Consider the following 64,429-nt stretch of genomic DNA (forward strand, 5'->3'; position numbering starts at 1 on the left):
TTTTGCGCATGTGGCTGTGTGGTCCAAATCAAGTTTAAGACACAACTCCGCAGAGCAGAGCAACATAACCTTCCACATAGTGTGCATGAGACGCACCATCTGTTGCAGTGAGAGGTAACGGAGTCACCGTCTGTGCAAATGCCTGCCATGCAGTCTGGCACCAATTGAGCATTGCTCTATTTGGCATGGCACTTGCTATGAAACACCCTTCTCAGATCGCACCGTAATGTCTCAGCGCGTATGACAAACGGCGGTGTCCGTCTTTGTCAAACACCAGAGAGGACGAGATGATGAAGGCTAAGACTCGGATTGCTCACGCTGGCAGGCCGGCAGGAGTTAAAGCCTTATTAAATCACATTAAGCCTCTGTGAATATTCAAGAAGGAGACTCTTTTAAAAGAACTTCTTGTAAGATGTTTCCTGCCTGTCCCATATTCATCCACTGAAACTGTTTGACAGCGGAAGAAAGAGAAAGAGGAAGTGTCCCAGAGGTTCGCTCAGAACAAGCACTACTCTGTTTGCAATCAAGTACAGACATGACGTCACTATACTGGGAGCCGTTCATGCGTGCAAGGGCTGCTTCTTAGTCAACTCTAAATGTTCGGAGGTGTAGAACGAAGTCCTTAAACACATGTCACCAGGCTCAGTATTACTCACTGCAACATGAACTCTTGCCTCCACCACCTTACAGGAGAGCTGTGTACTCGCTCCCTTGTCCGTCCGACATAAACGCCTCCAGCAGATAAAATCATAAAACTTGCGGTTTGCTTTTCACGGCTTATTTTTTTCCCCCTAGACTTCCATTTCCTCCTGCAAATGTCAGATGATTGGCAGTAAGCAGAATATCACATAATGCGCACCCTCATTCAATACTTCTCAACCTGGGCACCAAAGAAGCAACTTAAATTGAAGGCTGCTTACCGTGATGGATTATGCAGCCGAATGTTCAAGCGTGTGCGTCTTGTTTACCACGGTGCAAAGGATAAATGGCTGCTAACAGCTTCTTTTGACTGACAGCATGGTCCGATATCTGAAATTATGGCAACAAATATAGACGAGAAGCAATTAAGACAACTACCACGTAATTAAAAACAAGCTGGGAGATCTAAATAACAATTAGAAGCTAGGTCCTTATGTAAAGACATGCCCACACCACTTATTTCATGCTGCTTAGACCCTCCTCTCAGGTTTGTGAAGGTGCATATAGGCTTCTTGACTGACATCTCCCTAATGTTCTGCACGAATGTTAACACAAGACAACTCAAGGCTTTACCTCCGCTGAGTCCCGACCACAGCAGAAGGTGGTACAGTACAACAGAGTTTATGTCAACAAAGTTGAAGTGCTGCAAACTCTTACGTGGACTGCTCCAGATGGAGAGGTAATCGCAACAATGTGGTCAGCAGGGAGCGTGGAAGCATGACAGCAGGAAAAGCATATTTGGCTGCTTCAGTTTCAGGGTTGTTGTTTTGCGCATGCAGATTCACTGTGACACCGTCGTGGCTTCAGATGACAAAGTGTTGTGGCTAAATTAGTGACACCTGTGAGCTGCTTCATAATGACACCGACTTTATTCAGTTTTCTCAACAGGCGTAAAGAACATAAAGCATGTGTACAAAAAAAAAAAACAGTTCACATCTGTCTGACTCATCAACGGGGTTTTAACAAGCCTCCATTTGGCTGTGTGAGTTCTGACATTGAGAAGTTTCGTATGATAAAAAGACAGCATGTCTTTTAGAAAAGGTAAAAAAATGTTTTTAAAAAAAGTCTGTCATTGTGCCCAGATACAGCTGATGGATTTCAACCAAAAAAGCTGTTCAAATCCACCCAAAATATTTATATATCTATAATACTTTAACTCCTCCCTTTGTTTAAACTGGTGTAGCCTGGCAGAAATAGCAAAGCAATTGAAGCACAGGAATCATAGGCAGCGAGCCACAGCAATCAACCACTGCAGCTACTCATATCTGCTACTGCAAAGTCTTTTGATGCCGTCGTGTAGTCCACCAATCGGCCTATAGAGCGTTCCTGTGCTAGAAAGTAGCAAGAGAACTTTAGCAAACACTAATGACAATAAGCAACTCCCCTTGTACAAGCAGCCTTGGGATAAATGCACTTTGTTTTTCTATCAAATTAACATTAAATCTCAAATTTAGTTTGTCCATCCAACTCTTTTTTTATTTTTACTCTCAAAATAAAATTGTAAAGCGGCCACCGTCCCTCCGGGTATTTCTGAGACACCACACTGACAACAATAGGATGCATAGTGTGCATGCAGTACGGATGGACAAACTGTGGCATAATGAGCACATCTCTGATACTGCGTCATAAATCATTCTAGTTTTAAAACCGTCCAAAAAAACAGGTACGTGTCAAACTGGGTACTCTACTTTAAAGTGACAGGGGAGCAAGCAATGCTTCTGTTGGTTTTTCAGAAGTTACAAGTCTGCGTTTAGCACTAAACATTCAGCAATTGTGTCTTAGTTCTAAGGAATATTTATAAAGCCCATTTATTCTCCATATCATTAGCATAATAGCATAAAAGCCTAAGTCATACTCGAATGTTTTCAGAAAACAAGAAAAAGCACAGTTTTGTGCGAGCACATTGGTATTTAATTGATAATTGTAACAGTAACTCAGAAAATTACTTAGGCAATTTATGCTATGAGGCTAATGATATTTAGGGACTAGACAAGTGAGAGACCCTGAACCTACTGAGAGTAATTTCGAGAAAAAACAATAACACTCGCCACGAGGGGTTTTGGACTAAAAGACCAACATGCAGGAAAACTGACGGCTGAGGAGATTCAGATCACGTTAGGTCTGTGTAAAATGAGGACGAAAAAGACAAGCCCCTCTGCACCCTCAGTCCACTGGGAAGGAGCCAAACACTTGAATGTTTTACCCGAAAACATTTTCTCTCTAATTCTCTGTAAACCATCAATGGGGCCCTTTTCATTCATGCAAAATTAAATGTTGATTTGAATAACAAATTAATGCAGATGCACATTGCAAATATGTACTTTACGGAAAGATCCCCATGGCACTGAGTCGCTCCTTAAAGATTCATAAAGCAGTTTCAGAGCCCATCTCCCCATGTTTAAGCACTCAAAGTCCCAATAGAGATGTTAATGCAGTGTTCCAAATATTCTCACTGCAAGCTTGTTAGAGACTTGAAATTACAATCGTTGAGGCGTGAAGGCATTTTACAGATACTTTCCAACTTGTGGCCTCAGCAAAAAATATAAAACAAAAACTTGAAACAACAAAGTCTCTCAGCTGCCAGCCCATGTAAGTCCAGTGAAGCACTAATGCAGAAAAGACATGGATGGCAGTAAAGATAATGCTAACAGGCTGAAATGGCTCTTCCAAGGTCTTCATTCTGTCTTTGGTGCACAGCTGGATCATCCTTTTGGAGCCCTGGGTTGCTTTGCGCTCACACAGACTCGTGCGTGCACACACAGAGAATCGCGCACACACTGAGTCTGGCTCCTCCAACATGGTGACCCTTTGTTATCTGCTCTTCACCAGCTTTGTTTGCATGGATCATCTGGAAACTCCATTTGTTGTTGCCGTTTTGGAGATGCACTAAAAGGTGAGTCAACAAACTCTAAATGCACATCCTGGCCTACTGATGTTCTTTGAACAACAAGGGCTTCTGAACCATAAAATGAACAGATGGTGCGAAAGTTGAATTCTTAACACTGGAAGATCAATAACTGTCTGTTTCAAAACAGTGAACAGGGCTGAGAATTGAGCACTGCTGCTCTGGTCGTCGGACCAGGAACTGAATCCTCCTCTCAGAAGGGGCTAAATATTTTTCCTTTTATGAAACTAAAGGAGGTCATTTTTCAGTTTCTGATAAATACAACAATGTATTTTTGGAGAATGTATTTTGAAACCTTTACGGGGTGCTGTCCAGGTGATTTTCTGGGCTTGTAAACAGTCTTTTCCTCCTGTAAAACTCAGGAATGCTGTCATCCTGATCATTAAACAGCTGCTGAGAGTAAATATAGCCAATTTATGTCACTCACCTCCTAAACCGTCTCCAACCCAGGAAGAACATGCCTATTTGTCTGTGTTTTTACTGTATCTCCAATTAGAGGTCCCATGTAGACATAAATATAGGCTATAAGCGCTCAAACTTGGTAGAGCTTAAAAGACTATCCTCAAATTGGAGGCTCACTTCGCTTTTAATGCTCCTTTTTATTGATTATCTCTGTTCCAAATCTCAGACTCCCTGTTATATAAGCACAGTGAATGACAAGTGTTGGACCTTGAGTTGATGACAGAGGGCAAGAGAATGAATAGCAGGAATTATGAAAAGGCAGTTCTTTAGCTCACACATCACCATGATGTTCAAGTAAAGCTGAATGGCTGGAGCTGAATAGATGATCCTTAAAATTATATTAGGTAAAGTATAATCAACATCACATTATAAATAAACACTAAGATGAATTTAAATACTATATAAAAAAAAGATACCAGAAAGTGTATTAAAAATCAACAGAGGAGGTTGAGATTATTATTATATTATTACTACTATACGCACGCTGCGGATATAACCATAACATTGTGATGTTTCTGTTGCTGGATTAACATGATCCCACTCTTTATTACCCTGCCCTGACCACGCAGCCAGGCTCTTTAATGTCCGTTCCCGCAGAAACAGTTCTCCCTCCTCTCCTCCCTCTTGCAGTGGCTCTTCCCAGCACTCAGCATCTCTCCAACGGAGGACTCAAGGACTCGTGCGACCACCTCGACGCGCAACAGAAGGCTGTCTCTCCCTCTCTGCCACACCGGACCATACAGCGCACAGGACAACTTTCCCTCGCAGTTGTCACGTATGGCTCTGCCTTTGCGCAAAAGCGCGACTCTAACAGCGTCTTGGAGGAGAATGATGGGATTCTGAGATATAGCAGACAGCAACAAAATAGCTAAAACACGCTTCAAGGATTTTTGAAGAGAGTGTTCACTTCGCGCAAATAATGATCTCCAAGTGCACAACAGGATATCTTATTGTTAACGCGTAATTATCCCGCTGTAGGTGTACCTCCGACGCAAAACCGTGTATCCTCATTTTACATTGTCATGGATCTGTGGGGAGTTTATCTCTTTCACCTCATAACTTTGGGTAAGTGGCGACCAGTCTTTTTTTATTATTATTTATTTAGTTTCCTCAGTGTTATCAGTCTCAGCGGGAAAGGAATGTAGTCGAACCTGCTCCATTATGCGCTTCATTGAAAATAATCAGTGGATAAATGACTCAGAAGGAGTTTGCCGCTCGCTCTGTCTTTGAGCCCTTTGTTGTATCTCCGATTTGACTGTAAGTATGGAAAGTAGTATTGTTTTTTGTTTATGAGCAAAAACTCAGGAACATAAATCACGGGTCACAAATAAAAAAAATAAAAATAAAAATAAAATAATAATAACATATCTCTTGCATAAGTGTGTGCGCCTGGGGTGTATGTGTGCGTGTTTTTTTTTGAGTGTATGCAGACGTGTGCTTGCGTGGGTTACATGTTTTGGACTATTAGTTGCCTTTTGACCAGCCGCAACGCATTACCGCTACACATCGAAATATCATGAATGGATACGCCTTACAATAATATTGAAAGGTTTTTCACTCCCACGCTGAAAAATATCATATTTTATTTTTCAGAAGTATTACTTTGCCATCTTTACCATCCGCAGCCACATATCTGTCATTTCACCAAGTGTCACTGAGATACCTTTTCTCCATGTAATTGAATGAAACTAGAATATAGATTTTTTGTTGTTGTTGTTGTTGTTGTTGTTTGTTTGTTTTTTGGCAATAATCCGCTGTCTCTGAGAGGAGAGCAGCACATTATTTGACTCTCAGTGTCTTTTTGTCACCAGACACAAACGTGTCAATCTCAGTGCGGCCCCAATGCTAACTAATACGATTATATCCACTGATGAGCATGACACCAAAGAGGATCATTCTCAGTTTGAACCAGCTTTCCTGCTTAACAAACACAGGAATATGCATTATGTCTTACCCTCTGTATTCATTATTAATACCCTCTTAGGAGGTCTTCATCAGAAAGATGAATGGAGACGTCAGTAAGAAAAGCTGAATGGAAAACGTTTGCTTTCTGAATCAGCTTCTGTCTCTGTACAGACCTTCGATGAAAGCACTTTTTTGGCATGATTTGATGGCCAGTGGATGATTACAAATAGACAGCGGACCTGAAATAGACCTGAAAACCACCCTCTCACCAATATGTGGAATAAAAGCGTGTGTGTTCAGGAGACATTATTCATATATTGTGATTAGTTTAAGTTTCTAAATGGAGCCTTTTTAGCCATCTGCTCAAATCAATTAGCCAAGATCAAACTGCAAAAGGTCAGAAACTTCAGCCTGCTTGGATGACTCAACACATTAACGCAGGGCAGCTTCTGTGATATCCAAAGCCTTTATAAGGAGAAAAATAAAAAAATCACACATTACCCAGCTCTTATAACTTAGTTAGTCCAGGTACGAGCGAACACAGAGGGATCTCAGAATGACCACACTTTTCCAGAAAGAGCTCTTAAAGCAAACATCAGGAGCAGTAAGTCTCAGCTGGGAATAGAGCCATTAGAGGGGAGCATTGTTGGACTATTTCTCGTCTTCGTTTTCTTTTGCCTCTCTTTGTTGAGCTGAACTCGGGTTACAGCAGTGTGTGCTTATTTGTGCTCACAAAGAACTACTCAGAAATACGGAGTCAGCCATGTTCAAAAGAAAATTCAATAAACCATGAGTTTCATTATTGCGAGCTTCAGAGACAGCAAGACAAGAGGCCTTGCAATCAATGTCAACAACAACGTACAGAATTTTTAACGTTTTTCAATTTAGCACATCAAGTTGCATTATAAAAATCCATGTTATAAGTCCATGCAGCTTAAATGATTACGCAATTAATTAATTAGTTGACTGACAGGCCAATCAATTTAAGATTTTTTTTTTTTTTTACAAGGAAAAATAAAAACATTCACTAATTCTAGTTAAGTTGACCCTTGGAAATCTTAATCTGGTCCTCTGACGAAACTGTACTCAATAATTACGATAATAATTTATAATTATAAATCATAATGGTTTAAAGCTGTAGAAATAGACTGAAATGATTTCCCAGGAATGCCATTAAATCAATATGTTTACACAGGATTTGGTTTGTTAAAGCTTGTTAATTAATTGGCTGCATCCACGCCATGATTAGATTGGTCGGTCTGAGCCGAGACGTGAACCTTTAGCGGAGATGACGCTCAGTTGACGCCCGAAGGTCCTGAGGAAGACGTTAATCTATAGCAGAGGGTCAGTTTATGCATTCAGAGGAGGGGTGGAGTTCAAATCGAATCACTGTTGCCTCCACTGTTGTGGAAAATGAAAATGAATCCGAGGCTAGTAGTTGACTGTCCGAGCTTTTATCTTATCTGCATGACAAATGTGCACCGGGGCTCCCTCTGACAGCTCCACAGTGAAGTTTAAAATTACACAGAATTAAGCCCAATTGTGCAGTGTCTTCTTTTTCGGTTAGGTAATAATTTCTCTGCAGTATTATTTTGGGATGGCAAAAGATGCAGACACGTCACAAGCATTTCACATCAAGTATCAGTTGTAAGCCAAGGTGATTGCATTTGAAATTAATAGGTCATGTTGAAGGCGTAAGGAGTGATCCCTGGTGGTTACAGTGAAATACCACTGGCAGGTGACAGGGATATGCAAATTTATTGCTCCTCATATAATTTAAATATTTTGATAAAGATCTGTCACACCTTCTTAGATTGTCCTCAAATTTCCATGGTATAAAAGACTGTTAACTCATTCAGGACTGCTTGCTTACTGCAACAGCACCCCGATTCAGCCCAGCTTCATGCTGTATGCTTTGATTTAATGGTTTTGACATTGCAGGATATGACCTGTGTGTTTAATGGAGACCGATAAGTACTGCCAAGCATGCTATTATCTAGCATATTGGCTGGCCTCTTGTAGGAGCATTTGTCATGAATCTCATTTGAAGCTGGTAGCACCCATGGTGAAGAGACAAGCCATTAAATACTCATGCTTTCTTCCCGCGGGATAGGTAGGTCAGTTTTTTAATCCCAGTAAAATGGCGAGAGGAGATGGTGCTGTTTGGAGTTTGGAGTTGCGTTGATATCCATTTAACACAGAAACCACACAAATGATACAAAATGAATTTTCACAGTCATTGCTGGTCAAGGTTAAATAGCTCCACTCTCATCACTGCTAAATCACAAAATGTGTGCACCTTATCTAGCTGTGTTTGCGTTATGGGGAATTTGTTTCACCGCAGCGTTTGCAGTAGATATTTCTAGTAGACAATGTCCACAAAACTATAACATTTTTCTTGGCAAATGAATGTGTCACCTTAAGAAAAATAAATGCAACAACTCAGTCTTTATAGCTGTGGGAGCCATAGTACAGTATGTATTTGAATGCATGCTGTGCCATGTCTAAAGAATGCAGAACGTAATGTATAGATAGGAACCAATCTTTGCTGCATCAGGTGTTCCACTCTGGAGGTAAACTATTATGTGGAATTATGTTCAACTTTGACACAGACTGATGAATAATAAATGGACTGAGACCATGGTGTTTGTGAGTTTGTTTTCCATGGTACTCAAATTTCCAGCAGATAGTCCTTTCCATTTTGTACTGATTGTAGGAAAATAAAAGTCTGGTTCGAGGCCTCATCACCACCCACGTGTCTGATTTGTTCAACAAACAAAACGCAAGACCGGGGAAATTCAAGCATTCAGTTGCATGATGTTTTTCACAACTAAGTCTCTTTTACTTAGTAGTTAGAGCAGCTAACAAAAAACTTTTAATACGAGGCCAGAGAAGTCCAGACAGCTCTCTCACCGGCTACTTCCACCAGCTCCTCTGGAGGAATCCCCAGGCGCTCCCAGGCCAGACGGGGATATATAATCCCTCCATCCAGTCCTGGGCCAAAATATAGAAGCTAAACTTGCAATTTTGTTTCCATTTGCATGTCAGAGAATATAGACATTAGATAGGTGAGATTAGGTTGAACGACTTCTGATTTCGTTATACAATCATACATCATACATAAAATGCAACAATGAAATCTATATTCTTGACCTGAACACACATTGTAGAGTCTCACATAAAGGAGGCTTTTCTGCAAGTTAACTGAAGCTTGACCGAGCTTCTACATGTATAGCAGCTAAAGGTTTAATAACTTTAGACAATGAAATCCATCAGCAAATTGTTGATATGCAGCCTTCCCTCTGTTACAGGAGCTGAAGTCGTTAATTGACTACTATTGAAAGGATTTGGACCGTTCCTCTACCAGCTTTAGCTGATGCCTTTTCAGATGAGTGTGCATTGCAGTAGTGCTTCTGTTGTATTTCAGTATTACATATTCTACATGTTGCGGAAAAATGGGCTTCATCTTTCCACACGCTTGGTAAACCACTAGTTTGCTGCAATGACCCACTGGGCTCGTCACCTGTCTCGAGACGTCAGTGTCATTATTGTCAAGTGGTCTGCAACTATCGGCTTCCTGCTTAAAGCATCATGGCACAGCAGTAAAGTCGACTTGTCGGTACAACCCCTGTGCCTATGCTCCCAAACAGTAATATAGAAACTCACAGCTGATTATTAGGCTGCCCAACCATAGACACTGTATAAAAGATGCACATAGCCATAATTAATATTAATTGGATACTGCAATTCAGAACTTGACTCGACTCCCAAATTTGTTTTGTATTGGCAGACGTCATATGTGTATTTTAGGGCATTGTGCTTCAGTCAATTCCATGAATAGTACTAAACCATCAAATTAAACATTTTAATTAAATAAGTGTATGACATAAACATGTGTGATATGGATCCTGGTTATTAAGACGTCAATTAAATATGAAGCACAGGTTGGTGTATAAGGTACCTCTTAGAATAAGAAAAACATAACAAATACAAATAACACAGATTAAGTACAGCACACAACAAAGATTTAAATAAAAGCACTGATCATACACTGCACAATTACTGGGTTCCTTGTGCACTGATGTTCGTTCATCACTCTACGCCCTAAGCCATAACCACACTGAAAGTCAGCCTATGAGGAGTGACACAGCTTCATCACACACTGTAAACTTGAAAACGTGTTCTCTGTAGGCGTATTTTTTAACCTGCTTGCACGTACACTACCCGTCAAAAGTGTGGACACACCTTCTCATTCAGTTCAGTGGGAAAGTGTGTCCACACTTTTGGCCGGTAGTGTATATTGCAGGTTTAAATGGAAATCTTGTAAATGCGGCTTTGTCTTTTATCTTACCAACATATAAAACACTCCAGGGGCTCAGGTTCTGACTGGATAACCAAATTAATCTGTCTCAGAGGCACCTTTGCTGAACTTATTATTAGCCGCCAAGCGTAAGTGTTGTAGCACATGAACGTCATGGTCTACAGAATATAACTCTAGTAACATGCTGGCAGAGATGGGGGTTAGAAGTGTCAGAGGCAGAATGGCTATTACACGTTTCCTGTAGACTGCCTTTGTTCCCCAGCAACTCTAGAGCCCATAAAATGCCTTTGTATTCAGTTATTGGGGTTTTTGAATAAGCGGTTGAGCTACGATATTGCCATTCATCCGACGTCACACAGTCTGATGGCTCTTAATTTTAATGGTAATATTATTCAGTTTCTCACATAATCATGTACCCATAATGTTAACGTGTGATAACTTTAAACGGTGTATAAAGTTTGAGAGTAAAAGAGCTGCTCACAGTGGAACTGTCTGAAGTCAGAGACAAGCAGTGACACAGTCAGAGCGTGCTGGGGGAGGGTTTAAGCCTAAGACATACCATTGATTAGCAGTGATGTATGTGGGTGAAAAATAAATGAGTCTGAGTTTAAAGCCCTAATCCATTATTGTAGCGGATTGCCTGCAGTTATATCCTTGTTAGCCAATTACCCAATGTGTTTACATTTGGAGATTTATGTGATTGAACACGTTCTCTTATTAGGAGAAAAGAAGCAGGTAATTTGCAGAAACAAATGACTGCTGTTCAAGTTAACCCATTTTATTCTCATATTTCCCCTGCAATAATATTTTTACATTAACAATAGGTCAAAAAATAATCAGTTCGTATGTGAAATGCAGAGGTAGCTTTCACCCAGTTCTGCAGTTTCCCGCAGCTCTACAAATCGCTAAGCTCACTTTTTTTGGTGTCCCAACCTGCACCAATGACAGAAAAAGATAAAAACTTGCTGGTGAACATGGCGGAGTACAGCTAAAGTGCCAGATATTTCCCTAGGGAGATAGCGGAGAACAAAACGGAGCAGAAAGGAGACAGGAAGTCCAAATGAAACGTAATGTTGTGGCTTATCTGACAAATGTGTACAAGTTGTGCCAATCAAGTTTTCACCTGCTAATATGTCTGTGTTTAATGTCTGCCTGTCTGTAGTTACAGGGCTTAACACTAGCAATATCACACAAAGAAAGCACAAAAAACATACTGCTTAACCCTCAGGCATCACTGTAAGCCTCTCTCTACAAAGTTTGAAATTCAAAAATAATAATAATAATAGGTCAGCAGACCACTGTGGAAAAAAATGACTACTCTCCTCAGTGATTAAGGACTGCTATAAAAACTTTACTGGTTTATATTTTTTCTGTTTTATTTTCTGTATAAATCTCTTGAAGCACTTTACAAAACTACCACAAAATTCCATATTTTTGAGGATTTTAACCCTTTAAATGCCTGTTTGATTACTTAAAATCACTCTTGTTTTTCTACAGAAAAAAATCGTAAAATTAATGTTGGGAGGCTGGGGCATTATTTTCAAATCAGTCTTGGGTATGACCAAGATAATCTAAAATACTGACTATTTTACCTTTAACTGTAGTGAATAACACAATATTTGTACCAAATCAAATTTGTACTTGTATACAGTTGGTGGACCTGTGGTGGACAGATAGGAAAGAAATACACACAAATTGTGTCTTCAAATCCTGACACAAATGTTATCCACAATGCAAAAGGACCACCACCAACATATTTCTGACATGATTTAAGTAATACTTGTAAGACACTAAACAGACCTTGGTGTATAAAATCATTAATAACAATTACCAGTTGCAGTTACTACTAGTGTGGCCATGTTAACAATCTGCGTAATGATAGTGTAAATCACAGGGGATCAATTCAATGCATTGTCAAGGTTTACAGAATTCAGCTTGAAAAAAATATGTATGTGGTTCAATAATGTACTACTAATTACTCACAGGCAACAGTCTACAGTGGCCCATAATGCCAGAATAACCTTTTCCTCACAATTGGATCTTCCATTGCACATAATTAAAAACTGAAAGGCAGTGACCTGTTTAAAACAAAGGATTTACTTTGTTGCATCAGGCCAGAGTCATGCGACATCAACCACACAAAGTTTTTTGGCAAGAAAACTTAGTGCGGTTAACGCTGGAAGAACAGTCTCCCTCGTGGTCGAGTGTTTTGTTAGTGGAAGGAAATCTTGGTTGTTGTAAATCAGTCTTCTTTTGTATTTATGTATATATAATGTTTGTCTGCAAGATGTATTACTGGATGAAATGTGGTGGTGAAATAAAGCACATTGCTATATCACACATATGACAGAAAGTTGATGTTGTTTCCAGGAAAATTAACCTAAGAAACATTGGCAATGAGCGCACTGTACTATATTACATAATCTAAATAACAGCAAGAACCTTTCCTTTCTTCGTTTTGGTTGTTCTGGTCGACCTCAGTTGTTGTCTTTTGGATCAGTGACTGAGCCCACAGGCTGATTCTCTAAATGTAAAAAGATGCCTTCAACAGACAGGGGAGCACTAAAAGCAGACTGTATAGCTGTCACTCAGGGGAATGAGAAAAGCATCAATGTTCCGTCATTTTTCAAACTCTAGTGACACTGATATATTCACAAAATGGCTTTCCTTCAAACAGCCTGATACATTCATTGAAAACTGCTGATGATTACAAAGTTTAGAGGAAGAAGGTGAAAACGATACAGTCCTTGCAGAACTGATCAGACAAAAAGCTGAGTCTCCATCTCCAATGGACCTGTTAGGAAATTCAGAAAATGGCTCTGAGGTTACAGTCATACAGTGGCCTCTCTTAGGGCCAAACAGAGGCTCATTAACTCAGCCCGTCAGTGGTTATCCAGATAGAAAGACTGTTCCAGAGAAGCAGGCATAGTCCCATTGTCACACAGTTTCAAATGGAGACTTTAGACTCCATTTTCTGCCTTTTTCTTGGATTTCTGGGACACTGCTAAGTCTATTTGGGGTGAGCGAAGTTTCATGAAGATAAATGGAAGCGAATCTTGGAGGAATATATGGAACAAAGTTCCAAGGACATATGTTTTGGTCTCCAGTAAGTCCCAAGTTACTTACCTCTGTCTGTAAGTCAGACTTTAATACCCGTGTGTCGGCACCAATAGGTTTTGGTGAGATTCAGGAAGATGTAACTATTCTGAAAAACTCCAATGAAAAGCACAAGAGTAGCAGAAGTGGACTTCATATTAATGGTACTCTTTCTTATTTTGATGTTAATAACCGTGAGTCAACTTTTTATAAATATAGCGAGCTTCTTTTTTGACTTCCTGGCATTAATAACAGAGTGCAGGTAGTGAAGTGGCTTTTTGATAACCCGTCATCTCCTGTGTTTTTTTTCCCCCTCCAAACAGAAATGGCAGCTTCTGATTGTCATTTCTTTATTCCCGTACCCTCTTTCATTTCCTTATCCCCTTTCCAATCCTAATGTAGTAAAAAGCTTCACACATTGGTCATATTTTTTTCTGGCTGGTGTGTTTCTTGTGTACTTTCCACTTTCTCCATAAACACTATTAGATTACATTTCTATACATTTATGTCAAAAACTGTGGGGAAAAAATGAGAAAGCTTTATAAAGCAACCTCAAAACTAGACAAGAAGCTCAGACAACATTGCTTGGAAATGATGGATGCAGCTGCCTCCTATCAGTGTGGTCCCAAAACTGGTTTATGACAGGCAGGATGAATGCGCTGACTAACTCAACTACTTGGTATCTGTTGCTTTGCATATGTACTATAAGCTATACGATGGCTATTATTCAATTAAAATAAGTGCAGTCTCAGGTTTTATAGCATTTAATTACCATTTCATTGTTTGTTTACACGCCCAGCCAAGTGGATTACACTGCAGTTTGGCCAACAAATGCAATAGTTTCTTATCAGCGTTCCCAGACTAGACCATATACCAGCTGAGTTATTGCACCAAACAGGTTTTCACAGAAATTAATTCAGCATCTTTTATGTCTACGAGGATCTCTTCAGTTAATCAAATCAGTGAAATCAGTTTGTGGCCTCATTGTAACCACAATAAAAAGGAATGACTGGAAATGCTTGTTTGCACAATCTAAATTGAATTACCGTCTAGACCGAGAAATATGAAATACAGGAAATGGTAGAATAACATTAGGATTGCAACCTAGTAGCAATCCATGGGCTCTCCCTGTCTATGTTTCCTCACTCTGAACCACACCACTCTACTGCTGTTACCACACACAGAAACATCTGACAGTAGGAATGGGAAACAGAGTGTGATACCACTATTATAACGATGGTATCACAATACATCAGTTCTGCAACGCAATGAAAGGTAAATACGATATGTCACGTGTGTTACATGTCACTGTATAGTCGTAGGTATTTTTAACACACACTGCAACTTGCACAAATATTCCTGTGGTTTTCTGAATTAAGTTAATTTTCTTAAATTTTAAACTTCCGAAGCATTGTGTTAAATGCTTCTTTCTTTAAACCACAGTGAATTACTAAACATCATCCAATGCACAGAAACTGGCTCTGTAACATTTATGTTTAAAAACCTGTCAAAAAGCCTCCTCGCTACCTGCTAGCAGAGATGGACCAGCTACTGCTAGATTTCCAAGTCTGGCAAATTCATAGATCCATAGATGAGTGGCATGAGTACCTTTGGCAGCCAAGGACTTTTATTTGCCTTAAAAATAAAATGCGGCCTCAGTCGTACTCCGGTGCTGTGTCATTTTGCTTTGAATGCTAACATTCAAATATAATGCGTAGCAAATTAAGTGTACTCCCTTAAGATAAACTGATTGTTGATTTCATTCCTTCTCCACTCAAGGGCCATCAAACCATAGCAGAAGAAGGGGATGAAATGTGAGCTCCACTTAAATATCCCTGTGGAAATGGACGTGTGCGCTGTTTTTTAGTAAATGGAACCAATTGTTAAGATTATGCAAAATAGTCAGTTTGAATAATTGCAATCAAGCAATTATGTAGTAATATGACATGCCTGTGTTCTCTACTCCATAGCCATAAACTGGCTACTCTTTGCCAACCTGCTAAGTGTCAGTTCCCTAAGGTCATCATGTTACATATTGTGAAATGTGGAAAAATAAATAAATAAATAAATACCGCAGAGTGCTGGTAAAGGGGACCACACAGCCAGCCCATAAAAATACAGAATCAGGGATCTCTTTGTTAATATTGATAAGAGACAGATCATTTTCCTCTGACTCATCAGGGCCCTCAACAACTGTTGTTGAGTTTTTCTGTCATTTTGTAGCTGCCTACATCATCACCTCAGTAGTAGACAAATCTCTTTTTTTTCTATATTTTATTTTTTAGCATCCATCTAGTTAATTCATCAGCCAATAGATTACTGGTAAGAACCCTTTCACAGTAAGAAGTTCCTTTTGGTCTGAGTTTTACATGGACAGTGCTATGAGTAGCTGGGTTTACATGGAGACTTTTTTCTCATTCCGTTTTAAATCATTTAAGGCTTCAGGTCAGTTGTTTACATGCGAGGTGATCTATTCTGATCTGATGTTTACATGCTCCACTACTTTTAATCGGAACAGCCGTTTTACAGATGTGTGACATGCGCAGATCAATGGAAACATCGTCTAATCGGCATAGTAGTTGCTATTGGTTTTACACTTTCAAAGCAACACTTTCAAGCAACAGCTTGATTCGGAGGGTTTGTGGGGTCATATCCACTTTTGCTAAAGTGTTGTTTAGCCTTATAGTAGCCGGTCTTCAAGGTTTTCCAGTGGTCTCAATTTGTTCCATGCTCTGGTCTATCAATTAATTTTTGATGGACCTTTTTAAACAGTTCAATATTTCTATATTCGTTCTATATACGTCACTCGAATGTCATTTGCATCAAGACAAAGCATGCTCAGACAGAATGAAGCCCGACTTCATTCCAGTTCGGTCTATTCCAGTTGAGGTGTTTATATGGAGTATTTGAATTCGTTTTGGGCTTCTAAACCGATTGTAATCGGAATATAGGGCTCCATCTTAACCCAGCTAGTGAATGATGGTTGTGGATTTGTGTGTGTGTGTGTGTGTGTGTGTGTGTGTGTGTGTGTGTGTGTGTGTGGTTTGTGCATATTCATCTGATGAATGAAAACACTCAGATTTTAGGTATATGACACAGTTCTATTCTACTATTCACAGTTCCACAAAGAACCCTCCTTGAGCGATTAGTCAGCGCGTGTTGCCTGTATAACCTTGTACTGTGGAGATGATAGAGGTTGGACCGATGTGTTGCATGATTCCTTCAATGTTCCCGGAAAGGAAAGATGCCATTATCAAAGCAGCAGACGGGAACCGGCTGGAGGGCACCTGTCTCTGTGAGCTGCAATGGATTTACAACATCTGCTCTACGCGGGAGAGGATGCCACCTCCACTCACGACTGCTTAATTATTTCAGGCACAGGAAATGGCTCAGCCGACAAATTTCAAATGTACAGATGATAACCATCTCACTTTGACTTCAGTGCTGGTATCTCCGGTAGATAAGTTATTAAATGGTTAGATGTCAGGGTGATTTGAAACCTCTAAAAATATTCTTTTTATGAGGGAGATTGGTTGGCTAGTCGATGCATATGTGTAAGTGAAAGTCGAAGTGAGAATGTTTTAAATTCACCACTTCCTTTGACGCAGCAGTGCTTCACATGTCTCATTAATGGCCGGCGTGTGACGAGATGCTGGCCTCATTTGTGGAGGCCTTTGACTCTGTCACCACCCTGCAGGACGAGATCCCTTCACTCCCCATGCCTTGTTAGGCCCTAATTAATTGGATCAAGAGAATGCCACTAAGCGTTTGACAGCTCTGTGTGAGTGATAACTGTGAAACTAGAGCCACATTCCCGTGTATAAGCCCCTGGAGAAGAAGCACTCTGTATTAGGTCCATTGACTCTCTGCCACACTCTTCCTGGGGGATTCAACCTCGCTGTTGTGACAAGACCCAGGGAGATCAAGCTCTGACAACTGCAGTTGGATTTGGAGTAATTTTCTGTGGTATTGTGTTGTGATAAATATTCATTTGTAATAGTTATTGCTGTGGTATTTATATGTAAAATGTGTATTCAGAACGTATAACATTATTTAGGAGCAATGAATTTTGATTCAGATGAGCCGTAATTACTCTGTATTCATCTTTATTTGATTCAGTCCCAAGCATTGTTGACACTTGTGTTTCATAATGACTGCTTTTTGACTCAGACTCAGCTTTAATGGTTATCCATAATGACAGCTGTTCTGAGAACCTGACAGATGTGACACAGTCTATCACAGTATTCCTTGTTGATCTTCTTATTGATACCTAACAATTATTTTACGACACTAGTATGTTAAGAGCTTTTCTACATCCATTTATGATCGATTGTGGGCACAGAAATGACGCTTGAGCAGTGTCCCGTTTCACAGTAACGAGGAGACAGAAGATCTGTACAACATAAATGTGTATATTTGCTACAAAATATTAACATCAAATAAAATAAAATATACATCTTTGTGATTAAACAGAAATTTAGTTGTTGATTGTACACAGAGTTTTTCAGTGCTGCATTTAGAGCTTTCACATTACATACCACTCATTTGGTTAATTGCTATCATTAGTGCAGCTTTAACTATATTTATTTTGATTTATTGTTTTTATTAAGCTTTGATCAGATTTTATTAATTATTTACGCTTTGTTAATATTCTTGGATTCAGGAGCTGCAGCAGAAAAAGAGCAGAAAAATATCAGACTCATTGACTGGGACAGAGGTGGTAATAATGAGTCAGGAGGGTGTTGAGGTTGGTTTTATGAGAATAGAGGAAAGAGATGAAAGGAGTACAGGGAATGTAATACATGAACTCAATCACTTATTGCAGAGTCCAATTCCTGTTATTTAGGATTTCAGTTTTTAAAAAGGGCATTCTATGCTCATTAATGTGTTAATGTGGAATTCTATACAGTGGCTTTAATTTAATAATTTGATGAGAAATTTAGTACCTGATTGTGAATGGTATTGGTTGAGCAATAATTAGGGCAGTTATAAACACATCAAGTCAAATGACTGAGTTTGGTTACACCTTGCTGGCTGTCCACGCTCCATTCCCTGGAGTGGATACCAGTGTCGATCCAGATAGCAGGACGCTTCTCGACGCCAGTGCTGAACTAAACACCAAGTCAACAGAGGCAGACTCATGTTACGTTAGACAGGCTTTGTACAATTGTGCAACATTTGAAGTTTGTGGAGCATAAAGTTTCCCCTCTACTAGTAAGTCACCTGTTTTTATTTTTAATAAAAAGAGTTAATAGGTACATGGCATATGCAGGATTATCATACCGTGAGGACATACATGGGCCTGTTCTCCTGCTTGGTGAACAGATTATGGTGCTGAGCCATCAGAGTGTCCATCCAGCTGTTGATCTATATGCACACAAATCAGTCATCAGATGCAGACAAATGCAACACGTCTGACACTAAAAACAATCTAAAAGACTCACTTAAATATCTGCAGTAATTCCAAACAAGGCTAAACAAGGAAATGCCCATATTTGCATTAGACCATACAGCTGACACTACGGCCTTTAGTGAATTTTAGTATACTTACTGCATGTGATGTCATGTATTGCCATGAACCTGCCCGGTTCACAATTTAGGAAATATTTTGGATTTCACAGCTTCTCTCTCCTGAGCCCCATCGCATCAAACCATCTTTTTAAACCATCCTGCCAGGATTCTGTTTTTTGTGAATGGCACAGGAAGGGTATTATGCGCTTCAAAGACCTGTTCATAGACAACAGCCTGGCATCTTTTGAGCAGCTAAGTGAAAAATTCAGTCTGCCTCAGTCAAACTTTTTCAGATATCTTCGAGCAAGGCATTTTGTTCTTTCTCATTTACCTGACTATTCAATATCAACAGATTTGAGCACTGTTGATAGGGTCCCCTCTGTCAATCCACTTAAAAAAAGTTAATTTCAGCTTTGTATAACATGGTGTTGGATCTTAGGCGCACCTCCACAGAGCAGCAAGGGAGGAAGATTTAGGTCTCTCTTTACCAGAGGACACTTGGACTTCAATTCTTAAACTGGTTAACTCGACCTCCCTCTGCGCATGTGGCAGTTTTATTCAGTTCAAAGTGTTTCACAGGGCCCATATCTCAAAAGCAAAACTATCTATGTACCCTGATATTAGCTCATATCGTATCAAATGTGGTTTTGCTGAGTCTTCACTCATCCACATGTACCGGTCCTGTTCGAGCCTTACCAACTATTGGAGGGAAATTTTCCATACACTCTCCCAGGTGGGTTGGAATCCAGCCCGTTGATTGCTCTTTTTGGGCTCGTGGAGACAGATATATATATCTATATAATTTTTTAAGTTATATTACCCAATTCATTCATGTCTGTCTGGACACATTGGTGCTAATGGCTGCACTTAGCATTGTATTGTTCAGCACTGTACTTTGGATTATTGACAATCCTTCAATAAACAGATTTTTGAATTTAAAACCTGCCCAGCAGATGAGCAGAGAGGTCTCAGCTCTGTGTTTTATTGCAGCAGTGTGACTGCTTTTTGGAGGTTGGTCCATTGTCCCAAAGTTGATGTTTATTTTTACAAAATCACAGGTTTGACCAAAGGTGGAGGAAAGGAGTTTGGAGCCAGGTTGGAAGGCAGGGAGATAATGCATTAAATGTCCAGGAAGAGGAAGGAAGGTGTCTGTGTTGATGTGCTGTATGGGTACTTTCAAACCTGGGTGGTAAACATAAAGTCATGCACAAGCTGATCTCGCTATTTCAAAGACCATAAACCTGGCCTAAGAGAATAATGTTTTTGTCAGGACACACTGAACTTCGAAGAAAAGCTTCAATCAGAAGCAGTTCCCTAGTACATGTGCACGTCTCTTTATGAAGCCTATTTGAGTGCATTACTTTATGGCATTTTATACAAGGAAATTATAACAGAGCAACCTTTTGGGAAATGAAGTCAGCTTGACATTTTCAAGTGTGAGTATTAGAAATTCTGAAAATCTTATAATTACAGTTCTAATGCCACCTGATTTACTTCTCCTGTGAATATTTTCTGTCGTATTGTCTTCATTTTCATTTCATTTAGCTACAGTCTAGCCTTCCTCAAGACTGTGAGTTTCTTTCACTTTTTTCATCAAGCAGTCTAATCACATTAATGTGACAATACACCTTTTTTTTTTTTTTTAAATGAACACACCAGGAGACCTTGAACATACGGTTGGGAAGTGACACACGTTGCATTCAGTATAAGCTAGCCTTGACAGCCTTGGTATTCAGGGACAAAGGAAAGGAAGGAAACCAATTTGTGATTATCATACAAATGGTAATGTAGCACTCACAATAACTGAACCATGAAACATACTGCTGGTGAACAGTTTCCAAGGATTTACCCAAGTAGTGCTTAATTTGTATTTACTCTGAGGAACTAGTTCTGTTTCGTTAGACCTTATTCCTTCATTAAAACCCATTTTCATATTGGTGATACTACTGTATGATGTGGTTTTATTCAGTGCACAGTGGACCGGTTCATACTGTCAACAGTTAATCTTTGTCAGTGTAAACTGAAACTTGTTATCCCATATTAGTTAAAACTCAATATCACATGGTTTCTTGTGTTCCCTCTCTTTCACTTGTTCATCAGTTCTCATTGTCTCCCAAGTTCCATCATTTTTCTCTTTCATTTATTATCAAGACCTTTTGGAAGTTGGTGTCATTAAATTCATTCTTTAAAAAAGCAAATTCTGAAGAAGGAGCTCAGTTGACGGAGAAAAGGTACTCATCCTAAATCAATGTTCTTATATGTTTCTGAGAATATCTCTTTCTTCAGCAAGGAACAGAAAATGCTTAGAAAGGTGAAAACTAGTCCCTTGTGATGGACAACCACAAAATATGTACGGTAGTCAATGTAGAGACAAATAATCGGCAGTTCTGGGTAACTTGTGGGAAAGAGGAAAAGTCTTATATTGTGCAATTTGGTTCAGGACAACTTTGTTGAGAGACTGGTACATATGTGTAATTCAAGGCACAAATCAAATGGGATAAAAAGGACCCGATAGGTTTCTGGAAGGCCAGCTTTGAATTTCACTGTGGTGAAATTGCTAACTGGGCAATATCAGTGTCTCCCAGCAAAGCTAAAGTGAGCCAGTAAAACCACAGCAGAGCACTAGTGAAATGTGTGTGATCACCCACGTTTGCTTTTTTTTATACATAACTTTAAGCCTTAATATGATGGTTAAAAATTGCCATATAAAACATTTTATAGCAGGATGTAAACATACTAGCATCTACTGTTAGGCTGTGCAATTTAAAACAGAAGTCTATAGGGATCGACCCACTTTGGAGCACGAGTTTTTCAGAAAGAGGTCCCATGGGAGTCCGCCAAAAGGACTTTGACTTGGGGCTGAAGGGGCTTTGACTCTATAAGCAATGCTAAATGCTTTTTTGCTGCATTTTGATCCTACAATTCAATTTCACAAATGTCTTCATCACATCACATTATATTTTGCATGCCTGTTCCATTTTTTGTCCCAGTACAAGATTTTCTCTGATACTGTCCTGCCAAAAGATCAGTGTTAATGATTCAACCAGGTGAGCTTCCAATCCATCCAAGCCCAGAACTCCTCTAACTGTGAGCACTTCTGTCTGTATCAAGAAAAAGAATGTGACTTTTACTTTTGAAATAGCTACTTCTGCTTAAGAGTTCTATCCAGAATCTATAGCTGTCTGGATGGAGTGTAAGACAGCAGGAGAGCAATTCAAAAAAGCACAGCTGCAAAATATATCAGTCAGCGATGATGTGGTATGGCGGGTATCAAGAGATATTTGTTATGAATATCTCTCTCTGTAACTACCACTTAGAGGAGAAATCTGTTCAGCTTATTTTTAAAATCCCTGCCATCAAAATGTTGACACATAGTTAACATCTAATGTTACATACTTTCAGCCTGGTGGGAGTTTGTTTCCTCCAAGAGCACTTCTTGACACTGAAGTAACTTCTGTAAGTGTGTCTTTTTCAAACTCCTTCTTGTTGAAATGTCGGGAGCTACGTCGAACCTGTCTGTGTATTTTACAGCAGCTCTGGCACGCTACAAACAAACAAAAGCTTTATAGTGACGTGAGGACAGAATATCGATTGCAGTCAACTGCTATTAAGGAAAACTCTGGACTGAAATGATGCTGGAACCGATTGTGTTCTTCGATTTCACAGCTTGGAAGTTTGTCTTGGAACATTTTTAGATTCTTCACTATTACCGTCACAGAAACATAACAAACATGGTTAATGGAGCCACTTATTCAATTATACTTAAGCTTCACAAGTGAAAGCTACAGTCCAGGCAGTGTGTCTGACTGAGTAACTATGAATTTAGGAGCTGAAATTAATTAGGACATTGTTATGGTTTATTGCCAGCGGAAGTTAAATTGAAGTGACTGAAAAAGAAAATTGTAATCATCTCATGCAAAGTGCTTTTGTTCTGCAAACTGTGACAGTAATGCCTAATGTTTTTTTTTTTTTTTTAGAAGAATAATGGAGAACTGTTTGAGGCTCTCAGCATTTCTGTTTGCAAAAAAAACATAGTTAACAGAGGATTAATCTGTGAGGGGGAAACACCATTCACAAGAAGAAGAAGAGAAATAAACTGTTAATTTGTCATCTTATATACAGAATACAAATTAAAACCTGAAATAATACTAAACAAAAATGACCTCAGAACACGCCCCGAAAATTCAAGTGCACAGTATTGATTAACTACCAGGTTGCTAAGCAGTCTGTCTGAGCCTCTCTAGAACCACGCCAGGCAACACAGTATGTTGTGAATCACTCCTTTGACATGCTAATGAGCAGAGGAAAATGTTGAGACTTCACTGTCATCCTATCCTGCGTGTATACCTAGTAGTTTTTAAAGACTTCAGCGTCTGACTATAAATTTGATTTATCACTAACAGCGCTGTAAGCATGACTGACAGCTCTGAAGATGACAAATAGCTGTCCAGGTTTTAGATGAATGACTTTCATATATCCTTTGCAATCATACTCTGAAGCCCACTTTGACAAACAGCCTGGTTTCGACGCTTGTTGAATCACTAGAAGATTTCAGAAGGAAATGCTTGTTTAACAGGGGCTGCTGTCAGACTTGTGGTGTCTTCATATGCTGTGTTGACTAAAGGCTTGTGCTCCTTTTGATCTATTGGCTCTGCCTTTTGGTGCGTCTGATCCCTTTGCGACCTTTCATTTGAAGCTTTTAAAGGGTGAATCTCAGAGGAACCCAAGGAAGTTGTTTAACGGAGCTGCTGCAGAGCACTCTTGTCTTCTCATGGTTCAGCATGAGTGACAGAGTCCACTGCTCCAGAGTCTAGCATAATCAGGTAACATCTGGTCATGCTGCCTGATTGATTTTTGTTCTTTTAACCAAGAGGTATGAATATTTTGATCAACTGGAGAGGCAAATGGAGACACAATGCCCAGCTGAGATCTAATGCAGTGGTAATTTGTAAAAGCAATGCAAAACCTGTAAACAATCCAGAGATAAAACAGACCTGACAAGACTTTAGTTTTGCCAGTTGTGGTGTGTCTAGACAGCACAGTCTCATGACATTTCACCGAACAGCCTCTGATTTTCATCAAATCTGTGAATGAGGGGAAGGTCAGTTGATTCTGGAAGTAGTTTTCCCCAGCTTTGACTTCCCATACAAGCAGAGCACATCTGGACAACAGTTGATACAAGGCTCACAAAATGTAATCATTTGAAGACATCAAGCATGTCTTGCAAGATGCTGCATTACCAGCAGGTGGAAAAAAGTTCCAGTCACACACAGGGGATTTATCTGAAAGATTGTGTTCCTTTAGTTTTTAGTTTTTCTTTGCACTGGCAGAGAAGATACTGCTAATTAAATCCGAGGACACAAATCACTCTTTCAAAAAACTCCCACTGGGCTATCTAGGCCCATATCATGAAAAAAAAAAAAAAAAAAAAAAAAGTGTTTAGACTTATTACTTTAAAACACAACCATTATGAAGATTGCTGGGTTGCAACTCTTTACTGGATTGGAAGTAAGTGAAGGCAATCAGCAGAAAAGCCCTATCTCAAGATTCATGTGTGACCTCCTCTCATCACAGCTGCTTCTGTTGCATTACACACCACCAGGCGGGTCTCAAGGACTGGAGGCACACTGGGAGTCTGAGCAACACCGAGGACAGAAGGCTATTAAGGGGTCTCATCAGTAAAAGTGTCCATCAATCACTGAACTGGAATGTGTGGCCCCTCCCTCCTCCTGTAATGACTCTGAGTGACAGTCACAGCTGGCGGCTGTTATGGTCTTGCCACAACATCAGACCTGACAGAAGGTTAACACTTCATCATTGTGTTAGGGCGCCACTGACTGCTACTGTTCTGTAAATATTTCCTCTTAGAAAAAAAGTTTCTATTACTGCAACTCCAAGCTTGTCAGATCAGTAACAACAACTCCCTGACATATAGTGACATTATAGTAAATTTATGTTTCATACATTAACATCTGCATTACACTGTTACACTGTAATGCAGTGGAGCCTTTGTTGGTGATCTTCGGCTGAATTTTGAATGTGTCTAGTCTTGGATAAAAAAGAACACGACGAATAAAAATGAACCTGAGAACGCTGAGTCATGCAGCTTTGGCCTCAACCTTTCACCAGAAATTCATGCATAATCATTTTTTTCACTTTAAGCTAGCCATTATTAAGTAAAATGGACTTTATTTTATTAATTCATTGAGCTAACAGTTTTATTTGCTAACTAGGTAAGTTCATTAAAACGCTGTCATTTAAGGCAGCAACAAATGTCAATTAACTGTTAGAAATATAAACTGGCATCTGGTTAAAGGGTGACTTAAGTCAAAGCCATTTATAGTTTGATTTCATTTACAGCTTTAAAGGAAACTTGAAACATTATTTCTACTGGAACAAGTCTGTCCCACTAGAAAAAAATGACAGCAGCGGTCTTCATGTATATGCTCTCCTCCAGTTACCTGGGATACTATGAGACAACGCCATGCCCACACCTACAGAGGTAGATACACTGTTATGTACAACAAGTCCGGTTATTCTCCGCTGTCTATGCTGCCCCACATGCACACTACAATATGGTTAGGCAGCAGGTCAGGGCTCTGTTTTCTATCAGTAAACGAGAAGAGTTTGAGCTTGAAATTGCTGACACTGCTTCTAGTTGCTGCTAACTAGTTGAGAATTTATTGCTGTTTAAAAATACAGAGTTTCAAAATTACAAAAATGTGTTAATGGAGATAAATATACCACAGTTAGTATTATAAATTGTGCTCAGTTAAAGTGTGTGTTCTGTCTGGAAACAGTAACAATTTAGCCACAGTGAGAATGAAGAGATGATTGTTAGTAATGTTAACTGTTTACACGGCATCCTGGCATCTATCTTCTGGTGCGACAGACACAGTTTTTTAAATGAATCCAACCAGTGCCTCTTAGATTTGAGAGGACCCAACATTCGTATGCCCTGCCTGGCTGACACTAGTCCTGTTCAGTGCTACAGAGACTGGGAGAAAAACATGACGTGTCAAGCTCTCAGACTCTAGAAGGAAAGGATGATGTGTAGATAAGTTAATTGCAACCATCACAAACTAATAGTCAACACACTCGTGTCATCATTTCCAAGTGAAGATAAAGCAGTCCTTGCTGTGTGACTTTGAGAATGAACTTGACAAGCCCTCAGGGCGACGTACAAATTGGCGTACACACAGGCACGCACACAGACACACACACAGACGCTCCTTCAGTTCAGTCTTGCCCCTAAATCATCACAGCCTTTATTTTAGTCATATCTGGGAAAATTATTTAAATTTGAACTTTTCAATCTGATGGAAACTGCTCTGCATATCAAAAGTCTCTGCAGTAAATGGTGTGAGGAAGTACAGCTCATGTGTAACTTTCACAGACCATCTAAAAGCCCTTTTTTCAATCAAACGTGATTCAACTTCATTCGTTCTTGCAGTTACCTCTTTTTCTAAAACAAAAAATGGAAATGTCTACAAACTCCAGGATGACTCCACATACATAAATAACAAGGGTCGTACATCTTTTACTACTGAAATGTGAGCTTTACAAAAAGCCCATGTGGAGGAATCAGGAAAAAAAATCTATGACGCACTTTAATATGGACAAGGAAAGTTTTTTTTTTTTTTTCTGAAGATTTCTAAAAAACGAAAACAAATAATGATCCTGCTGAAATGATAACTGTGTGGTCATGGATCCCAACCTCTAACAATTGAGCTGACCCAACCATTTTCTGATGATTCATAGACTTAATTAATTGGGTAAGATAATCATTTTTCAGTTTAAACTAAGGAATTCAGTTATTTGCTGCAACCATGAAGCTCTGCAACTTCCATTAGTAAATGAGAACGAACAGTTGAGGGTCTGGCTGTACTTTGTTGTACAAACTGTTGACTGTGTTCTTATTGTTTTGGTGAGGACTTCAAACCAGCAATTGGCATTACACTAACTGAGGTGGTCTCGCTTGGCATCCCATGTGTTTTCTTGTGTTGTCCTGGGCTGGCATACAGAATGATGAATACGACTACCGTTCCAGGTAACACATACTACAAAGTACGTTTGACCAGTGGAGTGAGCCTACACTAACTGAGAATTTGTCCAGCAGTCTTTCTTATTGCTCAGTGGGAACATAACCGGCTGTGGACTTGTGTGTGTGTGTGTGTGTGTGTGTGTGTGTGTGTCAGCAGGTGGGCAGTGTTGCACTGGTTTGAATTTTGGCTCATGTCCTAGAGCTCCAAGACTATTACAGCCTGCCAGTGATATAAGCCTCTGGTGGTTCAGAAAGCCTTTAGAAAGTACGTGAGGAGGATCGGTTAAGGGTTCTGTGGAACACACACGTCGATGGACGTTAGCACTCGTTCTGTTTTACCTCAGTGCAACATCTGTTTTTTGAGTTATCAGTGGAACTTAATGTTTCTGTTTGCCTGTTCTTGGCTACAGTTGCCCTTTACTATTCCATTGTCAGCAGTGGCAAGATCCTCTAAAAAACAGCCCTGATCAAGCTGAAACGTGGCTATGAAATAAGTGCGCATAGCGTGGCGTAACTAATCATTCACCTGTAAACCATCAGGCAGTGAGCATCCTCAAATGTTAGGAAAGTAATGATCATGTCTTGATGATTTAGTTTATGACCCCAGTATTTGGAGGAAATGAGTACATGTAATCACACAAAGGTAATTCTATAGGTTTAGAGTTTACAACCACAGTTTTGAACCCTTTCCATACTCCACCAGTTCGATTCTATTTTCCTTTTCAGCCTTACTGCTCGAAAAAAAAAACTGTGCGTGCATGTGAGCCCTGAGCTATAATATGTATGAGATTTAATCTGTCGCTCAGTCTTACAACACATATTGATTGCTTCTACCCGACAACGGTAGAGTGGCACTTGAACGTGACAGTGGACGTGAAACTTTTTCTTTTGAGTAGAGTTTTCTTTCCTCAGACATTGGATGGTTTGTGGCCAAGACAACAGCCACTGAATTAGAATATTTTGACTGTTATGACTACATAATAGTGTAAAATAATAGTGTAAAAGTGTTAAAATATACAGAAGTACACAATTTGAGACACAGATACATTCTACCACATGACACATCTTCTGACTTGAAATGTTTCTCCAACTATAGTCAGTGGGTACTAGGTATTAGGTATTTTAATTATGCTATAATTAAACATTCAGTCCAAACTGAAGTTAATGATTAGAGCCTAATAGCTACTATGATGTTAACATGTTCAACTGACCTGGCAAATATGTTGAGCTCTAGCCTGCGAGATTCTTCCAAAGTCATCACTGGATGAAGTATTATAAGCCTGTGGTCCTGTTATTAAGACAACACACAGTGTACAGCAAGGACAGGATGACAGTCATACAGAACGGACTCTTATATTCCCTACACGTCCGATGCATTTTTGCTCTATGTCTTCGTTCTTACCCTGTGGCGATGAGCTCACTTCATCATGCCAGTGATATGATCTCATGTGACTTTCACTGAATGCTATAGCCTGAGTCCTGCCAAAGCCCGTAGCTGATAGAGCTTGATTAATGTCATAAATTACTCAATGCACCTTTAAATCCATAACTCCTTAACCTTCCACCTCTCTGTGAAAGTGTGTTCTCATTCAAGGTCTCATCCACATCCTCATCCTTATCCCCAACGGGACAGTACATCAAAAACACACACGTTCACAAACACATATGGATTCAAGCTGTTACAAGTCCGGCCTTACTCTGAAGAGCCAAACAAACCTTAATGCGAAGAGACCTACGCAACTTTGCTAGTTGTGTTTATAGCATAGAGTTGGATCAAACTGAAGCAGTGATACGAGACTTGAATAAGATCAACCATCTTTGGTTGTTGTTATTGGGGTGTTACGATATAATCTTTGTCTTAGATTATATATATATATACACACACTTATTTTTATTAAAACTATATAGAACATCAAATTCTGAGCAATGCATGTAAAACTGTCTCAGAATAAAGAGTGAAATACACATGTTTGAAAAGAAAACATGTCTGGGAGAACATGGTTAGTAATGGCTAGTTATTATAGGAATATTTATCAATATAAGTGTCTTGGGTGAGAGACACAACCATGATTCACAGTGTAATTTGCTTGCATGCTTTGAGGGAATAAGTGCCTCGTGGTATTGCTCTGTACTGCTGGGATTTGTTAAAATTTTCTATGTTGTGTTCATGTTTGGGGAAAAAAAAAAACTGTTTCAATTCAGCTTCATTCAGACAGATGGAGTTAATTGAGGATGGCAGATGGTTATCAGAGAGTTATGCGGTCAATAATAAGTGGCACTAATTGATGACGTACTGTTTACCAGACAATGGTTAGGCACAGTGAAGAGTCTGTTACATTCCTGAAGGAGCTGGATGTCTGGAGTCTATCACCTGCAGCTCTTCATCTAATAGCTTAATTTGATTCCTCGTTCTTGTTCCATTAAACATACAAATGATCCACTAATTAAAAAGGGCCATAGTAGACCAGCAGTCGTGGGCTGGATGTTTTTGTGTGAGGCAGCTGGATGTGGAAATGTTTGATTTGAATGATCAGTTCTTTAATGGGGCAGAGATACAGCTGTGGGAGACTGAACAATAAACAGTGAGGCTGATGTCAGTGAGATAAAATTGACTGAAATGCTGATTACACGCTTGCCTTGTTTCCTCTATGAGTGTGACAGTGATGGGAATCCAATGGTGGATCTGTGGGTACTAAAAATTAATACATGGCTATTGATGGAAAAAAGTCTGATTACATCAAAAACAAGGGTGCGTTTTTGGGAGATTTAATGTCATACTGGACTCTCATACAAATACTGGCAAACAATGGGTGTGCATTGAACTCATAATGCCTCTTAATGGACATCGTGATGAAGAGTGAATACACAACATGTCCATTCTTGTTTAAGTCACCAATAACATTGATTAATTAAAACATTTAAAATTATATAATTTAAGTGGTGAAAAATGTCGAGGATAAAGCTCCGCCCACATATAAAGCGATTCGGTTGCTATCCGTCACTTTGTAGCTCACTAAAAAGACTCTGGTTACCATGGTAACCCTCCTGTATATTTTCCATCTGTTAATCAACCAAATCAGTTGCTCCCATGCGTTGTCACCTAAATCAATCAGGTAGCTTCGGAGATGAGATAAGGCCTATCATTGCTTCAGTTCGTTGACTTTCATTATCATTCTATGGTTTCTTGTTGCCGTATCACCGTGTGTCAGATCTTGTGTTTTAACCCTTTGGAAGCCCCTTTCCTGTTTCATTCAAGCTGTTAGATGAATCCAATTACTTTAAGAACAACATTATCGTGTCTACTGTAAGTTATCCTTCCATCTGGTGAAGGTGAATGTTTATACACTATGCTGACCTTTCCTAATACAAGACCAGGTTTTGTCCGAGTAAGCTCTGAGTAAATAAATTATAGTTGGTATATGTTACAGGCGACACTTTCCCCTTTGGTATAAGTTCAGCTGCTTTTGATTAAAACATCAACTAAATAGATGATGTATTTATGAAAAAATATTATACGTACCAAGTGTCGTTTTCTGCTGAAAGTGTGAATGTTTCAAAACTTTGAAGCTAAATTACAGTGCCTTTCAATCTTCATAGGCTATTTGTTTGATGTCTAACATGAAGTGGAGCTTACATCACTTTATTCTGAATGCAGATGGAGGTTTTCCTGCCTCATTTTGCCAAATTGAATCTGCACTGCTTTGAAGTGTAAAATTGCTCATTTTTGTGCCATAAAAGCAAATAATGCCGGCTTATAAAATGTAGACAGTGATCATTTATAACAAAGACACCACTTACATCTTTACTAAGATCATTCAAACACTGGAAGGGCAATTTATATTCATGTGTAACTTAAAGCTCCTAGATGCCAGCACCGGTGAAGATAGATTACTTCCCCAGTGATTACTTCAGAAGTTCATCATGAAATAAATAAATAAGAAGAATAAATTAAAAATGAATAAAACCTTAAACCATCAATACTGAGGTGCAGATAGCACAGAAAACTGATTAAGCATTCTTTTATAGCTCAGTCAACATTGGTTTGATGAGCAGGAAACACGTTTAACGTTAGTGTGACAACTTCACTCGTTCAACTTGCCAAGGCCTGCTATCACAAACAGCAGGCATAGCTTAATGTCACTTCTGTTGCATAGATTTTCTACATTATAGGATATGTTTTTAATGAAGGAGCAGTATGATCTATGGAAGGAATATAAATTATAAGGTAAGGAGGGATCTGTCTGAGAATGTAGATGAGATCTGCCTCGGTTTGTTCTTGCATACCCACAAAGTGCATAAGAGAAATCTGAGCAGTCATTCAGCTGTGAGTCTGTATTCCCAGGCTGAGGTTTTTGAGAAGGTAAAACATTTATTGTCTTGTTTTTCAGTGCTTAAAACTGCATCTCAGGGCGAGACTTGAACACTGATAGGAAGTGGGGGGAAAGGAAATCTGTTGACTGGACTTATTTTGAAGTCCATAAAATAAATAAAGAAATAATTTTATTAGTCTTTAAACATGCAAACGAGCAAGATGAGTATATCTGAAAGACAATACATTAAATATATAAATTAAATAACTAATTCTCTGTATATTTGATTAGATACATGATTTGATTGATACATGTATGTCTTTGTCATTTCCAGATAGATAGATAGATAACAGAATGTACAGAGCGTTATCTGTCACATACAGATGAGGAATTTAACAGGCAGATGACTTGAAGCAGAAAACCGTTCATTGTATTCATAGAGTAGTAGAGCAGCTTCTGAAGCTCCATCAGTCCATACGTTAACCAATAAAAGCTCAAATCACGAGCATTTGAGCACTAAATACCAAAATATGTCAACAGAGATTGTTACACAAACAACGTAGCTACACTGTACCACTTAGCAGACAACAAGCTAATGGGTTAGCCTACTGTTCTATGGTAGCACACACGGCAAACAGAAAACTAAACTAAAATATAAATGACAACACCGCTACAGCTGAACACCAGTCTGTTAACATGCACACTAACATCCAGACTCACTGAAGGAGGCCGTCTGCATGCTAACTTAGCCCCGCGGTTAGCTACTCTCTCCATCACGTTCGCCCCATTAGTCTTCTCACTGTTTGTTTGTGTGTACGTCGGTGCGGAAACAGAGCAGAGGAAAAGCGGATGCATAGCTGTTGAATTTAATTCCAGGTGTGCCAGACTTGATCATCTGCTGAAACTTATTTCCTTTGCACACAGAAGCAGTTAGCCTTAATAGCCTTGTGCCAATAGCTCTTTCTGGGAGAAACTTTGCTCACCTTTACAAAATAAAGCCAGAAATTTTACCCATGTCCAAATTATATATGAAAAAATTATGTATTTATACAAAAGCCAAGAATGTGGATCTGCCAAAAACTGCAGTACTAAAAATGACCACATAAGTCTGGCGGCAAACGCCTTCCTGGTACATAAGAGGTTTTTGGTTTTTATCACTAATTCCCTTATTTATGACAACTGTATGAGGGGGTTGACAGGTAGGTGTCCTCTTAGAACTAGCTGCAAGCCCACAACCGAGCTAAAAAATGCTCTTCAGGAAACACATGGATGACTTCACAGAGGGTTCATCCATCTTTACACACAGTCAATGTACATTATGCTGCCTAATCAGCACGTCCACTGACTCAGCTGGTCTCCTCTTAAACATGTTTGTTGTTTAAAATTAGGCCCCTAAACAAAGGCAGATGCTGAATGAAAAAAACATCATCGCATAAAACTTTATTTCTCCACTCTCCCACCAATGTGCTGAATTAGGTATTACTCTTGGTAATTTAGAAACATAAATAGGACTGAAACAAAAACACTTATCAAAGGTGACAATGCATTGTCATTTCTCCTCACAGCTTCACAGCTTTGTAGGTATAAAGGGGTGAAGGTAACATTGCAGCTGACTTCATTAAGTTTCATTTTCCATTTTATCTCTTCTGAAGTGGACCATTAAGTCGGTGCACAAGGGTAGCTGATCAGCTAATCTGCCCGTGATTTATGTGGCATGGAAACTGAAGACTTAACTGAGCCTGAGAACACATTGATTACTGACATGGTTAATTGGCTAAACCTACTGGTACACTGAGACAGGCTTATTGGAAATGTCAAATCAAGCAGCTCATTTGCATTCATGATGTATGGTGTCTATTCCAGCTTCTGCCCAGGCAGCACAAACTGACACACATAGTCGAAGAGGAAGGGATTTCTGCCTTGAATTTGCAACTGACCATCTGGCCTTCCATGACATTGGTATTGGTTGGAACACGATTCTGTATATTGTTTTTCCCTCAGAAACCAGATACCTGTATTTTATGGTCTTAACTGACAAGCGTACATATCTGAATAGATGCTGAGTTTGCATAACTCCTCATGAGAGAAAGACTTAATATGTCTGCGTGGTTTGAGAAAAGATCCAGCTTTGGATGCTGTGTATGCATGTATACCTAAGAGATCAAACCCATGGCTGAGACAATATTGCCTCAGAAATAGCAACAGTGAAAGCAGCATGAAATAAAAAAAAAAAAAAAAATAGATTTGAGCAAATGAGGTAAAACAACACTACGAGCGACAATGCATGTGGTATGAATTTAGAGTGTTTGAATAATAATAGGATTCACTGGGTTTACTGCAGGCCATGTTTAGGAATGTGTTCACAGAGAAACCTGATGACACATGATTAAAAATACGTATCGGTCTCACTTAACTGCACACACACACTATGTAGTTTATGCATTTTAAATGGGTTATGAGCTACAAGCGATTTGTGCTATGGAGAGAATTACTTAACAACAACTGAGACTGAAAAGAAATGGAAAAATGGAAGAAATGGTTGATTCACAACAGAGTGGGAGATGTCTACTTGACCTGCTGACATTTGCGCATCTTTCTACAGCAATGGATTCTGAACCATTGCTGTTCATGTTTGATTTTGTCATAATGTTTTGTACTTTTTTTTAATTTAATCGACAGAAAAGAAAAACTTGATAAACACTAAAGTATGAAGAAAAGCGTTATGAGCTGGGATCAACACTAAGTTTATTTTTTGTTAAAGCACCTATAGATTCATATTATTTTATGTGCTTAGACGGACCCTTTATGAATGTGGACCACAGCAGTATTTTATTTTAGCGATCCCCCATTAATATTTTATGGTTATTAAGACCTAAAGTTCTGAATGTCAGTAGATAACATCTCTTCATATTGACTAACACAGTATTTACAGTCTCAGCAAGCAAAGCAAACTTAAAGCAAACTCAATGTACAAAGTGCACATCTGAATTCCATATTAAAGCATCAAAGAACCATATAACGCAGGTTGTCATCCTTTATATATATGGTTATTGGTGTTGAACCCATATTGCGGTCTGCCTGGCCAGCAGCTATCTGCACCAAAGTAACAGATAAATGTATGTGGCTCTTTCACTGATTAATGTTCTCAGGATATTTGTCTCGTTGAATGGACCTGAGTCGTGCTGTGCAACTTTCAATGCTACTCATCAAGACAAGGTTAACAGTGAATCACTCAATGGACAGATTACCAGAATCAGAATTACTTTATTTTAACGTCTGTTAAGCCACCTTTGGTCTTTAACACAGTAACTGTATAGAAAAAACACACATACTGTGCATACGTTTTCATCATATGCAGAAATCATTTCATATTTCAGAGCTTCACCTTGGAAACGCTCCCTTTTCTATGAGGCAGTGTATGCTGCAGCCCACAGGGCAGTTTACAAGATGCTGAATACTGTATCTACCGCATTGAGCCCAGGGTATAACTGACTTCATACTCTAATGTGACAAGCTTGTTAACTATGTCTGCCTTATCCAATATGTTTGCGTTTCTACAAAGACAGAAGATTGCCATCATTTATTTACCACTTTCAGCCATCGAGAGTCACTTTCCCGCTTTGAAGAAGGTTAAAGGTTTATATTATTATTCAGCGGCGTTGCTTGCATATATTTGCATGACTTGAATTTTTATTTATCTATTACTAGTTAATGCTGACATCAGTTCAGAATCTGTATGAAATAAGCCACACATTGGACTTCAGCTGGCTCTAGCAGATACCTTGGATGTGGTATAAAGTTTTCTAGCTACTGCCGATGCTTCTATGTTGTGGCCCACTGCATATGTTTATTAATGTCTCCCCCTGCCCAGGAATTCCCACGTGGCTCATAAACTTTACACTGAGATGATATCATGCAAATGAAACTCACTTTTCTGGGTTCTGGGACAATTTTACTGTACAGATAGGAAACTTCCATGGATGAATACAGTAAAACAGTAAAATCTTACTTCGTTTGCAGCGGGAGGTTCGCTGTCAACAGTTTTACAGACTTTTCTTTTTAAAGTTGTGGTCTGTGGGGGGAAATGCATCTGGGGCTGGAAGAGACCTCCTTATCATAGTAAAGAAGCAGACACTGGGAAAAGCTCTGATTATTGATACATCGAGGGTATAAAAACAACACAGTTGAATTCTACAGGGGCTTTCAATTTCTTGCTATGTAATCATGACACACTATCATATAAAACATACAGTAAAGCTGCCTTCTGGTTCTGGTGCAGACTCAGAACAAGCCTAAGATCCACAGAGTGTCCCAGCTTCTGAAGCAGCTACGCAATGAAAAACATCAATTACACCCATTAAGATTTCACCAGGTAGAGGAGTGCTATAATAATCAAATAGCTGCAAGAGAATCTTACTGCTGCAGTCGCATGTGTTTGAAATCTCACAATGCAAGCTGATTTAACTGAAGGCTCAATAACTCCCTTTTGTCCCCATTGAAATGTTCTTCTTTACTTTCTCCTGCTTTCTTCCTCTTGACATTTCGTCTGACTTTTTAGCTTGTCTCTCCCTTATTCTTAATTTCCTATTTCATTTCATAACCTCACACCTCAGCTGCCACCTCAAATCCCCTTATCGTCTGGCTTTCTCCTGTGCTCTGATGTCTTCTCACACAGCCCTGTTAGAGGTTATACTGGCCAGCAGAGACTGCTTGGTGGCCGGAGACTCGTGTTCCAGTGATGAGACCTGCAGCCCACGTCTACGTACTTTGCGTCAGTGCGTGGCCGGCAATGGCAGCATGAAGCTGGGCCCCGGGGCCAGAAGCCAGTGTGCCAATGCAGTGTCCGCCCTCCTGGCCAGCCCCTTACATGGCTGCCAGTGTAAACGTGGAATGAAGAAGGAGAAGAACTGTTTGAGCATCTACTGGAGCCTTCACCAGTCTGTCATACACGGTCTGTGCTCATATGCTAAAAACTAAGATTCATCAAAATGAATTAAATAAGCTAACAAATGAATAACAGGCTTGCTATAGTTAATTGACTGAATGTACGTGTCACTTATCTTTGATAAAGTTTGGAGGAGCTGTGATAGTTCAAGTCAATAATTGTGTCTATTATTCTTTCAGGACTCAACCTGGTGGAGAGTTATCCCTACGAGACAGTGCAGAGGGATTATGACTATGTCCGCTTGGCCTCTATTTCAGCTGGCAAGTTCATCCACCTTCATTAAGATTCACCTTTTCTGTTTGTTTTAATTATTTATTTTTTTATAATATTTCAGCTTTTTAAGATGTTTTTGTTCTAGCCAGGAAAACATGACTCCACACATACTGGAAACATGCCCAGTATAATCAGAGGTGCCTTATGTCCTTCACAAAACTAACCCACACCCATTGTTTTCATTCATCTCAGATTCAGAGTCAGAAAACTGTATTTGTCCCCGGGGGGGGCAAATTAAGACACAGCACACATCTCAGTATCAAACACTATATCTGTGTTATTAAATGTCAACACCATTGCATACAATGAAGTGTTTCATTTTTTGTCATACTTAAACTTAGTGGAAAGAAGAATATATGTTGTGATATGCGGTACTGCGCAAACGTTTCAGGCAGATGTGAAAAAATGCTAAGAATGCTTCAAAAAATGGAAAAAATAGTTTGTATTCATCAATGCAGTTAATGAACAGGAGAGAAATTGCTGAATATGTGGCCCACTGATAACATTTATGTGAATATAAATGGACATCTAGATATCAATGCAGTATGCTATCATTACTGTATCATTAGGGGAAGACCAGTGCACCGAGAGGCTGCTGCTAATGCAAACCAAACACCGACGGCTGCAGTTTCTCTTTGAAATAGTTTATAAGTAGTTTACTGACGTTGACAGTGACAGTGTATCAGTTTAAAATATTTAAGGGAGAGCAGCCACAGTGAGCTGTTAGATGAAGACCTGCAGGGGACAGGCTACACACCTGTAACTTCTCAGCCAGGGAACAAACTCCTTCCACTGTGCCCTCTTCATCTCAGACTCATTCTGTGGGCAGCATTAAGTCAGGTCACACTTTTTCACAGTATGTTGGAAAATGGCCAGTTTTTACTTATTCTTACTTACTGAAAAAAACAATAGTCTTTTCTTAGTGTCACAAGAATTCACAATATGTGGTATTAAAATGCACCTGTTGTAGACAGCAGTAATGCAGATGAATTCTGATTATTTTCCTATTAATTGACAAATTCTTTAACAAAGTAGTGAAAAAACACATTCCACAGACATCCACACATCCCTGAAGCAGGTCAACTGGTCACTGATTCCCTAGGCAACACATGTACAAAAGGTTCATTTAGAAGTTGCCAGCAAGAATACCAGGGATCACTCTCATACCCTAACATGACCAGTCATAAACACTGCTGCATGGTTTCGTGCCTTTGGTCCAAAACACATAACACTTCAGATGTGATGCAACGGATAACTAGATATAAAATATCTGATGCATTTCCAGAATGATATCTCATTACTTCCACTTGCTCTGCGTCTCTTAGTGAATTGCTAGCTGCATTAATTTGTGTTAGTTCTCGGTTACTCAGTTAAGAGACAAAGAATCTATGAAATTAAATGACTGCAATGTCCCATATAATCAATGAGTCATGAAAGCCACAGCAACGCATCCTGTGGGGTTTGTTACAAAGCTTCCTGTGTGCTGTCACTTTTGAAGCTGATTAAGGCTCATAGTTATCTTGAAATAACAAATAAATGAATAGATCCAGTAACACACGTGTGGTGCACATTTCACAAGTAAGGGGCATCACAGGGGCACTTACTTATTTACTGCGCACATTTGCAATTGCTAATGTTAATTGTCTGTTACTGCAATATGTCCTTATTCTAATTAGTGGGATGGAGAATGTGTGCTTCATGTGATGACATCAAAGTAATGCAAAAAATCAATCACTCTGTCATCTTAAAAATTGCTCTTGAGGAGCTTCATTCGTTCACAGCATATGTAGTTGCCTCTTCTTTTAAGGAGTGACGACGATGAAAACCAGACTGTCCTGTGCTGCTACTAATGAAACAATGCTCGATTTCTTTATTTTACCCTTTTCTCATGAAGCTGACCTGTAATTCCAAACTCACTATCTGAACTTATGAGCTTCTGACAGGAGACGACTACATCTCAAGGCAATAAGCCAATGAATCAATAAACTGAACACATACCACAGGTCACATGCACTCTTATTCTCATAAACACAAACCCCTTTTGATCTGTTGCTATTAGCTTTCCACTGACATCTTGTCTTTGACCTTACTTGCATCCACAGACTCTGATGTTGGCATGGCAACTGTGAATCGCTGCCTGGATGCAGCCAAGGCTTGCAATGTGGACGACTTGTGCCAGAAGCTTCGCACAGACTATGTCTCCGCTTGTATCAAACCCACTGCCAAGTCGGGCCTGTGCAACCGGCCTAAATGCAACAAGGCCCTGCGCAGGTTCTTCGACCGCGTTCCTGCCGACTACACACACGAGCTGCTGTTCTGCCCCTGCACGGACACGGCATGCTCGGAGCGTCGAAGGCAGACCATCGTACCCAGCTGCTCTTACGAAAGCGCGGAAAAACCCAGCTGTATTACACAGATGAGGATCTGCAAGGCTGACTATGTGTGCAGGTTAGGACTGAAGGCTTTAATTGGCTTCCTTTTATTCCTTTGCCAGTGCCGTATGTATAATAGAGGCTAAATTTATTTCTCACTCAGCCAAGTCATTTGGACACAGAAACACATTGCTCTAATATGATCGTAATCCCCTTTTTGGTTTTGTGTAATGAACCAACTCTTCTCATGGTGTCCAAAATCAACAAAGACAATGTTTAATTATTCCCGCTTTATTCCAGTATTCCTTGGATGTTATAGATCTTAGATATACTCTCCATACATATTTGGGCCAGTGTTGTTCAGTATCATGGCTCTTGAAACCGAATAAACAGCCATTCAATCAAGAAAATGGCCCTCTGTTTCACCCTAAAGCTTTCCACCACCATTGGTTAGAACACCCCAGAAATCCTGTTGGAATAACACATTAAATATTTAGCACAGATAAAGAGCCAGATGGATCAGAGTTATCGCTCATTGCTATCTCTGGTCATGGCCATTATTTTTCCACAGCCCCATTACACTCAGAGGCCTTTACTAATGATCCCTGGTCTATGGGATGAAATATATTACTCTTTCTATCACTTTCACATTACAGTCCAGTGCTTGCAGTGCTCACCATGGCCAATGATAGTTCTTTATGTCAGAGGGGCAAACTGTTAATTAAATGCAAACTGTTACAGCAGAAAGAAATTGGTTTAAAAAGCTGCTTATTACGTGAAACAATACAGAGATCTGTCACGCTCTTGCTGACTAGTACCTGTTTGGTGCTTTTCTAGGTCTCGTCTGGCACAGTTTCAGTATGACTGCGAACCTTCCAAAACATCTGCCAACGGCTGCAAGCAAGGCAACTACGTGGCCTGTCTTCTCGCCTACACAGGGCTCATAGGTAGGTGCACACGCTAAGAAACAGAGAAAAAAAAGGAGAAAATTAAACCAACAGGTGGAGGAGAAAAGAGACGATGTGTAAATGAAGGTATGTGAGAGGACAGAGAAGTGACAAAGAGGTAGGAGGGAGAGAATGCTTCCGAGAGATATTAATACATGTAGAAGAGGTTAAGAGTGAGCGGGAGAATGAAATACAACTTCTCATTCTAAAGCAAGAGACAAAGTTCAGGTTGGTGTAAGTATAAAAAAAATATGCCATTACGGAAAAAAACAAATGCTCTTTAACCAAAGTGATGTTTAGTCTGTTTTATAAAAGGTCCATAAAAAAACATCTTTTTTTTTCCGCACAGGAAAGAGCAGCGAACCAAATGCATTTCAAGAACTGCAAATGGTGCCTCTCAGCACAAACACACACTTGGCATTTTCATTCCTGTCTTGTATTTATTAAAGCACTTGAAATCCCTCCTCCACTGTGCCGAACAAAATTATAATGAATGCCTGAAAAAGGGTGTTCATGAAAGAGACTTAAAAAAAATTGGAGTATACCTCAATATCTCTCTATTATAGCATGTGGTGCTGTAAACAGTGCACGGGCAGCCTCATCGGCAGAACTATAATACGATCATCTCCTTACATCTAGTCGGTGTGTAGGAAATGCAAAGTCTTTCATTAATGTTTCAGGAAATACAGCACTATGAGTGCAGTGTACCAGCTCAAGTGCGGGTGCATATATATTAAATATGTAATGCATATTTAATGCATGCGTGAATACTGACTGAAGCCTGGTGCTGTGTCTCTGCAGGAAGTATAATAACTCCCAACTATGTCGACAACTCCACGTCAAGCGTGGCCCCGTGGTGCACCTGCTCAGCCAGTGGGAGCCAGAGAGAGGAGTGTGGAGACTTCCTGGAATATTTCACAGAAAACATCTGTCTCAGTGAGTGTCACTCAGCCACCAACAAAGCTGGACGTACTGTTTTTGGGCTAGTGTTTATATAGCGCTATTTGGCCAAAGGGAATATGACCTCTGTTTTAACACCCCGTTTAACAGGTGTCATGAAGCTTAAAGGAAAGTTCTTGTGTAATATGTATTTTATGGGCATCTTTATTTGACTCTTTTAGGCTACATATTTTATAAACAACCTTATGTGTTTGTAGGAAAACTAGACCAGTAGTAGTCCAGTAATGCACAATCCATAAGCTGTTTGAACAGCAGCCACATGTAGGTCTGAGGTGCCTTAAGCAATCGCCTGACCCCCAAACTGCTCCAAAGCACTGAACAGGTGGAAACCCACTGCTCTGACTCCAAACACTACTGTGTGAAGTAATAGATGGGTCAAGTGTAGAGAGCAAGATCACAATCCAACCTGAGGCCGATGTAATTATACACTTCTCTCCATCTCTGGAACACTTTAACATTGACATGTTATTGTATTCTTTCTCTTCATTTTCTTTCCTTATATTGTCAGGCTCTCTTTGGGGTTCAACTTTTCCCGCATTAGTTTCTGCAGCTGAATCAGTCTTGCCACAGTCTGGATGTCTCTGATTAGTCAGTCTCTTGTCCTGGGCTACATTTTTCTAAAGCTTGAAAGGGGAGCCAACCAAAGTGTTCAGAATGCTAGTTTCCCCATGGACCACTTCAATAGCAATGTATTGAAATATATAATAGCATTCTGCCTTGTTCTGATTTCTACGGTTTCATCTACTTCCACTCCACCATTGCTACAGCGTGTAATATCCTTAACCTTATAACCTCAAAAATTGCATTCTATAATCAGAATAATTTTCACTGACAACCTGAAACAGGGGACATTCAAACAGCCTGGCTGTGAGAAGCAAGTTAAGCTTGATGGCAGAGGGAGAGAGGACACAGTGAGACAGATGTTGCCCAGCATGGTCCCACAGCAGCGACATGTATTTAAATCAGACGTCCTGAGTCTCTTGTTGAATTAACAGTGAGCTCTTTCTCTCTTTCTGTTTTGCCCTCTCTCTCATTTTCATGCTCACTTTATCCTTGCTCATTATTAATCTCCCCTTCACGCGGTTTCTTTGCTAATTCCACCTTGGTCTTCAGACAGTCACTTCTAAGTAAATTATAAGCAAGCAGTCCTGTGACTGTTAGGAAACAGTATATTTATTAAATGTCATCCAAACACCTCCTAATCTTTCTTTCTTTCAACAAGGAATTCTATTAGAAAACTGCAGATGATTTTGAACATTTAGCCTTTAGGTTTGAGTGGTCTTTTGAGAGCCTTAAGTTGGGGCAATACCAAACCTCAAACACCTACTGTCAAAAAAAGCCAACTGTGACGTCATCTCCAAAACATTTCACTTGAACGCAACACTGTCATGGGGTTGCGGATGTGTGGACCCAAGTGATGATGATAAAGGTGATAGTGAGCCCAATTACGAGATACTGGTGAAACTAATCTAAAAGCAATCACACCAGGAGAAACCGATGAGCAATCAAGAGAAAACACAAGGAGGCACAACAGACAGGAAACCCAGGAACTTAACAAAATAAAACAGGAAACGCAAACAAATTCACATATAAAAGACAAAGACACAGAACCATGACAAAGCAAAGATCACAACAGCCAGCTGGCACATACTTTCTACCCATGTGTGAACTCTTCATAGCAACAGATCAAGAGCCAACAACAGGGGATCTGACTAGTGGCAACGGTATGAGATACTAGAGGACAAATTAGGGTCAGGTATGGTCACAGAAGCAAATGGCCGACCGTCGTGTTGGTGTGTCACTGGCTTTAGTCAGAGCAGTTATCATTTTTCATGAAGTGGGGCTAAACATGAATAAAGGCGTGTGACTTAAACCAACAGACCACCATGAGGAGCTGAATGTAAGCATTAAATCAGTTCTGCCTGGTAACAGTTCCAATAAAAATATCCATTGTTGGCGTGAGAAAGGCAGTGTTACAACAGATTAAATATATCTTTATTTCAGGTTTATTTGTTTTTCTCTGCCGTACTGACCTTAAATTGGATCATTTAAACCACCCTCTACCTACCTCTATGTGTTCTATATTAAACTCCACCTAGTGCTACTTATAAAAAAAACATTATTATTATCATTTTGCAATGAACAATGTTTGGTTGTTCAAATAATACACAGGTTCAAATAATATTTTTTTTAATTTCAAACATGTGCAACAGCGGGGTGACCGTGCAACTGCCGTAAACATAAATGTAAATATACCTGACATAAACATACCTATATACACCGTGTAGCGTTAGCTTCTCTTCTGCTAATATTGCAGTCTGCATCTGGGATTTCACCTGGCAACTGAATAGGCTCTCGACTCACTGGGAACCTGACAGAGTCAGTGTGTAATATGTGGCCTCACGATTGGCAGAGCAGCCATAGGGGCAGGGCCTACTTTGTACAGGAGGTTTAGATTGACAGGTCCTGGCTAGTGTGGCGCTGTGTGTAAAATGGTGCACTGTTGAGACAGCTCCTGTATCACTAAATGACTGAAGTGTCTTCTGCCTCCATTTATCACTTTACTAAAATATGTTCAATTCATGTTAATGTGTATTTAATTAAATTTTAATTCATGTGGGAAAATTGTGGGTAAAATTAAAAAAAAAAAAAATATATTATATATATATATATATATATATTATATATATATATATATATATTATATTAGAAAATGTCTAATCAACCAAAGATTTTGCAACCCCCTTGCAGTACCTCCATGGACTCCGCGGACCCTGGATGGGAGGTCGAGTTTACAGTATAGAGTTTGTTTAGTCAAGCGATTTAGGTTCAATAGAAGCATAAAGAACATGCCTAGTATTTAACGTGGGAACAATAGCATCACTTACATTTCATTCACCATATCAGGATGCTCCTTATTTCACAAGTCCTACACTGGTGCTTTGTAATTTATTGTGTCCTCTGATCTTCTACTGCGTCTTCTCATTTCCATGCTAATTCTCACCCTAACACCTTTTCTTTCCTGACCTTTGCTCTTGAGTGTGAATTATTGATGTCCTCATTATTTACTTCAGCAGGTATATATCTATCACAGAACCTGTACAAACAGCAAATATCTTTCCTTGGGGTGTGTGGTGAGGTGAATCTTTGGACAGCCTTTCCTCGGGCCGCCAGCCTAGAAAAGATACAGAGAGAGGTCTCAGAGTTATTTGGCCAGTGCAAATGGTTGAAGAGCTAATGAGGTCGATGTGCAGAGGCAGGTGCAGTTTGGATACTTGAAGAGAATACTGAGTATTCTGTTTCTCTTTTTTCTTTTCTCCAGCGGACGTCCAGGAAACGCTCCTGTGCAAAATTCCCGATCCAGAACTGGATCTGTCATGACCAGTATGTCCAATGTCAAGTCCAGTAAAAATATTTTTTCTCTGCCATGTTTCAGGCAACGCTCTCAAAACATTTGGAAGCGAATCAGAACAGCAGCCGACTCCAAGTCGGCCCAGCTCACCCAGCCATGACAGGAGAGAAAGCAAGAGCACGGCTTCTCCACCAGAAACCAGAGAAACTATGAAGAACATTCTCGATGCAATAATACCGACGCAGGTGTGAAGTTTTCTTGTTAAGTACGCTGCAGCAGCTTTATACAAGTCTACATTCAGGGGAGAATTATTTCTGACACTGGCAAAAAAGCAGTGCAGCAATACAGACTTTTAAAATCATTTTGACATGCAATTAAGTTTGTAGAAGAATGAGACTATTCAGCGGTTCATTCTCAGTGTTCCCAAATGAATTCATGTGGGGAGGAAGAGTGGTATGTACTGAAAATGAGGTAAAGTGTGTCAATCTGATCAGGGTATAACATTTTAAATGCGTTCTTTCTTTGGAATGCCATATCCGAGCAGTAATATGAGGAATGCCTTGAGCAGATTACGCGTTATCAACCAGATCACTTAACAGACCTGACAGATACGAGGAAAGGGGGAGAAAAATGAATGGAAATAATGGGAATGGCTCAAAATCCTGACAAATAGACTGACATTACTCTAAAATAATTATACCACAGGGAGCACTTTAACTTCTGTCAACATATGCTGCACACACACAAACACACCCACTTCGTAGAGGCTGGCACGGAAAAGAAGAAAAGAAGTCTGCTTTCATTGTGTGATGATGAATAGGTTAACTGTTATTCATAACATAATTACATACATAAATATTCATTGGACCAGCCAAGTTGTTCTATGGCACTCTGACATCTACGTACATCTTGCAAGCTGTGAAAAACAGCACGCAATAACTGTTCAAGGTCCAGTGTGTCACATCATTAGCCATGTTTCTTGAGGGAGATGTGGCCATAATTCTCTGTGTGATCACCGAAGCTAACACAGTCATCATTTTGAACCGCAAACATAACGTGTAGCCATGCAGGTATTAGTTCAGAGAGTCAGGCTTCACCTCAGTCTAGCCTCTTCAAATCTCTTGTACTTTTTGTACTGTATTTAGGAGTGAAACAGATTATTGGTTTGAGTGGTTGAATGAATCACTTCAATTCAAAGCTGTACGCATGCATTGTTAGACCAAGAAGAGGATGCATGTAAACAAATAATACAACACATTCTTTTCTAAACAGGTTTTTGCTGGCTGAAATTCAAACACCCACATCTGATTACAATGATGATCGGCCACTCACCACTTAAACTACCTTACAGTCAAGTGTTTTTTATATGATTGGTGGAGTCAGCTGGGTGTAGTGCGACTTGACAATGAAGCTAATGTGAAGTGCCAAAAACTGCAGAGCCTCAAAAGGCCACTCGAGGCTACCTCCAAAAGTCAGACAATTCCTATAGACTTTTGGTCAACATTTCGGGAGAAATAATTCAACAAATAATATTAAAGCTTAACGTTACACACAATTAAAGGCCATGACTGGTGGATACCTTCATGACTAGGCGTCAGCTTGCCGCCTTAGCTCAACTCTCGCTCCAAGTCTTTGAACATTTTTCAACGAGGAGTCAGGCAACGGTTGCAGCCACCCACCTTCAAGAATTACGGCACAGGGGGTCTCTCCTTTTGATTACAGTCTTGTCTGCCTCGGAGGCAACCCCATAGTAGGCTCTCTTAGGCTTAAGTAATGACTGAATCCTCTAGCAGCAAAAAAAGAAAAAAAAATGCAGTGAAGTTCACATGAATTATTTAAACTGCAAATATTATATTTTCTTACTTGGAGGGAAAAAAGTGGTAGCTCATCCCAAATCGAAACTGATTCGATGAATGTTCTACATGCATGCAGCTCTAGATGACTCATTAAAATAACTGATTGGAAAAACACATATGTCTATCATGTGAAAAGACTAATAATTAAGATTTAATACTTGTATTTTCCCCTTTTTAAAATCTGAACGTTTGGTTTAAATGTGATCTCCTTAATTCAAAATGTGCCATAAAATTATCTCTCTGTCTCCTCACAGGCCCTCGGGAATGAGCTCCTGGTGGGTCACTCCACCCTGCCATCCAACAGTCTCCCAAACTCCGCCTCACCTCACAGCCTAGTGCTTCAACCTGCCCTCAGCCTTCTGTTGTTTCTCTTTCATCTCATCAACAACGGACACTAAAGGCTGCAGAGAAGCATACAAAGGACCCTCCTAGAACCAAGCAGATGGGGGGGACCAGAGGTGTTCAGAGGAAAATGGACCTCCTTCCTAAAATATGTACAGCGATTCAGTTTTTTCTATTTTTGTGTCTACATAGTCGGGCTCCAGCTGCCCGTGTTCTCACTCAGCGTATGGGAGCCCTCTGCACACAGATGCCAGTCTGTATGTTATTGTCGTTGCGATAAAGTCCAGCTGAAGTCAAGTCCCAGTACTGCTTTTGTGGACTAACCCTGTTTTTCGACTGTCATTCTGTGTGTGTTTTCAAAGTTACAATGAAAAAAAAATATAACACGGATATGTACAGTGGGGGAAATAAGTATTTGATCCCCTGCTGAATTTGTAAGTTTGCCCACTTCCATAGAAATGATCAGACTCTGGTTTTTATGGTTGTTTACTGGTTATGGGTATAGACAGAATATCAATCGAAAATGCATAAAAAACACACAATCTAAAAGTTATAAATTGTTATGTATTTTATTAAGGGAAATAAGTATTTGATCCCCAACAATTCACTTAGAATTCAGGCTCCTACAGATTGGCTGGTGCGCATGTGGCACACAGCTGTGCTCAGTCAACTAATTACCAATACTCCTGATCTTAACTCGTCATGTATATAAAGCACACCTGCTCTAAGAATCAGTTTCTTACATTCCAACTTCTACAGCACCATGGGCAAGACCAAAGAGCTGTCAAAAGATGTCAGGGACAAGATTGTAGACCTGCACAAGGCTGGTATAGGTTACAAAACCATCAGCAAAAGGCTTGGTGAGAAGGTGACAACTATTGGTGCCATTATTCGCAAGTGGAAGACCCATAAAAGGACCATCAACTGTCCTCGGTCTGGAGCTCCCCGCAAAATCTCGCCTCATGGAGTGAGGATGATGATGAGAAAGGTGAGGGAGCAGCCTAAAACAACACGGCAGGAGCTTGTTAATGATCTGGAAGCAGTTGGGACCTCCGTCACCAAGAAAACAGTTGGCAACACACTGCGCCGTTATGGATTGAACTCTTGCAGTGCCCGCAAGGTCCCCCTGCTCAAGAAGGCACATGTACAGGCCCGCCTTAAGTTTGCCAGTGAACATCTAAATGACTCAGAGAAGGCTTGGGAGAAAGTGCTGTGGTCTGACAAAACCAAAGTTGAGCTATTTGGCATTAACTCGGCCCGCCATGTTTGGAGGATGAAAAAACGTGAGTATGACCCAAAGAACACCATACCCACGGTTAAGCATGGAGGTGGAAACATCATGTTTTGGGGCTGTTTTTCAGCAAAGGGTACAGGGCAACTTCACCGCATTATGGGGCCAATGAATGCAGCCATGTACTGTAACATCTTGGACAAAAACCTTCTTTCCTCAGCAAGAACACTGAAGATGCCTCGTGGGTGGGTTTTCCAACATGACAATGACCCAAAACATACTGCCAGGACAACAAAGGAGTGGCTCAAGAAGAAGCATATTAAGGTCATGGAGTGGCCTAGTCAGTCTCCAGACCTTAACCCGATCGAAAACCTGTGGAGGGAGCTGAAGCTCCGAGTTTCCAAGAGGCAGCCAAGAAACTTGAAGGATTTAGAGACTGTCTGTAAAGATGAATGGGCCAAAATCCCTCCTGCGCTGTGTGCAAACCTGGTGACCAACTACAAGAAACGTCTCATCGCTGTGCTTGCCAACAAAGGTTTCTCTACAAAGTACTGACTTGTGTTGTGCTTGGGGATCAAATACTTATTTCCCTTAATAAAATACATAACAATTTATAACTTTTAGATTGTGTGTTTTTTATGCATTTTCAACTGATATTCTGTCTATACCCATAACCAGTAAACAACCATAAAAACCAGAGTCTGATCATTTCTATGGAAGTGGGCAAACTTACAAATTCAGCAGGGGATCAAATACTTATTTCCCCCACTGTATTATACAAAGACATGAAGTATGTACCTGTGATAAATTGTACTATCAACAGAAGCGCTTGAAATTCTGTAAGGGAAAATGATAGCAGTAAACCAGTGAACTCTGTCTGTCCTGAAGTATTCAGAAAGATACTGGAGAAGATATGATTCCTCTATCCTCAACGGACTGAAAGGGGACCATTATTTTTACCAATACTGGAAAAGTGGCGCGACAGAGAGACATCATGGACTCGTGCGCTGATTCTAAAATGCTCTATCGACAAGAGATGTGGCTAACCAGAGTGCACATGGAAGACACTGACATATTATCATCCTGTCCATCAAGACTGTTGCCCTTTCTGAAACTATCTCCCCTTGTCCGTTATCGCTAAAGCTACAGGAACTGTTTGTAGAAAAAAAAAATATGTAAGATCTTGGTCTTTATCAGCAAAGTGTTCCTGGAACTGAAATCAGAAAAGCAGTAACTCTTTACCTGCAGCTGCCTTGCTATGTGTTTGTGAGCAAAATACACTTTTCGTTTTCATTGTGTTATAGCTGGCATTGCGGCGCAGGGCTCGACTTTTTATGCCAGAGAAAGTGGTGAATGGTTTGACTGACTGAGCGTCGCCAACACCACTGTGGAGGCCGTTAGAGATTTGACAGTAATGAATGATTCAGTGTCTCCTGCTCTGGGGACATGCCAGTGGATTCTGAACAGGACCAGAGGTGCAGCAAATTGAAGTTCTCAGATCATTATGTATACACATTAGCATCATTCAGCCATTATTATCATTATTATTATTATAATTATTATTATTATTATTATTATTAAATGAAAGATGCTTTGTTTGGTGCTACTGGAGTGAATGGTTTTTACTGAGGACAGAAGCAACACAACTGAAATGATCTCCACCTTAACCTGCAGCCCACTTGAGTGCATCATCTGAAGTGAGAATATAACAGTATATACATCACATTCTAGCAATTTATAAGTATGTGTGAATGCTCATGAGCTGCTTAACGTCTCAACTATTGTGCTCATATCTTGTACTTGTGCCTTCCAGTGGAAACAAATCAGCCATTGAGGCAGTTCAGAACAAACTATTTTCATTAATCACTTAACTTTAAAGTCTCAAGGATTTCAGTCCTTGTTGGTTTAGCAGCATCTGTAATTACAGCAAAGGCAGTTTAATCACGTCACTAAAAGCTCTGTGTTTGTTGTTCTGATAAATATGTCAGGCCAAAATTGGTCTTTTGCCATCCTTTAGGGCATAGGGATTCAACAGGGGGTCTGCGGAGGCACTGCAGGGGGGTTGATTAGACATTTTTTATATATTTTTTAATTTTCTCCCAAAACTTTAAATTTCTTTCAGTATACATTAACATGAATCCAACATTTTTTGTAAAGGGATATCATATTAAATGCAAAATCATAATAATAATGTATATGTATAAATAGCACTAGGCCGCGTTTAATATAGAACACATATAATTAGGGGGTCCCTAATTAATCTCTCCATCTGTTTGGGGATCCTTGGCCTGAAAAACACTGAAGACCCCTGCTTTAGGGATAGGGTTTCAGAGTTACCCACATGGCATGAGTATTTGAGCAGCAGGACACAATGAAAAGAACTGGTTAGAAATTGGAGGTATGTAGCCTGTCGTGTGGAGCTCTCCATTTAAGCGCCCACTATAACTGTTCCTTCTTCTGACATGACTTCTACAATATATCAAACTGATCCACTGTTAAAAGTATTAGGAGCCTTCTTTCTGGGTTTCAGGGTTATTGATAAAGCATTACGTATTCATATCCAGATATCTGATTATAGTGATTGCAGAAAATTAATAGAGCTTTTTTTTTCTGGAAATGCTGCCACGGTTCTCATAACATACAGTTATCAAGTAAACACATCCTCACTGAAGGAAGTTGTGTTTCCCCCAGATACCCCAAAAAGATTAAACTGTCTATATTGTCTAAAGAAATGATGCTAATAGTCACCAATAATCCACTCATGTGCCTCTGTTTACATGTTGCTGGGTTCACTGGAGACAGAAAATTAACAATAATTAAGCGGTGATTGTGACACAGGATGATATAATTATCTTGTTGTTGGCACCATTACATTTGACACACAAATAAACAACACTGTCAAAGATCACATGAAAACAACTCAGTGGGCCACACAACAAATGCAATGAAAATACAAATCAGGTAAAAAGAATTATACACTGATCAGCCACAACTTTAAAACGACTGACAGGAGAAGTAAACAACATAGATCATCTCGTGACAATTAAATATTCCGCTGGGAAACTTTTGGACCTGGCAGTCATGTGGATGTTACTTAGACCACCCATCCAGACCAGCCTAGATGTAGCCTGACACAGACACACACACAAACAGTTTAGGAACAACTAAATAAAAACAAAAAAAAAAAAAACATGAAGAACAGCACAAGGTGTTGACCTGGCCTCCACATCATTGACTGTATAATCTATGGACAAACCCATTGTGACATCACCCATTGGATTGTGAACCTCGAAAATGAAGCGCAAAGTAATTGGAGGCTGTAGTCGCCGTGTTCGATGCCCAAATATGGGCATGGGAATTGTGTTGGGGCGGAACTAGTCAGCAACGTCAAGGAGACATTAATGTTACCTACTCTATGCGGTAGATTAATATTTCCTAAACTGACACCGTTTAATTAAAAGTATTAATAATTACATTTTACATCTCCCGTTAGCCTCGCTAATAAATCAGATCCTCGTTGGAAGGCTAGCCTATGGCTAATTCATTAGCTGGCTAATTAGATAGTTAACTTCAGCTACCAGACTAGTTCTGTTGGGCACTGACACTAACCATATAAATAATGTTCTGGTAGGAGTTGCAGCAAAGCAGACAACTATTATTTTTAAATTAAAATGACAAAAGGTTGTCATTAGCTCAGGTGAGGACTAGTAGAGATGTCACTCAAACTGGGAACACCCTTAATTATGGAGAATTTGAAACCTTAATAAAAAATAAACTAATGCGTTAGAAAAACATTCACCCCCCGTACAGTTGTTATGAATAGTGAAATAAACTATTGAGACCAAAACCGTTTTTTGAACCAGGCTATAAACATGTTTTATAATGCTGTAAATTTGGGCTTTTTAACATGGTCGATGAACTGCAGTTTTTTGCACTTCCACATGGGCTTCATCGCTCAGCTCCAGAGGTTGCTGCGTTCTCTAAATTCACTACAGCCCAAACTAATCAAGTGTCCATGGGATGATTCACAGAGGCTCATACAACCCATGGACACCCACTAACAACATCCTGTTACCAGACACCACCTACGTCACTGCGACATCACAATTTTAACTGGAGGCAAAACAGAGGAAGCTTGAAGTGAACACTGTCACTTTCAACCATGAAAATGTTGTCTTGCTGTATTTTTTGGTGCTAAAACCGGAAAATCAAAAACACTAACTTGAAGTTTTATCATATACCAGCGTTTAAAAGAGAGGATTGGAGTGAGACAATCAACAACGCGCACACTCCATCTCAGGTCAGGTGAATATATAATGCATCATTATTTCAGCCTGGGTTAGACTAAATCGTGGCTGAAATTACATGAAGTTTATCCTTATTTAGGGGATTCTTGTCGCATGTTAATGCTAATGCTAACCATGCGCTAACGCAACATTAGTTACGTGTTTCAGGGGTGTCCAAGCAGAAGTTGCATTTACTACATTACCCTTACCACTTACTTCTTGTAATATCGTTGTTGGCGATAAAGACAGACCAGGCTTCATCCCTCTGTGTCCTCTTTTGGTGGGAGTGAGTGTATTAGTATATTCTCTAAAATTTCCCTCATCCATTCTTGCCAAAACAGTTGATTGAAATATGCTAACCTGTCATTTACAAGCTATAGTGTTTGAGACCTCTTGCTTCCAGTTAAGCCCCGCTCCTCAAAACACATTGTTTACAAACCATGAAGGGGTTTACAGATTAATCAGTTGAAAAAAAAAAATGCTTGTTGGAGTGCTAATCATATTATTCTGTCTCCACTTCTTATTTTATTTATATAAAATAGCAATATTTTATTTAATTTTAACTTAAGATGAACTGTATGCACAAAGATTAGACGAGGATGCATCGTTGTATGAGGCTCAGAGTATGGTGGTAAAAGGTGGAGATAGAGTCTACAAAGTTCTGCACCAAAGGGAGCGCAGAATGCCACTATTTCCCTAAATTACACGGCATGCACTGATGGTAAAATCACTCGGTGCAGTGACTTCCAAAACACAGCACCACTGGGAGGAAGTGCTCGTTTTACTACAAATGAGGGTAAGAAACAGACTGCTGAGATGAATCAGAATGTTCTGAATATGATCTCCTCAGCTGACTCATTAGTCCATGACTGATGCATTTTCATTTTCACTGTGCATCGTGGTGGAAAAAAACAAAAAAACAACAAAAAACAAGCATACTTTAGAATCATGTCTTATCTCTGATGACCCATGATGCAATTTTTCAAACTGGAATATTACTCCTTGGAAATCAATCACAGTCCAAATATAATCACAGTGTGCGTGTGATTTTTTTTAATCTCCCAAAGACAACTCCAGAGAGTCTGTGAAATATGCAGGCTCTTATTGGAATTTGATTTGAGCTGTCCTGTTTCACGAAGGACGAATCAACAGCCCTTCTGTCTACCTATTGCATAACACTAGGTTCAGTTTTTTGCATTTGTCAGGTCTTTGGTCTTAGACTGTCCTGCACCAGTTGGGCCAGTCCAGCTGATTCAACATGATTGATCAGATTACCAAACTACTGTATCAGAAAAGAACTGATGGGCTCAAAGTAAACAGACAATTTAGTCACAAGGCCACACAAAGAAGGCCTCTTTGTTTTACACCGATCAGTCACAACATTAAAACCACTGATGGGGGAGGTGAATATCATTGACCATCTTGTTACAATACAATGTTCACTGGGAAAATTTTAGATTAGATTAGATACTTTATTAATCCCAAAACTTTCCTGTGGTGTCTGGTAACAGGATGTTGTTAGTGGTGGTCTTTGGGTCCCATGGGTTGAGTGGAGGGTCCTCTGTGGATCATCCCACAGATACTTGATCAGTTTGTGATCTAGTGAATTTAGAGGCCAGGTCAACACCTATGTTGTTTTCATGTTTTTTGAGTTTGGTACGTGTCTAAGTAACATCCACACAAACACCAGGTCCAGAAATTTTTCAAAGTATGATGTTAATATGGGCCTGTGAAATTGTGTACAAGGTGTATGACTTTTCTTCTGAGAGCTTTGTTTCAGATTTAATATGATTTAGTTTTTTTTTTTTAAGGTAAGTCCCTGACCCACCTTGAGGTAACAGCTAATGTAGTTTAAAGGAAAGACGGCTCACTGCTTATTTAGGTTATCTGCTCAAGATGGAGGGCCCGTCTTGTAAAATATCCTAAAACTCCAAAACAAAGGAAGAAATATGATGTTTTCCACTGCTCCAAGTCCTTTCTGCTCCATTCCTTTCTAATATGCCCTGTGTTTTTCTATAACTTCCATGTGTTTGGCACCATCACTTGGATTCATTCACCTCCGCTGCCTTTGCCCCTGCATTCACCGCAGTTTCAACCCACCGGTGGCTCTGAATGCAACACAATCAATATCAACAATCAAACGTTGCTCTAGGGTGTCAAAACCTCTGCCATTTACCACCAGGTCATTTTACCTGCAACATATCAACACACACATTTTTTGCTGGTGGTATTTTCAGGCTCCATGCAGGAGCATGTTGAAAGGAAGACGTGTGATCGTCAGCCAGTACTGACATACTGTATGTCAGTTCAATTTTCTTACAGCATTCCTCACCAACATGATGACTCAGAAGTCCACTAATAAGCATTGTTTAAAACTCACTGTAATCCCCCAAAAAACCCTACTGTTTGTTCCCTGCTAGAATACTGTGCCAACTGTAAATTGTTAACGATTGTTGCCGTTGCAAACTCTAAATTAATTGAGAACTACTACGGTGTTCTTCATGCTTAGGTTCAACGTGATCTCCGCATGGCAGCTGGTCGATTGATCTGTAAACTGTGAGCAGAGAAGTGTTAGATTCAGGCCGTGTAGGAATGTCGATTGAAAACATGCAACATATGAATTAACATATGGCTCAATATGAATTTAAGCGGTGCAGTATTTTGACAGTAATTGCTTGGATTAAGATAAGTTACACAGTTACACTTCTACTTGTATTAAAATGTCAATTTTAATCATTTATATGTAGATGATCTCGCAATTTCCCATAAAAGAGCGAATCCGGCATGACAGAAATATGTTTTTAAATATCTATTTCTTCATATGCATATATACAAGCAGTAACGGCAGCTAAAATGTGTGTCTCCAGGCTACACCTCTGTCTTGTAGTCTCTGGTCCCTGAAAATGGGGCTTGTTGACTCAATGTGGTTTTTAATCAGTGTAACTAATAATCTGCCTGAAGGGCGTCACTGTGTTTCCCCTGCACGGGTTGGATCTTGCTGCTGTCCAGTGCTCGCAGCAAGGAAAATCTAATGCAAACTCATTATTACACTGCAGCATGACATTTGTAATCCTCACTGCAATATCTGGGTGCAAACTTAGAAGGAAAGAAATAGTGCCTAGTATAAAGTAAGTTAATACTTTTCAGATTTTATACTTTCCTTTCTCCATTTATTGATTGATTTATTAGTTCATGTGGAGCAGGGAATGTCTGAAGAACTAACCGGGAGAAGATTGCATGGCGTGTTTCGTCGTAGATTCTCCTCCAGCTGAACGCTTATGTTCGCATTTGTCGGCTCACATCTGTGTTTGTATGCACTTCTGCGTGTTCATGCGTATGTGTGTGAAGCATGTAGGCGTATGTCTCCAGACATCTGTTTTTGTGTCTGTAATCAGTGTGTGTCCATGCATATCTGTCTCTGTGTGAGTATGCATGAATGAATGTGCACAGATTCGTCTCGGAAAGGTGATTCCTGGCTTTTCACCCTTTGTTTCTTTTCCGACAGGAGGAGAACTCAGTGTACCAAGGTCTGTATGGCTGCCTTATCTGTTTAGTGGTGTACATGTGAGCATCTGCAGGTTCAAAATTCACTCGGTTTTAATTAGTTAAAGTTGCCAGCAGCTGCACTGTAGAAGATTTGTGTTCCCGAGCAAGACAACGTCAGAGGGGGAGCAGCTGGACAGTAATAACTGCCCACTATTCACCAATCCCTCAATGGCCTTTCCCCCTCTGGGTCACAACTGGGGTCTAATGGGAGCTCACTAGATTCCTCCATAATTGAAAATCTCCCAGAGGAGTCCATTTTCCGAGTCCATCCTCCAGAGGCACTTTCACAGTCACCACCACAGTGTTTCATGTTTTGCAGGTTGACATACAGTTTATATAATGTATATGTATATGCCTCATTATTATCAATAATTGCAGGCTACATAACAGAAACATATCCTTGGAAATGGAGTACAGCTGAACAAAACCACTTCCTACTTCATCTAAAAGGATCATATAACCGAATCAATACCCCTGTAAAGACAGTTGTGACTAAACATTATGTCAAGGCAGTCATATTAGACCACATTAGTAAAGCAAATGGAAACTAAAATGCATGTAGTGTCAGTGCAGACAGTGGTCCCACTTAAGGAGAATGGGAGCATGAGGAGTTGATAGATGGAAATCAAATCTTTAGTTTATTTTTAACCTCAGCCTATTGATTTAGATGTCTAATCTTTACCTACTTTTACATGACCCGGGAACTAGTTGTAGACACAACTCCTTATGAAAAGACATGGCAAGCATCGTAGTATATTGCTATTGTTTGTGTGTTGCAGAGAGAGCAAAATTTGCGTTCTTTTGAAATCAAATTTTAAGCTGCACCATGGGAATTTCATCTCCCCCCTCATTCCATGAGTGTAACTCTCACCAAGGAAATCAACAACCTCCTTTAAGTTACGCCGCTCAGTGCTCATCACATGCCATAAGGAAAAACACATACAGGAGTACAACATCCTTATCGGTTTCAGCATTTCAGAATTCAGTGTGCAGATACCACTACAAAAAACAAAGCAGGTAATTTTGTCGTTCAGTCTTCAGTTTCCTGTTATATACCAGCAGGGGGCACAAACCATGATGTTACAAATCAGTGCAATCTCATTCAGCATGTATTCCATCTGTCTTTGTGAAAAAATGTTCCCTGAGATTTCCTAACTTGGTATGTCTGACCTAGGCCCCAACATATTCCTAGTCGCTGTAGCTTTTCTGTAACGTTTCTTCGGTCCGCACTAACAAACCACACAATGTTTGACATTAAACGGATAGATACTCGTGTGCCAATGAGCCAACATGACCGCAGAGACTTTATTTAAAACTCTGCTATGCCGTGAAATAGACAGATGTACTTGTCACTTATATGCCAAATCAGCTTTGTGAGAACTTATTTTGCAAAGACATAAACGTACCAGATGATCATTCATATGTCTAAGTCCTCACTATACCTTAACATCCAATAACAAATGCCCATGCTCTGTGTTGGTTTTAAGAAAATATCCGATTTTGTATTCTGCTGCTACTCGCTAAACTTTGTCTCATCTCATCTTCTACTACCGCTTGTCCACACTAGGGTCCCAGCTGTCATCGGGTGAGAGGTGGGGTTCACCCTGGATCAGTCTATCGCTGGGTTTCACTAAACTTTATTTTCTAGCTACATGTTAACTTTGTCCTTATGCAGTTTGGTGCAGCATTGTTGCTTAGGAAAGCCATCTGATGTGTTGAAAAGCAGACCCTAAAATCAAACAATGACCTGGAAGATACTGAGATGCCTCATAGAGTGGATGGAAGGGTCCTTTTAAAATAAAACCCGACCAGCTTTAACGCTACAGTACTGAGCAAATATGAAGACGATAGATTTATTGTCACAAAATAGGGTCTGTGGACTTTACACTGAACCCACCTCACACCCCCTCCTAGCCTTTTCAGTCACTTGCCTATACACAAAATAAAAAGTAGTGCTACTTTATGCAAATGTACCAGTTACATCTCCAACAAAAGAGGCTCAGTCTCTGAGATTCTCTATTGTTTCTCCAACAGCAGGAAGTATCCGTGCACCATCCCATAACACAACCCCCCTATGAAATGAAATCTATACCCCAGAAAATATGATTCCGCAGTACAGGGACAAACCACAGATAAGCCTGCTGGCAGCTCTACACTTCGCACTTTTGACATTTCTAAAATGCCATCCCCAATCATCCCTTGGCTTAAATCACGTCCCACCACCATGAAGACACTGCTGCACAATAATCTCTACAGGACAGCTGTTTTACATATTGTGAAACAACAGAGTTTCTATAAAAGTGAATAAATTGGCATTTCCAACGAGATTCTGAAAACTATACACGCAATTGAAATAAATTAAAATAAAAGTTATGAAGTAGTTGAACCCTCAGAGGTATCCTATAGGGACCATACCAATGACCAGATATATGAAAATGATAAAAGATGTAATCAAAAACCCAAAATGTAGTAGCAATTTGCATATGCAGCTGTAATGGATTTAGAGTTTGAAGCATAGGCTTGTTTTTCCTGCCTGGAAGTTAGGGTTAAAATATACAGTCATCGGTCACTTTATTAGGTACACCTTGCTGTTGCCTTCAGAACTGCCTTAAGTCTTCATGTCATACTTTCAACAAGGTGTTGGAAACATTCCTCAGAGATTTTGGTCCATATTGACATGATAACATCACACAGTTGCTGCAGATTTGTCAGCTGAAAATCACCAAAGGTGCTCTACTGGAGTGAGATCTGGTGACTGTGGAGGCCATTGGAGTACAGTGAACTCATTGTCATGTTCCAGAAACCAGTTTGAGATGATATGAGCTTTGTGACATGGTGCATTATCCTGCTGGAAGTAGCCATCAGTAGATGGTACACTGTGGTCATAAAGGGATGGACATGGTCAGTAACAATACTCAGGTAGGCTGAGGCATTTAAACGAGGCTCAGTTTGTACTAAGGGGGGCAAAGTGTGGCAAGAAAATATCCCCCACACCATTGCACCATCACCAGCAGCCTGAACCATTGATACAAGGCAGGATGGATCCATGCTTTCATGTTGTTTACACCAAATTCTGACCCTGACATCTAAATGTCGTTGGTGAGCCTGTGTGAACTGTAGTCTCAGTGTCCTGTTCTTAGCTGACAGGAGTGGCCCACAGTGTGGTCTTCTGCTGCTGTAGCCCATCTTCTTAAATGTTTGACGTGTTGTGCGTTCAGAGATGGTTTTCTACATTCCTTGGTTGTAACCAGTGGTTATTTGAGTGACTGTTGTCTTTCTATCATCTCCAACCAGTCTGACCATTCTCCTCTGACCTCTCACATTTTCGTCCACACAATTACCGCTCACTGGATATTTCCTCTTTTTCGGACCATTCTCTGTAAACCCTAGAGCTGGTTGTGCGTGAAACCACCAACAACCATACCACATTCAAAGTCACTTAAATCCCCTTTCTTCCTCATTCTGATACTCAGTTTGAACTTCAGCAAGTTGTCTTGATCACCTCTATATGAATAAATGCACTGAATTGCAGCCATGTGATTGGCTTGTTAGCTATTTGTGTTAACAAGCAATTAAACCGGTGTACCCAATAAACTGACAAGGGAGTGTATATACAGTATGTGGTTCACTTTTCCCCTAACAGTGTTCCTGAGAATCTGTGTTCACATGAATCAGACATAAGAAATGTGATAAAGAAAGGCCCTGTAAATAGAAAAACCCATGCCAAGTCAAGTAATAATTAAGTGATACACTTCTACCAGTGTTATTTCTATGCCCAGGGGATTTAATTGGCAGTCACTGTGTTTTCAGGCTGAAAGAAAGCGGAGGTAACAGAATCGTAACCTTCTGTGAAATTAACTGGATGTCTTGGTGGTATAAAAAAAAAGCTTACACAATTTTTAGGGAAATGACTCTTGAGTGGCAACGTGAGCATTTCTATGTTAAGAGCTTTTACCAAAGTTTGCGCCAAGTGAAATGAGAATAATTATCCGACATGTCAGACACTTGTTCCAACACCACATCGCACACCATACTGCCACGTCGTGCATTTGTGCAAAGTTTTGACCTCAGACCAATTCACTGACGGTAATGTTTCAGAGCGTTTCTGTCTGTTTTTCTGCTCTACTGCTAAATGAGACATTCTGAAGGCAGCAGGCTGGTGGGTTGAGTGCATGGGGACGTCAGTTCACATCCACCCCTGATGCCATCCATGCCCTCACTCAGTCACTATCATTGTTGCGAAGCGGTTCAGACTAGACCAAGCAGCAATTTGGCCTCAAGGAAAGTCTCCGGATGGGCAATGATACGGGCCTGAAGTGGGCATGTTGTCTGCCTGTCTCTTCCTTTCCTGCAGATTCCACCAACTGTTGAGCAAATTTTCCACAGATTTAGTTGAAGATGTAAGTCAAGTCAACACCTGCCCATTGGTAGCTCATCACCTGATCTAGTCAACCCTGATAAAACCACGCTTACATTGTTCATCCTTGCCCTAAACATCAGAAAGAATGATTATCATTGCAAGCTTCCATGTATAAAAATCGAGTGAGGCTTTTATTCGGAGGCATTTCAAAACCAATAACTATGGACGCAATAACCATTATTTTCCCCACTGATTAATCTTTCAGTAACTCTTGTGATCAACTGATTAATAGTTTTTCCACAAAATATCAGAAAACACTGAACATATTCAATAAGAGCCTATATTGACATTGTTAAATGTATTATTTTGTCTAAACACCACAACTTCCGGTTTCACGTGCTATACAACATATGACATTTACAACAAAGAACCTACATGACAAAAAAGTTAAAAAAAAAAAAAGTTTCGTGTAGAGAAAAAAATACTAAAATTATTAATCACTTACCAAAACAGTGTGTGACTCAGTTACTGACAACTGACACCTTTTCATAAAACATTCTGCGCAATTGATATTCTACAGTTAATACCAACCACAGCCAGAGTACACTAAGGTTAAGTGAAGGTATGCAAGAAATGGAAACCAGTGTGGGGGGAGCAATTAGCAATCAGAACACAAAGCTCGGCAATCAGCGGAGCACCTGACACAATCAACCACACTTACTAGCCATTATGTGCTTAGCAAAAACATTCAGTACCACTTTAGCCATTTATCCAGTATGACAGGAACAATCTCAGAGGAATATCTTCTTATTTTGTACTTAACTACTGAAATCAGAAGTGAAGAAAGAGAGCAGAAAGAGTTTCTGTACTTGTGAGAAGAGGCTGTTCTGAGAGCTGGGGTTACGCTGCCCTCTAATGCAATGGATGAGCAGTGCATATCTCACTTCACAGAGTTCACAGCACAGAGGCTCCATGATAGTTAACATTTACAAAGTGACAACATCACTGTTCCTGTCACTACAATCAAGCCACTGCTCTAAATGCACCGAGAGTAACGTGGTGTATCTTTTGCAGTCAACCATTGCAAGTGGATGTCTGATAGTCAGAGTCACTAAAGAAACAGGCAGTAGCTGAGTACCTGCAGCCATGGCAACCCCAGGGACACATACTGAGAGTCTACACAGGTGCTCAAGTATACTTGTGAGGAAAAGTCAAGATCCATACAGACCTTTGAAAGTGTTAAATGCAAATCCCATTTGTTAAGCTTTCCAACAACCTGCGTTTATTATTTTCAGCCTGGAAACAGAATCCAAGAGACGAACTAAGAAGTAGAAAGTATTTAAAAAGACAAAGCTCGAGACCAAGTATTAGAGACATATTTTGATGAGAGTAGATGAGAAACACTATTTTGTGACATTGTGTGACAATATGACTACATTTAAGTCAAAGTCTATTATATTTGTGTATATATGTGCCTTTTCATGATTCACCTTGCCTTTTCTTTAACTGACAAAAAAATGTGACTGATCAGAGAATGGACATGGGCCTTCTGAGGGTGTCCTGTGAGTTGAGGGGAGGGGCCTCTGTGGATCATCCCTCCGATACTTGATCAGTTTGGGATCTAGTAAATTTGGAGGCCAGGTCAACACCTTGTGCTTTTTTTTATGTTATTTGAGTTGTTCCTCAATTGTTTTTGTATGTGTGTCTGTGTCAGGCTGCATCCTGCGTGGTCTGCTCTAGGTAGGTGGTACATGTCCAAGTAACATTCACATGAATACCAGGTAATCATTGTGTATTTGAATGTATTTGTACTCATATGTTCAGATGAGACAAAGATAAAGCATGTGGCACAATGTTGTGGCTGATTCGTGTAGAGTCAAGACACTTTTATCTAAGTCCTCCCTGTCGGCTTATTAGTGCTGCCTCAGTGCCTCGGGCCTGCTCAACCACAAAATATGTCACCTATCTGTGTTATAATGTCCCCATTTTTGTGGCGTTCACAGTTCACGTCTCAGTCTCACTGTGGCCTATTACCCTTTCTAAAACTGTTGGAGACAGAGCGGTAACATCTCTGGCAGGGTCAACAAAAACCAGGGTGACTGATTACCAAATTGTTGCTCATTAACTCCAAAACTTAAGTGACCTCTTCGTAACACTCTTCCTTATCACTGTGACTACTTCTAACATGGACAGACCAGCCACCAGGAGTAAAACTGCCTCTGTTGTTTTAAATGTCAAACATTGCAGGTGAATTATGATAATAAGGGCTGAAGGAAACTTGAATAACCCCACTCTCATCCCGTAACAGTCAGATACAGATTAACTATGATTCTAAATGTGAAATTCTTTATAGAGCCCATCCTATCTAATTGCGAAACTAGAGCCCAAAGAATTTAAGTAATAAAAGGAAGTCCATATGAATGTGCCGGCTTTAGCCTTTGCTACACTCGTTTATGTAATCATATCACCTCTTATCAAAACCTCTACAGTATCATACCAAATTAAAAAAAAAGTTAGGCTGCACTAGTGAACATGAAATGAACTGTTATGACTTAATCCTTAACTATATTATGGACGAGTCGCCTGCCAATTCAAAAGTACTTGTTATCATGTGACAGCTTGGCCAGCGGTGTAATCTCAGGACATTTCAATTCCCACAGGAGGATAAAAAGAAAATATTTCCCTGTGAATAGCTCTGACAGACAAGTGTAATGCACAGACCTGATTCTATGAAGACTCAGGAGAAGGTATGATTTTTCTTTTCTTAAGATCTCCTTTGTGTAATGGCATGAAATGAAAAAAGAAATTGTAGTTGTAACATATGACATAATGATTCAGGTACTCACATATGCATCGTGTTTAATTGAATACTGTATGTGCGTGTGTTTTCTTAGGGTGCTAGGACAGTGGCGTTTTTCCTGTGAGTATCATTTGCAGCCACCACCTTGAAGAAATATCTAAACAGATATGTATACAGACATTATTAAGTCTCACAAGATGAATCGTGACAACTTTTGTGAGACCAGGAGTTTTTGTTCCAGTGGGGGGAGGAGGACTGCATTTCATTCATTACTCAGACAGTGTGATGTTGAATCAAAGCCAGATTTCCGCTTCCTGAAAGCAAACTAGGTATCTGTTATTGTACAGTCTGTGCTACCTGCAGCACATTTCTGTTTGTGGTTCTGCTGTGTGTATTTGCAGAACATGAACTGTGAACGTTCATTCACGTGTGTTTCACCTATGTGCATGTGTCACCAGCAGTTGCTATGTGTTGCGCTCTCTGCGTCTCTCAATGAACAAAAGGAGAGCAAATTGATAATTTGGTGTGACAGCCTTTTCCAGATGTCATTTGAAAAATTAGTAAGTTCAAGCAGTGCTTTCACACCTTGTTTCCACACTGCAAAGTGTGGGGAAGGGAAACGAAGGACAAAAGTGAGAACCAGGGGTGGGGTGGGGGGTGTTAATTGGAACGTATTTGTTTCTCATATAACTTCTGGAGTTTTATGGCACACAGCGATACACAATAAGTGACAAATTACACATGAAGGTAGATGATTGCTCTAAATTTAGACTCCATTGTTTGGAGGGGAGTGGCTCAGTGTGAACAGTAGGTTATGGCTTCACCTGGTGCTTAAGTTTTGACAGTTCTCTTTTATCTAATATGAAGTTCTCTCATATGCCCGGTATTAATGAACGTCCACTGACTTTTAAGGAGCTGAGGAGATAGCACAACATATTTTTCAGGCATCAGAAAACCAATCAGTATCTGGTGTGACCACTATTTGCCTCATGCAGTGCAACTCATCTCCTTTGCATAGAGTTGTTCAGCTTATTGATTGTGGCCTGTGGCAGGTTGGTCCACTCCTCTTCAATCAGTGCGTTTACATGCACGTGAAAAAAACCCGAATTATTGCCTTAATCGGACTATAACAGGAGAACTTAAGTGCATGTAAACACGTTACTCAGATTAAAATCTCATTATCCGATTGAGACACCCAGATAATGCGTTTGAATTGGAGTTTTCAATCTGCTAATGCGTATGCGCATTCTCCACCACCGCTGCGCTGGCGTGTGACGTCCAAGAAAGCCGGCCGTAGAAGAAGAAGAAGAGAAAAGGAGCTGTCTGAGGGATAGCGCAGATCTTACCTGCACCAGAAGTAGCGCAAACATTACGTACAAGATTAAAAAAAATGTACTATTATCCGTCTGGTTGTTGTTTGAAATTCCGGTCTGCCACAGGAACAACTCTAGTTTTATTATATCGCGTAATAGGTCATCCAGAAATCGGGCCGTATTAACGTGCTATTAACCCGCTGAAAAGACAGTTATTTGATTTTCTTGCGCTGCATGTAAACTGGGACAAGGACTGTAGGGAGAAAGTTGAATTTTGAGCATAGCTCAATTAAGCTCTGCATGTAAATGCACTGAGCGACTGTGCCAAGTTGCTGGATACTTATACGCTGGTCCAGAGCATCCCAAACATGCTCAATGGGTGACATGTCCTGTGTTTCGTTGTCGATAACATACGCCTGCCTGCCCATACCATAACCAAACCGCCACCATGGCCCACTCGATCCACAATGTTGACATCAGCAAACGACGAACTGGAGGTGAACATCCTGGGCTGGTGTGGCTACACGTGGTCTGCAGTCGCGAAGGCAGTTGGATGTACTGCCAAATTCTCTGAAGCGCTTTTGGAGACCGTT

At 39.9% G+C, this 64,429-nt stretch overlaps 1 protein-coding gene across 1 annotated transcript; it reads left to right on the top strand.

Annotated features, from left to right (window-relative positions):
- Positions 1–3,459: 3,459 nt before the first annotated feature.
- Positions 3,460–46,690, top strand: gfra4b (GDNF family receptor alpha 4b). The gene is made up of 9 exons (XM_047584432.1): positions 3,460–3,592; positions 4,697–5,131; positions 35,929–36,204; positions 36,378–36,458; positions 38,574–38,919; positions 39,681–39,790; positions 40,592–40,726; positions 44,187–44,347; positions 46,213–46,690. Exons 2-9 carry the CDS (start codon positions 5,089–5,091, stop codon positions 46,354–46,356), a joined length of 1,296 nt encoding a protein of 431 aa, XP_047440388.1. The 5' UTR covers positions 3,460–3,592; positions 4,697–5,088; the 3' UTR covers positions 46,357–46,690.
- The last annotated feature ends 17,739 nt before the right edge of the window (positions 46,691–64,429 follow it).

Source organism: Mugil cephalus, chromosome 5 (genome assembly GCF_022458985.1).
Source record: "Mugil cephalus isolate CIBA_MC_2020 chromosome 5, CIBA_Mcephalus_1.1, whole genome shotgun sequence".
NCBI lineage: Eukaryota > Metazoa > Chordata > Actinopteri > Mugiliformes > Mugilidae > Mugil > Mugil cephalus.

What these genes read in the sequence shown, in the direction of transcription:
- gfra4b (XM_047584432.1), top strand. Translation starts at nt 5,089, where the DNA reads ATGGATCTGTGGGGAGTTTATCTCTTTCACCTCATAACTTTGG. An exon ending in TCACCAGTCTGTCATACACG is followed by an intron (nt 36,205 to 36,377) that starts GTCTGTGCTCAT and finishes TTATTCTTTCAG; the next exon opens with GACTCAACCTGGTGGAGAGT. An exon ending in CGCCTACACAGGGCTCATAG is followed by an intron (nt 39,791 to 40,591) that starts GTAGGTGCACAC and finishes GTGTCTCTGCAG; the next exon opens with GAAGTATAATAACTCCCAAC.